Source organism: Peromyscus eremicus, chromosome 22 (assembly GCF_949786415.1).
Source record: "Peromyscus eremicus chromosome 22, PerEre_H2_v1, whole genome shotgun sequence".
NCBI classification, from domain to species: Eukaryota; Metazoa; Chordata; class Mammalia; order Rodentia; family Cricetidae; genus Peromyscus; species Peromyscus eremicus.
The window spans coordinates 30,478,086-30,550,174 of NC_081437.1; the positions used below are offsets into that span (position 1 = coordinate 30,478,086).

General features: G+C 41.3%; 1 protein-coding gene, 1 non-coding gene and 2 pseudogenes across 2 annotated transcripts; 2 read left to right on the forward strand and 2 right to left on the reverse strand.

The window, feature by feature from the left end:
- Nucleotides 1–6,250: 6,250 nt before the first annotated feature.
- On the forward strand, nt 6,251–22,860 carry LOC131897508 (zinc finger protein 431-like). The gene is made up of 4 exons (XM_059248428.1): nt 6,251–6,742; nt 19,372–19,498; nt 19,695–19,755; nt 20,894–22,860. Exons 1-4 carry the CDS (start codon nt 6,740–6,742, stop codon nt 22,104–22,106), a joined length of 1,404 nt encoding a protein of 467 aa, XP_059104411.1. The 5' UTR covers nt 6,251–6,739; the 3' UTR covers nt 22,107–22,860.
- Nucleotides 22,861–26,483: 3,623 nt separating this feature from the next.
- On the forward strand, nt 26,484–28,483 carry LOC131897509 (large ribosomal subunit protein uL18-like; annotated as a pseudogene).
- A 392-nt stretch (nt 28,484–28,875) lies between these two features.
- LOC131897321 (zinc finger protein 431-like) lies at nt 28,876–39,190 on the reverse strand (annotated as a pseudogene).
- Nucleotides 39,191–42,815: 3,625 nt separating this feature from the next.
- Nucleotides 42,816–42,979, reverse strand: LOC131897752 (U1 spliceosomal RNA). The gene has a single exon (XR_009375775.1). It is a non-coding gene; the product is annotated as a U1 spliceosomal RNA (small nuclear RNA).
- Between the last annotated feature and the right edge of the window lie 29,110 nt (nt 42,980–72,089).

Here is a 72,089-nt window from a genome sequence, read left to right on the forward strand (position 1 = left end):
TTGCTGCTGTGTGTGGTCTACTTTATGACTTGGAGGGCCTTATAACACTGAGCTCATGATGGGCAATTCAGGTTGCATGGTAACTTGGTGGCCCACTGTCAAATGTTCAGTTTCCCCCAGTGGCTGGGATTAATGACATGTGTTCACATGCTTAGCCATATTTACTTTTGAAAATGATTCTTTGGGCACCAGCGGCAGACACTTGAACTGTCTTGAAGAAGTGTTATATTGTCCCAATTCTCCATTTCTTTTTTTTTTTCCCTCAAGACAGGGTTTCTCTGTGTACCTTTGTGCCTTTTCCTGGAACTCACTTGGTAGCCCAGGCTGGCCTCGAACTCACAGAGATCCACCTGCCTCTGCCTCCCGAGTGCTGGGATTAAAGGTGTGAGCCACCACCGCCCCGCCAATTCTTTTTTTCTTGTGTATTATTCATTTTGTTCTTTTATAGTGTGTGTGTGTGTGTGTGTGTGTGTGTGTGTGTGTGTGTGTGGAGAGTATGTAGCACAAGCTTTAAAACTCACAGTTGCTGTCATTAAAACAATGCACTACCACCAGGCAATGGTGGCACATGCCTTAAATCCCAGCACTCGGGAGGCAGAGGCAGGCAGATCTCTGTGAGTTCAAGGCCAGCCTGGTCTACAGAGTGAGTTCCAGGACAGGTTCCAAAGCTACACAGAGAAACCATGTCTTGAAAAACAAACAAAAAAAAAAAAAAAAAAAAAAAAAATGCAGTATCAAACATAGCTTGAAAAATAATTTTTATGGTACAAGTCCTCTCTTTTTATGGTGGCCAGGAAGGCCAGGAGATGGTATCAGAACCCAATACTGGAGTTACAGAAAGTAGTGAGCTACTGTATATACTGGTAATGGTAGTGGGATACTCTGTAAGAATAATCAGTGCTCTTAACTGCTGAGGTTTTTTCTACTCTATGTTTTCTGTTTTTGATTATGCTTCCTGTCCAAGGAAGCCTAGTCAGGGTCAGATACCTGATGCTCATTAAAAAGTGGAATTCTCCTCCAGGCAAGAGAATTAGCCTCAGCCAGGGATGACCTCCTTAATTGATTATCCAGTACAATGTGGTCAGCCCATTATCCATATATGTACAACAAAAATGTATACAACACAAATGGACACATAGGTTGTATTCATGTATTCAACATACTGATTGAGCCATACTTAACAAGGAAGAATTTGGAAGATGTTTGGGAAGGGATGGAATGAGGAGACAAAAGGGGACAGTGATGTAATATCTTTTGTTTTGTTTTTTGAGACAGGGTTTCTCTGTGTAGCTTTGTGCCTTTCCTGGATCTTGCTCTGTAGACCAGGCTGGCCTCAAAAAGATCCGCCTGCCTCTGCCTCCCAAGTGCTGGCATTAAAGGCAAGTCCCACCGCCACCCTGTGATGTAATATCTTTTAATGAACCATTTATGGAAATAAAATTTAAATAAAAAACAGAGGCTAGATAGATGGCTCAGCAATTGAGAGCACTGGGTGTTGTTACAGAGGACACAGGTTCCATTCCCAGAACCTGCATGGTAGCTAACCATTTGCTGTAACTCCAGTCCCAGCATCTCCTGCCTTCTTCTGGCCTCTGTCGGCACCGTGCACAGACACATGCAGGCAAAACACCATGTAACTAATTTCAAAAAAAAGAAGTTAGAAAAAGGGAAGAATGGAATTCTCTACCGTGATGTCACAGGCCTGAGACAGACAGCAGCCAGGGCTAGTTAAAATGAAGTCCTTCTGGTCTTTCATGGAAGCAGTTGTGGCCTTCTCCTGAGCCAGCCTGCTCAGAGGCAAAAGCAGCTTTCTTCTGAGGTTAATAGAGCTCATCATAACCATTCATCTAAGAGCAGAGTATACAGTGCTGTTAGGTGAACTTTCCTGGATGTTTCCTCTATTTGTGTTCTGTCTTTTGTACCTGTGAGAACTGTGGCATTGGTACAGTTATCCTTTAGATCCAACATCAAGAGTGACAGGCACCATGGGCTCCAAAGCAGTCGTCTACCCTCACAGCATCATTTGCTTGACTTTCAGCTAAGACCTTGTGGTACAAGATGAACTTGCCAGAGGCATTTTTTTCCATCATTCTTATAATTTACGTATGTTCTTACATGGCTTTGAGGGAAGAATGTCCCTGAATGTCTCTGTTTTTACATTGTGATCATGCTCAGAATTGGATTTGTTGACTGAGCATGCTTAGGAATATGCAGAACTCTATGAGAACAGGTCAAGATTCCCTAAGTAAAACCCACATGCTTCCTTTGTTTAGGAAAGGCATTGTGTTGAAAATAACTCCCATGCTCTCTTTGCCTCCTTCAAGTAAGAAATCTTTCTAATTTTTTGTCTTGGCTGTTGTGATGGCTATTCTTGGTAGTCAAACTGACTACCTTTGGAATTAACTAAAACCCAAAGACTTGGGTATATCTGTGAAGAATTTTTCTTAAAGGTTATGAAATTAAAGACTAATCTGCATCACATGAGGTGATAAGATCCTCGTTTAGCTGCTTGGTGGCAGTGCACATCATTACCCACAGCACTCAGGAGACAGAGGCAGTTGGATTTTCTGAGTTTGAGGCAAGCCTGGTCTACAGAATGAGTTCCAGGGCTATACAGATAAACCGTGTCTCAAAAACACCAAAAAACCAATCAAACAAACAAGAAGATCCACCTTTAATCTGGACCACACCTTTTGGCAGCAGCTGACATATATAAAGGATATTGAAGAAGGAAGCCTTCTGTCTTTGCCCGCTTGCCCTAGCTCTGGCTACCAAGTTCACTCCTTTACTAACATTAGAACTTACTTTTTGGTAATTTTGTTGTATACTGAAGACCAGCTAAGACATCCAGTCAAAGGAACTGAACAACTACTGGTTTCTTCAAATTTCCATTGGTAGACAGCCACTGTTGGAGTAGCTGGGCCACAGCTGGTGAGACAGTCCAGTAATTTGACTTTATACATACATGTAGAGATTCATTCTACTCGTCGTGTTCATGTAGAGAACCTTGAGTAATGCAGCTTTTTTTTTTTTTTTTCTTTTTAACCTGCCCACTGAGGAAGATGTGCTGGCTAACAATAGTGCTCATAAAGACATTCTTCCTGGCTCCATTATTTTCTAAGTATTTACTTTACATGAAGACTACTCTTTTTATTATTACTCATTTGCCAACAGTTTGCTCTGAATTTCAGGAATAAAACTCCTAAATTAATGGAGCCATCATCCAGCCTTCTGATGGGAGAAAGACCTATTATCTTGTTTGTGATCTAATTCCTGCTTTTCTTTTCTGGATCTCGGAAGTCCCATAACAACCAGGTAAAAAGCACCTTCAGTTCACCTGACCCAGGCGTTAAGCCACAGAACAAACATCTCCTTTTGTGTCCTTAAATCCCTCTTTAGTTGTTAATATTCCAGGCACCCTTCCACCTGTGTGATAGGGATTCACTCCACCTACATAGTATAGAGGACTGCACAACCTAGCTAGCCACATTGTGTCCAGGAGGAAGAAGAGGAAGTGCCTGTGGAGAGCAGGAAAATCGCAGGGTCTGCTGTTAGAGCCAGGGGCAAGTGCTATTAAAGTGCATATGTCTGCTGATTTAGAAAGGCGTTTTTTCTGAGGTGGAAGGGAGTGTCAGGAACCATGGTACTGTGTCTTTAAGCACAGGGTAACCCTATGGGAGGTGCTCTTGTCACTCAGAACTCACTAGCCAATCAGGTCCTCCAGGCGACCTGTCAGTCATAAGTTGTGCAGGGCGCTTCCGGGTTCCCGGCTTCAGGCTTTGCTTTGAAGAGGAGCTGGCGGGAGAGGTCTTGTGTGCTGTGCTGTGGGTGCTGCTGCCGCAGGGAGCTGACTGGAGAGCATGGGAAACTGTGACCAGGTGAGTGAGGGACTGCTGTCTCCACTTGGGGAGGAGCAGATGTGGAGGTGCGGAAGCCGGTGGGGCGTTCTGCGTGGAAACCTGCAGCCGGATTTTCTGTCCTGTGAGGTCCCATGTGGTCCTTGCAACTCCCTGGACCCAGGGGCATGCCTCTGACTAACTTTGCTCTGTGGGCTGCATCTTCACAGATCACTGGGAGCAGGGAGCTGTGTGTAGTGTGTAGAAAGATCATTGTGGTCAACTTCAACATGCTTTTGTTACATTCCTGGAAAGCAGCCTGCCAAACTCAGAGAGGCTTAGTTTCTCCAGGAGCTCTTAGACGTTCAAAACTTTGAATTTTTACCTTTATGTGGAAGATCGATTTCTAGTTAGTTGTTTTTGCAGAAGTTATAAAAGGCATCTCATGTGTTGGGTAGCACTGCACTACTAAGCTGTCATGTAGAAGAGTAGAATTGGTGATATAAAGCATTTACCAATGTTTAGGAGGAAGTAATTACTCAAAGTAGAATTTAACTGAGGGAGGACTGCCTCTGAAACACCCCAAAGACAAGTAGCATGCTATCCAGGCCAGTTAGAGACTGAGATGCTAGGATACACATTTGTTCCCCAGGATAGTTTGGCTCCAAACCACAACCACTTGGGTCCATGCCTGTAGCAAAGAACAGGCCTCTAACAAGCTGCGCGAGGAGGCATTACAGGGTCACAGCCAACCTTAAGGCATGGTGTGCCGCAAAGTTCCAGTTTTCTTCCTGAGAAAAGCGTAGTTCTGCCAGATGTGAAAGGACACCAGGTGGCAAGTATTTGGAATGTAAAGTAGTGTTATTTATCTGATCAAGCAAGGCTTTCCTTTAGGCGGTCACGTAGGGAGGAGGAACTTTCTTGGGAAAGCTAATTGTGGCCTGGGTCCTAGGCCTTGGGAATTTACCCCAAGGGCCTGATAGATTGACAATAACACAGAGCTCCTTCTTTAACACCAGGGATGTGTTTGGAAGAGCTGGTAATGGTCTGGGCCCATCCTTTGTGGAGAGCTTGCTTCAGATCCTGAGAGCCCAGCCCTTCCCTCTGTCTGCATGGAGCTATGGTTATCAGCCCCAAGACAGCTGTGGGCTTAGTAACGTTCTTGAGATACCCTGTGTTCCTCTTATGCAGCATTGTCTGATCAGCCTTTTCCCTGGGTTTGTCCCATTGTATTATAGTTTCTGCAGACTTCATGCATGTTTCCCATTGCCTTCCATTTCCCCCTGGATGTAGGATACAGTACGATACTATTCTTCTTAAGATGCTTACTTGGCATAAGACATAGCTTGTGCAGGACCTCCCCACCACAACTTTTATCTTTTCTACCCTCTACTTTTCCTATCTTTCTCTTCCCTGGCACCTCCACCTCAGGACACTGTCACCAAGGAAGGGTCTGCTGTTTCAAGTCACTGGTGTACTCAAGAAATAATTCTGGGAACATCTTTGCTGTGTAACTCTCCCATCTGTCTAAGTAGCTAGACTTTTACAATTTGCTGTCTCTGTTTAGATTGTTCAAAGTTAACCTGAAGCATGAACCTAAAAGACACTTGAGGATGACAGCATGTGTGGAATGCAGTATATGTCTAGGCTGTTTTCTCTTTGAGCATTAGCCAGAGATGGAGGCATACTATCCTAAAAGAGATTTTTCTTTATTATTCTCCTTAGTGTGTGGAGTGATTTGCTCTTGGGAAGGGATATTAATTCTACAACAGCTGCATTTGCATCCTGTTAGAAGTGTTTCTGAGACAAGCTCTCTTATGTTGACTCAGGTGGCCTTGATTCCAGTCTGTTGATTTCCAGGGAAGTAATCTTCTGTCTTCTATACTACACCTTGAAAATTCTTAGTTTAAATGACTGTACCTGCCCAGAGTTCTAAAATTATCCATTTGAGTCATGTAGTCGACCATCCAATGCAGTCACAGAAGGATCCACATGTGGAACATTGCTTCTGTCTTCAGACCAAATAGGAGGAATAGGTTCTTGGGTACACGGAAGGGGAAACAGGGTAGGCAATCAGCTACTGCAGTCACCATTATGGCCATTTCTTGGGGTCCACAGACCAGGGCAATCTAGAACCTGCATGAAGGACTGACCTTATTATTAAACCAAATTGCTATGGTTACAGTAGTTCAACCAAAATAGAAGATCTGTGTAAAATGTTGTGGCCCTACCTAACAGGACTGTTAATTTTCTAGTTTAAGATGTTTATCCTGAGAGAAGAGGTGTGAGAAATCTTTGATGTGCTCTAAAATAAATCCCTAGTCTCTGGAGCACATGCATAAAACCTATTTCAACTTTTCAAAATAATTTTTTGAGATTATCACTACATCATATCCACATTCTGTTTCCTGCCACCAAGCCCTACCGTGACCCCTCATTGTTTTCTAATTCATGGCCCGTTTTTCCTTAACAGCAGTACACAGTAAAACATGTACTGAGTGAATGTGACCTGTGTTTGGCTGCAGATTTGCCCAGCAATGAGGCAATGGGTTGGCTACACTAGACATTGAGTGTGTAATGAAATATGCCTACAAAGGACCCTGTGCTTTGGATGAGGAACAGGAGGTGCTCTGGAGGGTGGAAGAACGTCTACTAAAATACAAACTTTCTAGACTAGGGCCCTGGCTGCTGGGCTGGAAGGGCAGAGACTATGCTGTCTGAGTCATTTGATCTAAGACACCCAGTAGGGAAGCTGTTAATATTCTGAGGCCCAGCTGGGTGGCCCTAGCCAATGGAAAGGCCTATCAATCAGGAGTACCAGCAGCAGGTAGCTTTCAGGTGCTTTTTGACATTCTCCTCTGCTTCTTCTGTAGGGAGTTGTAAGGAAGACCACAAGCCATGCCATGGTGAGTATAGGGTATTTGGAGCAGGTCTGCTGTGCTGTCATTTCTGCTGGGATTTGGATGGACTACGAGCAAGACTGTGGCTCTGTTGGTCCATGTGGTGACCTGGGCAGTGGCCTTTGTCCTCTGAGCCTTCCCGTGTCTGAACTTCCTGGGGAGGGGGAGACTGCAGCCCTGGCATGGAAGGATATAATGCTGGTACTATCACTGCCTAGTGTGCACACAAGGGCACTGCTTTCGGTGTTCAGTGGGAAGACAGATTGGAAACTGATGGTCTGGCTTTTAGAAGTTCTGAATATGGCATTCCTCTTCAGGTTTGTGTTATAAATGTTACATGTAGTTTAGAAAATGGTAGAGAGATGGTGATGTGGATCATCTTTCAGCAATACATGATTAGAATGCTTCTCACTTTCTGCTACCATCAGCCACAATGTTGTGATTCAGTAAAGTTTAGTTCCAAGGGACTAAAGGAGTTTCTGATCAGCAGAGATTTCTGAGGTGTGCATGGTGTTGGGCAGGTAGATAGGGCAGAATCCACATCTTATGCCATAATGGATGTGGCAGGAAGCAGATTATAAATTAGTCTTCTGTGTTGTTTTGGGATTTGGCATCAGTGAGGCTGGGTTTACCTGAAACCACAAGGGGGCATAAGGGGCTGCAGAGCCATAGCAGGAGATCACCTCCATTTGCAGAGAGAGCTCTAGAGCATGGGGCTTCTGTCTTTGGATGAATCATCAGTAGCTGGAGGGTCAGAAACAACGGTTTAAGGGTCACTTTGAGTTAATTTTGTTAAAGTTGTGAAGTCTGTGTTTATTTAATTTTTAAATTTTTTTAAATTAAAAGTTGACTATATTTTCCTGCCTTTATTGTTGGCTTTTTCTCTCCATTCCCTTCTTTCTTTCACAAATATTGTACACATTCTTGATTGTTGTATCTTTGTAGTAAGTATAGAAGTCATATTATGTCAATATGTTTACTATTTTTTTAAAAAATAATCCCATTGAACATTCTGAGTGTTTACTTTGCATGTGGTTTTGGAATCAGCTTTTCTGTTTTAAATTGTTGGGCATTGTCATTGGATTCTATTTATTATGCAGATTTACCATACACAAGATCTTAATTTTGATGCATCATGTTCCCAAGGATCATTTCTTTACTTCTTTATTTAGTTCGGCTTTGTTGTTGTTAATTTGTGACAGATCTTTGCTTGATTGGATAAAAGGTAATATGGATCTTGGCTGGTGGCTCAGCACATATTCTTTTGTGGGATGACCTGAGTTCAGATACCAACACTCAAGTTGGGAGGCTCATAACTATCTACTGTTTTAGATGCAAGGGATCTAACAGCCTCTTTTTGTGTGTGTCACCTGTATACATGTGGAAGACATTCTCTGTCATGCACAAACATGCAAAAAATAGCAAAAAATCTATTATCAAAAGTGCTGGGACTTAAAAAGCAATTAGAGCAAAACAAGTTGTCTTAGCTATATAATACAAATCATATACTGATTCTATAAAAATCTGTTATCTTGCATTTTGCTTTTAAAAGTTTTCATTTCCTCACTCTGATGCAGACTTACAGGCAATCATCAGTCATAGAAAACAAAATGGTGTCTAAGTGATCCTAACAGACTTCCTTCTTTTTACTATAAGAGAATGAAATCCTTTTATTAGTCAAACCATTTTCTATAAAGTTAAAACATCAGAAGGCTTCAAGTGAATCTCTCCAATTTTTATGGAACACCCTCCTTATCCAACTCATTTTCTGTTATTGGTAAAGAAGAGAACCAGAGTGTGTACAGCATGAGTGATGGCCAGTGATTTTTTTTTGGATTTTGATTTTGATTAGAATCTTGTTGTTGTTGAAGGGACCATAGTGTATATTTGTTGGTCTGTCTTTGTGTCTTCTTTTGTCAGATATACCCCATTCATGTTGTTGATTTTATTAATTGTAAACTAATTATATTCATTATTCATTTTCTGGGAAATGATGGACCTTCACCAAGCTTGTATTGAGAAAATTACTTATGTTATCAGTTCCTTGAGTTTTTGTTGGTTTGGGAACTTTCTTTGGAGAGACAGTTTTACTTTGCTCTTCTTGATCTTAGAGACTTGCTTCTCCTCATTTCTTGACATATTTATGTTTTCCACTTGTTACCATCTTCATGTTTGTGTTTTTGATGCTTAAGTGATTGATGTGGTTAATATAATGGTTTTGTATTTTTAAAATCTTCTCATGTATTATTATTGTCTCTTTGTCTTAATTGGCTTCAGCTGTCAACATGATGTAGCCTGCACTCACTGAGGGAATATCAATAGAGGCTATGCCCAGATCAGAATCACTAGTTACTGTTTGTGATTGTATACAATACAATAAAATTGAATTGTTTGGTGATTGGTGTGTAAGGCTCTTCCATTGAGGTTGTAATACCCAAAGCAGTGGGCCTGAGATGGATAAGACCAGGCAAGAAAGAAAACAATGTTTCCCTGTGGTTTTTGCCTTTAGTTCCTAGCTTCAGTTTCTATCCTAAGCTCCCACAATTGTGGGTTATGATCTGCAAATATCCGCCAAATAAACCTGTTCATTACCTGAGATGCTTTTGGTTAGAGAATTTAATCACAGCAAGAAAAAAGAGAGTTAGAACAACATATGGTACACCAAAAGTGATTCTGTTGCCATGTAGAATGTAGAAATGTTGTCTTTTGGAGGAATGTGGAAGATATTATGACTTTAGATGGCAAAAGCCATAGAAAGCTGCACACAGAGCTTAATCAGCTATTCTTGTAGGACTAGGAATATAAAAGAGTTGAGAGCAATGCAGACAGTGGAGCTTAGGGTCATAGGATTTCAGTGGGAAATAGACTCCATGAAAATGTAGCTAGAGGGCATTTGTATAGTGTCTTGTCCCCAGATAATTTCCATTTTCGCCATTCCTTGAAAAATTGAGTAAGGCAGAATTAAAACATAATTGGCTGATTTTTGATTCTGCTGGGTGTTTATTACTGATGACTCATTCAGGTCTACCATGGAAAAGAAACAAGTGGTTCAGAAAGAAATGAAAAATCAGTTTCTTAGAGAAAAACAGCACTAGGCAGTTTCACATGGCAGCCCTGTGGTGAAGCGGAGGCAGGAAATTTCAAGATGTTTAGCACCGTTGAAGACAAGGTCCCTCTCGGCATTAGAAACCTAGAAAGGTACCGTAAGGGTAAGACTCCATCCGTCTCAGCCTTCAGTTAATTCAAGGAATAGGCAACTTGATTTTTAATCTCAAGAAGCAACTTCATACTGAACCTGCTGTACTGGTGCAAGGTTGGTAACATCTCGCACAAGCTAGAAGCCAAATTTGGGGGTGGGGGGTGGAATAGCCTGTGTCATACTGGTCTGCAAACGAGAAAGTTGCAAAATTTATAGATCATAGTTTCTTCCTCTGTGATTTTATTTCAGCACTATTGCACGCATCTATGTTTGGCAGAGTCAGAAACGCAGTGAGGAGACTCAGAGCTCATTCCATGAAGCTGTGAAGATGCAGGCAGTGTTGTATTTTGAGGTGATAGGATGTTGAAATACCCAAACCATGGGACATCTGCCATGGTGAGCTGCATACTTGGAGTGGAAATAGCAAAGGAGAGACATGTATGAACATTTTCAGGGACAGAGCTATGGAAGACCTTGGAGAATGAAGCCCCACTTGTCTGAGATGGAGCTACAGGATTTGTTGTTTGCCCTGCTGAGTTTTAGTCTTGCCTTGGTCCAATCTTCCCTCAATGTGTCCACATTTCCTTTTTTTTTCTTTTTTAAAAATTTATTCTTCTCACACACAATACATCCTTCCTTCTCTTTTCCCAGTCCTCTCCTCTGCTCCCCTCTCCACCAGATATGCTCCTCCTCCATTTCCCTTCAGAATAGAGCAGATATCCCAGGGATAACAACACAACCCTACATAGAAAGTTACAGTAAAAATAGGCACAGAAAAAAAAAAAAAAAAAAAAAGCCGGGCGGTGGTGGCGCACTCGGGAGGCAGAGCCAGGTGGATCTCTGTGAGTTCGAGGCCAGCCTGGGCTACCAAGTGAGTTCCAGGAGAGGCGCAAAGCTACACAGAGAAACCCTCTCTCGAAAAACCAAAAAAAAAAAAAAAAAAAAAAAAAACCAAATAGGCACAGACCCTCATATCAAGGCTGGATGAGGCAATCCAATAGGAGGAAAAGGATTCCAAGAGCAGGCAAAATAGTGAGAGACACCTTCCACTCCCACTCTTAGGAGTCCCACAAAAATACCAAGCTACACAACTATAACATATATGCAGAGGACTTGGTGCAGACCCCTGCAGGTTCTATGATTGCTGTCTCAGTTTCTGTGAGCCCCTATGAAACCTGCTTAGGTGATTCTGTGGGCTGTATTTTTCTATGCCCTTTAAGTCAGGAAAACTTTCAACTGTGAATTTGCTTGAAAATATTTTCTGAGCTGAGATTCTTCTCCTTCTATTCCTATTATTCTTAGTTTTGGTCTTTTCATAGTTTTCCAGATTTCCTGGATGTGATAGTTCAGGGAAATATTAGATTTAACATTTTTTTGATCAGGTTATCAATTTCTTCTGTCATGTCTTCAAAGCATGAAATTCTCTGTTCCATGAACTATATTCTTTTGTCAAGCTTGCCTCTTCAGGTCCTATTCAGTTACCTAGATTTTCAAATCCAGAATTCTTTCAGTTAGCATTTTAAAAAATTGCTTCTATTCCCATTTTCAGTAGATTCATTACCTTCAACTGTTGGTTGGTTGGCTTCCTTTAAGGGGTTTATTCACTTCCTCTTTAAGGAATTCTATTATCTTCATAAAGTTGGTCTTAAGCCTCTTGTGCTTCAACTGTGTTGGAATACTCAGGGCTTGCTGTGGTAGGATAGCGGGAATCTGGTGGTGACCATTGCTCAGGCTGTTGTTGATTGTGTTCTTATGCTGGTGTCCAGGTATATGGGTTTGCTCTGATTTTCTTGGTCTAGGTGCTGATTTCTCTGTTTACCCTTGTTGGATGTGTGTTTTGTTCCTTAGTTTTTATTTGCTCTGGTCTTCTGGTCTGTGTGTCCTATTTGAACATAGGTTCTCACTCCAAGTTGGGGGGTGAAAATCTGGCATTAGGTGTGGCCTTTGTTCCAGCATGGAGTATCTGCCCAAGTTCTGGGATGAAACAAGAAAAAGGAGAGGGAGTTTGGGGATAGTGTTGAGGGGACACTGAGAGAGTAGGGGAGGTCTGTGGGCAGGTGGCCTACATGGATTTATGGCAGATGGTGTGTCCTTTGTTTGAGCAAGGGGTCTCCACCTAAGTTGGAGGCTATATCACAGAGAAGAGGAAGTGGGATTGGGGATAGTGTTGGGGTTATTGAAAGAATGGAAGAGGTCCATAGGTGAGGTCCTATGTGGAATTCTGGTTACTGGCATGGTCTTTGGTCCATCAGGGAGACTTCACCTCATTTTGCCACATGGTCTTCCAGCTGGTGTGGTCTGCACTTGAAGAGCAGATAGCCATCCAGTTTGAGAGTGGGAACATGGCTTTGGGCCCAGCAGCTGTAGGGTTGGTGGGGGAGTGTGTCTATAGGAATGTAGAAAGTCATGGCTTTGGGGACAGCAGCTAAGGGTTGCTTGGGGAGTGTGTCTGTGGGAATGTAGAAAGTCATGGCTTTGGTGGTGGCAGCTGTAGGGTTGGTGGGGGATTGTGTCTATGGAAATGTTAGAAAGTGTGGAAGTTTCATGGGCTAGTGCCCTGCCTACCTGTTCTTCTGACTGGTGTGACATGCACATGAGCAGGGGACATCTGCCTGAGATGGGGGCTAGAATTTGGGCGTGTTCTTTCTAAATGAGAACATATCCTGTGGCATTGTATGTTGGAAATCCGTAATTTCTTTCTTGATTTTTACAAGATGTGACAGTCAAGAGATTGTCCTGAAGTTCAGAAGAGACTGTGGATATTTGCACTGTTTGTGCTGTTACAGATTATGAGGATCATGGAAGTTAAACTAAATGTATTCTTTTTTTAAATTTTTTCTTTGTATTGATTCTTATCTCATACAATACATCCTGACAGCAGCCTCACCTTCCTCCACTCCTTCCAGCCAATCCCCCTACCCCCAAATCCCCATTCTCCTGGATGCACTGCTACTGTTTCTGTTCAGAAAAGGACAGGCCTCCCAGGAATAGCAAACAAACACACCATAACAAAGTGCCTTAAGACTAGTCACAAGCCCTCATATCAATGCTGGACAAGGTAACCCAATAGAAGGAAAAGGGTCACAACAACAGGCAAAAAGTCAAGAGAAACCATAACTCCAACAGTTAGGAGTCCCACAAACACCCCAAGCTAAACAACCATAGCGTGTATGCAGAGGACCTGGCACAGAGCCTTGTAGGCTCCATGATTGCCACTTCAGTTTCTGAGCCCCTATGAGCCCTGCTTAGTTGATTCTGTGGGCCATGTTCTGGTTTCCTCAACCCCTCTAGCTCCTACAATCCTCACCCTTTCCTTCCACAGGATTCCAAGCTCAAACTAATATTAGGGTAGGGAATCTGCATGTGTTCCCATCAGCTGACAGAAGAAGCCTCTCTGATGGCAATTGGGCTAGGCATCAATACATGATTATAGCAGAAAATATGTACAAATCATTTTACTTTTTCTTCCTTGGTGAGTTGTATTTGGTTTTCCCCTAGTTCTCTGAGCCATTTTAGTTCCCCTTCCTGGCCTTCCAGGTAGTGTTAGCATGGGCTTCCTTTCACAGCCTGGGCTTCGGGTTAGACCAGTCATTGGTTGGCCACTACAGAAGCAAAGAGCCACCATTGCCCCAGCATATCTTCCAGGCAGGACAAGTGTGGGTCAAAGGTTTGTGGTTTGCTTGGTGTCACAGTCCCACCATTGGGATCTTTATGTGGTTACTCAAGGTGGCTGGTTCAGCCTCCATATTCTTGATTGCTGGGAGTCCTCATTAGGGTCACCCTTCTAGGTTCCAGGAACTTTGCTCTGCACTGCTTCCATAGCCCCTAATAAGCTTTGCTGTTCCAGTCATCTCTGCCTGACTTCTCTCTCTCTGTCCCTTCCTTGCACACCCCATCCTTCCTCTTTCCATCCCCAGCTGCCTCTGGTGCACCTACAACATCTACTCTATTTCCTCTTTCCAGGGAGAGCCATGCATCACCCCTATTGCCGTTCTTGTTACTAGGCCTCTCAGCATCTCTGGATAATTAACTGTGATTACTGTGATTGTACTTCACTTAACTACTAATATCCACTTATAAGTGAGTATGTACCGTGTTTGTCTATGTGCTTCTGGGTTGCCTCACTCAGGATAATAAAGAACTCAAGAAACTAGACAACAACAAACCAAACAGTCCAATTAAAATGGGGTACACTTCTAAATAGAATTCTCAGTAGAGGAATCTAAAGTGGCTGAGAAATACTTGAAGAAATGTTCAACATCCTTTGCCATCAGGAAAATGCATATCAAACCTACTTTGGGATTTCACTGTATACCTGTGAGAATGGTTAAGTCCAACAACACAAGTGACAGCTAATGCTGGCAAGGACATGGAGCAAGGGGATTTATTGCTGTTGCAGGTGTGGAAATCAATATTGCAATCCTCAGAAAATTGGGAGTCAATCTCTCTCAAGACCTAGCTATACCACTCTTGGGTATGTACCTAAAAGATGCTTCTCCATCCTATCACAAGGACACTTGCTCAACTATTTCCATAGTGGATTATTCATAATAGCCAGAAAGTGCTGTGTCTGTGAGAGTCTGTGTTGATTAATGATTGATGTGGGAAGGCTCCTCCACTGAGGGTGCAATTATCCCTAAGAAAGTGGACCTAGGCTGAAAAGGGAGCTATCTGATCATGAGACAGTAACTGGGCAAGACAAAAAGCCAGGAAACAATCTTTGCCCATGGATTTTGCCTTCAATTGTTAGCTTGAGTTTCTATCCTAAGCTCCCAAAATGGTGGCGTGTGATCTGACAGAATCAGCCAAATAAACCCATTTATTGCCTGAGATGCTTTTTGTTAGAAGATATAATCCCAGCAGCATACAAGCATGTTAGAATAAAAAAATGGAACAAGAAACATGATGTTGTTGCTAAGTAGAACCTGGAATGTTGTCCTTTGGAGAAATATGGAAGATATCAGGACTTTAGGTAGCAAAAGCCATAGAAAGTTGTACACAGAACTTAATTGACTGTTCTTGTAGGTCCAGGAAGGTGGGAATGTTGAGAGTAATGGCAGAAAGTGAAGGCTGAGATCACAGGATTTCAGTCAGAAATAGGCTCAATGAAAAATTAAGGTAGACGTCATTGGTGTGGTATTTTGGCTCCAATATCTTTCTTATTCTGCCAGTGCCCTAGAAATTAAGTATGACAGAATTAAAAAATAATGCGATAATTTCTTTTTTTTAAAGATTCATTTATTTATTTATTTATCATATATACCATGTTCTGTCTGCATGTATGCCTGCAGGACAGAAGAGGGCACCAGATCTCATTACCAGTGGGTATGAGCCACCATGTGGTTGCGGGGAGTTGAACTCAGTATCTCTGGAAGAGCAGCCAGTACTCAACCTCTGAGCTATCTCTCCAGCCCACGATAATTTCTTAAATGGAACATTGAATCTTGGTTGCTTAGTTATTACTAGTGACTCATTGAGGCCTACAGTTAAAAAAATAAAAAGCCAACAAGTTGGGCAGAAAGAAAGGAAAATGAAAAGGTAGTTTCAAATGGCAGTCAAGTGCTGAAACAGGCAGGAATTTTCAAGGAGTTTATCACCTTTATAGAGAAGGCCCTTGCCGGGTGGTGGAGGCACACACCTTTAATCCCTGCACTCGGGAGGCAGAGGCAGGTGGATCTCTGTGAGTTCAAGGCCAGCCTGGTCTCCAAAGCGAGTTCCAGGAAAGGTGCAAAGCTACACAGAGAAACCCTGTCTTGAAAAACAAAAAAACAAAACAAAACAGACAAAAATGTCTTTAGGAGCTAGAGAGATGGCTCAGCAGTTAAGAGCACTGACTGCTCTCCCAGAGGTTCTGAGTTCAATTCCCAGCAACCACATGGTGGCTCAAAACCATGTGTAATGCGATCGGGTGCCCTCTTCTGGCCTGCAGGGATACATGCAGACAGAACACTGTATACATAATAAATAAACAAATCTTTAAAAAAAAAAAAAAAAAAAAGAAGGCCCTTGCTCTGGAATGGAATCCTAGTAAGGTACCCGAAGGGTAAGACCATATCCAGCTAAACCTCTTTTTTGGTTTTTCGAGACAGGGTTTCTCTGTGTAGCTTTGCGCCTTTCCTGGAACTCACTTGGTAGCCCAGGCTGGCCTCGAACTCACAGAGATCCGCCTGGCTCTGCCTCCCAAGTGCTGGGATTAAAGGCGTGTGCCACCACCGCCCGGCCCAGCTAAACCTTTAGTTATGGAAGGAGTAAGCAAAGTGATTTCTAGTCCCAGGAAGCAACTTCATATAAAACCTGCTGCACCTGTGGTGCAAGTGTGTTAGTGTCCATCCCAATAAAGAAGTCAAATTTTGCAGACTCACTTATCATGTGCTGGTCCTAGAAATAAAAATAAAAAATTAAGGTCATGGATTCTTAGTCTTACTGTTACAGGTTACAGTTCAGCATTGTTGCAGGCATCAATGTTTAGCAGAGTTAGAAACCTAGTTAAGAGACTGTGAGAGGTCATTTCGTGAAGCTGTGAGGATGAACCTGGTGTTGGTTTTTTTGTTTTTGTTTTGTTTTTTTTACTCTTTTGTGGGTCTGCCAACTAGCTCTCAAATAAATTACTCAGATGGAGGCTTATTCTTTTTTATAAATGCCCGGTCTTAGCATGGCTTGTTTCTAGCCAGTTTTGCTTAACTTAAATTATCCCATCTACCTTTTGCCTCTGGGCTTCTCTAGTCTGTATGCCTTTCTTTACCTCTTACTGCCTGGCTTGCTGAGTAGCTAGGTGGCTGGCCCCTGGGGTCCTCTTCTTTTCCTGCTCCAACTTCCTTTTTCCTCCCATATTTCTCTTCCCATTTATTCTCTCTGCTTGCCAGCCCAGCCTATTCTTTCCTGCCAAGCTACTGGCCATTCAGCTCTTTATTAGACCAGTCAAATATTTTAGACAGGCAAAGTATCACAGCTTCACAGAGTTAAACAAACCCAACATAAAAGAATGCAACACATCTTTGCATCATTAAAACAAATGTTCCACAGTATAAACAAATACAACACATCTTAGCACAATATTCCACAACAGCCTGGGTTTCATTTTGAGACCACAAGATGTTGAGATACCTAACCTATGAGACATCTTCCATGGAGACCTATCTACATATAGTGAATGGAAGTAACCAAAGAGAGAGATGTATGAGAAGTTGCAGGGATAGGGCCATCCAAGCCCTTTGAAACTGAAGTTCCATGCATCTGAGACAGAACTATAGGATTTGATGTTTGTCCTGCTGTGCTTCATTCTTAACCTGGTCCAATCTTCACTCAGAAGGTCTCCATTTATCTTTTGGAATGTGAATGGTATTCTGTGTAATTGTTGGAAAGATATGACTTGCTTTCTGATTTTATGTGTCACTGTCAAGAGTTTGTCTTGTGTGTCAGAAGAGACTTTGGACATTTGAACAGCTCAGGGTCTGTTGCAGACTATGAGGATCATTGAAGTGACTAAATGCCTTTTCTTCATGGATGACTATGAGTCTATAGTGACATTAGACCCAGTCTAATGTGACTGGGTCACATTGTAGTTGATTGAATGAAAACTTCCCAGATAGGATGATATATTTGAACATGTGTATCTCCTTGGTGATTTTCTTTTAATTGCTTGTGACACCTTTAGTAGGAAGAGCCTTTCTGGATGAAATTCTCATTGGGGATGGGATAGCCTCAACTCATTGACTGTTCTTTGTATCTACTGTTATGAGTGAATCTAATCAGCCAGCTTCCCTCTTGTGCTGTCATGCCTTTACCACCACAATAGCCTCTACCCCTAAATTACATAAGATACAGTAGAAGCCATTGCTATTCAGTGCTGAGTCAGTTTGGTAGACTGCTGTTTTAATATGTTTTCTTTTCTTTTTTTTCTTTTTTCTTTTTCTGTTCTTTTGTTTGTTTTTGAAGACAAGGTTTGTCTGTCTAGCCCTGGTTGTCCTGAAAGTAGTTCTGATCAACAGGCTGGCCTTGAACTCAGAGATCCCCCTGACTGTGGCTCCCTAGTGCTAGGATTAAAGGTGGATCAACATTACTGGGTTTTTTTGTTTTTTTATTATTGGGTGATGGGCCTGGAATATTCATTTTTGTACATGTCAAACATATGCTGTTGTACCGAAGTTCACCCATATGTTTAATTTAAAATTTGGCAGAGGGTATCATTCTGTTTCCCTGGATGGCAAATATTCATGACATTAATACTGCATGAGCCTTCTGAGTTATTAGGTATGTCTAGGATGTCATGCAGGAACAGGACCTTCTTCCTGCCTGTTGTGTTTATTTTGATATTTTTTAAAATGAATATGAGTGTTTTACCTGTATGTATGGTTATGCACCACATGGTTACCTGGTCCTCATAGTGATCAAAAGCTGGTCTGAGAAACCCTGAACTTGGAGTAATAGATAGTTTTGATTCCCCCATGTAAGTACTGGCAATTAAGCCCACCTATATGCAAGACCAGCAAGAGCTCCTTACTACTGAGCCATCGCCTGACGTGTATTGATTATTTATGATCAACATTTATATTGCTAATGTTTTTATCTGTCCAATTGTAACGGTTTAAACATGCAGAGTCTTTCAGTAAAATTTTATTGATGTTAGCGTTTAAATTGGGTCACTTCAAGTTTTTGGAAGATGAGTACAGAACTGGAGTGAATGCATAACTCTTTATAGGAAATGAGTAAAAAACTCTGAGTTCTTTCTTTCTTTCTTTCTTTCTTTCTTTCTTTCTTTCTTTCTTTCTTTCTTTCTTTCTTTCTTTCTTTCTTTCTTTTTTCTTTTTGGTTTGTTTCAACTCAGGGTTTCCCTGTGAGACAGTCCTGGCTATTCTTGAACTCACTCTGTAGACCAGGCTGGCCTCAAACTCAGAGATATCCACCTGCCTCTGCCTCACAAGTGCTGGGATTAAAGGCATGTGTCACCACCACCTGGCAATTCTTTCTATCTTTTTTGTTTATTTGGCTGATTTTAGCATGGGAGTGAGTATCTTAATATGTATTTTTGCCTGTCCTGGAACAGATTGCAAAAACTAGGCTGGCATTTAAGTCAGAGGCAAATATACCTGTCTCTGCCCTTTGAGTGCTGGGGTTAAAGGCATGAGCCAATACACTCAGCTTGTCCATCTTATTTTTCTTTTATGTAGTTAGTAATTGTTCATACAATTTCTCTCATGTGTACTCTCTACTGTTGATCTGTTTACTTGTCTCTCTATATTTGTTAATAGACATTTTTCTTGCAAGGTGATATGCAAGTGACTTATCTAAAGTGACTTAGTAATTACGTTATAATGTCTATGTCATGAAATAAGTGTGGAAAGTACCAGAATTATATGACTATACTGTCAAAGATGTATACATTTACAATGTTGTCCATATCATGCTTTCTGTTGTACACATGTATGGGATATTTTAGAATACAGTGACCTATGATGATGTGCATGTTGACTTCACTTGGGAAGAGTGGACTTTGTTGGATCCATCTCAGAAGACTCTCTACAAAGATGTGATGGTGGAGACCTACAGTAACCTCACTGCTATAGGTAAGACTGAATTTTCCTTCATGTTTAAAATAGGGGAAAACTGTTCCTTGGTTAGTGATGCTTTTCTGTTGTTTTATTGAGAAAGAAGAATGAGGTGAATAATTCAGGCATGGTTCTAAGGTTCACTGAAGATATTAAGTTAAATTTTGTCCAATTTTCAATAATATACCATACATTTTCTGGTACTATATTTTAGGATACAGTTGGGAAGACCATAATATTGAAAAACACCATCAAAATTCTAGAAGACATGAAAGGTAATTTTCATGTGCAAGCTGATACAAATATGCCTCTGAAGAAACTGTAATGTGTCCTTAAAGTTTTAAATGAAAGTAAAAGTGTACATAAGCACAGCTTAAAGTACATTGGTCGTTATTAGATTCACTTAAAACCATGTACCTCAATTTTAGGTAGGTGAATTTCACTTGGAAGGCAGTCTTTTAAGAAAGAAGACAAGAAAACAATGCCTTAACAGATGTCACCATTTGAATCCTAGCACCATGAGAGACTGCCAATCCATTTATTTCATACTACTTGTATTATAAAACATATACACATTGAAGAGGTCATAAGTATATCGTCAACCCCCTAATAAGCATAATCCATACTAAAGCTAGCATTGCTCATAAACTCTTTGTGACTGCTAAATTTAGTGAGGGGGCAGTTAAAGTCAAGTGTCAAGGGGCAGTTGTGGTGGGGAAACCTTAACCACTGTATACATGTCTGTGAGTAACAGAAAGTCAAACTGTGTGAATTCAATGTGGAAACTTTTTTATTTGTTATTCTATTTTACTAGGTTTATCTTATGTCACTCTGGATACAAGACATATGAGCATAGGGATAAGGAAAGACGTAACATACTTCTCTCTCAGAACAATTAGAAGATATATAGGAGTGTCCATGTTGAGCATACTTGTTCAATTTGATTCAAGTATACAAGTAATTGGTTTTCCAGCTTCTTTGTTAATACATCAAGAAACTCACACTGGAGAAAAGCCCTATGAGTACTAGAACTGTGTAAATACTTCTCTTTGTCCTATTTCACTTAGCAAATGTAGTATGACTCATAGTTATAGAAAAAATTCTGAACAGTCATTGTAAAGCTCTGAGGTTTTCCAGTTTTCTTGAAATAAGTACAAAAAAGTCTTATACAGAAAAAAGATTCTGTAAATGTGAACCTTGTAAAAAATAATCTAACCATCACAAGTATCTTCAAAAATGCAAAATAACCACTCATGAAGAGGAACAACATGAGTGCAAACACTGTGATAAAATCTTAACATGGGATTCCTCTTTACAAATGTACCAAACTGCAAAATCAGTTCATACAGACATAATGATTCAATAGTGTACTGAATGTGCTAAAGCTTTTACATGTGCTGATTCTACTTGCAGGCATGAAAGAAGCCATACTGAAGAGGAACCTTCTATATATACTCAATGTGTTAAAGTCTTTGCATACGACAGTCATCTTCATAGGCATGGAAGAACACATACTGGAGAGAAACCATATGAATGTAATCAGTGTGGAAAAGCCTTTGTATGTTCCAGTAGTCTTCAAAGACATAAAACAACACATACTGGACAGAAACCCTATGAATGTAATGAATGTTGTAAAGCCTTTGGACAAAAACGTCATCTTCAAAGACATAAAAAAACACATACTGGAGAGAAACCCTATGAATGTAATCAATGTGGTAAAGCCTTTGGACAAAAAGAGTATCTTCAAATGCATAAAAGAACACATACTGGAGAGAAACCCTATAACTGTAATCACTGTGGTAAAGCGTTAGCTACAAAGAAAAATCTCCAATTACATATAAGAACCCATACTGGAGAGAGACCTTATGAATGTAATGTATGTGGTAAAGCCTTTACACAACAGGGTTATCTTCAAATGCATAAAAGAACACATACTGGAGAGAAACCTTATGAATGTAATCTTTGTGGTAAAGCCTTTGCATTTCCCAATAACTTCCAAATGCATATAAAAACACACACTGGAGAAAAACCTTATCAATGTAATCAATGTGGTAAAGCCTTTGTACAACAGGGTGGTCTTCAAATTCATAAAAGAACCCATACTGGAGAGAAACCCTATGAATGTAATCTATGTGGTAGAGCATTCTCTACACAGAAAATTCTCAAATTACATACAAGAACCCATACTGGAGAGAAGCCTTATGAATGTAATCTGTGTGGTAAAACCGTCTCTACACAGAGTAGTCTCCAAGCACATAGAAGAACCCATACTGGAGAGAAACCCTATGAATGTAATCAATGTGGCAAAGCCTTTGCATTACGTAGTAGTCTCCAAGGACATAGAAAAACACATACTGGAGAGAAACCGTATGAATGTAATCAGTGCGGTAAAGCCTTTGCATTTCACAATAAACTCCGAATACATGAAAGAACACACACTGGAGAGAAACCTTATGGATGTAATCAATGTAGTAAAACCTTTTCTTCACAGAGAAGTCTGCAAGCACATAGAAGATCACATACTGGAGAGAAACCATATGAATGTAATCAGTGTGGTAAAGACTTTGTCTATGCTAGTAGTCTTCGAAAACATTTGAAAAAACCATACTGCAAAGAAACCCGATAAATATAGTCAGTGTTGTAAAGTTTGCATTTTACACAGAAATAAACCTTTTGTGTGCAATCAATGCATTAAAGCCTTTGCATAGTACAACAGTATTTGGGGACCTGAAAAAAAAAATACTGGGGAATTCTTAATATGAAGTATTTGTTTAGATGTTTAGTCAACACACTTACATTCAGTTATACAACAGTATTCTGTAGAAAAAAATCGACAGTGTCAACAATCTGTTCAAGTTTTATGATAATCCATTTTAATATTGTCTGCACCTGCAAACTCATGGAAAAAATAAATTTGTGAATTTATGAAGCCCTATGTGTAGGGTAAAAGGGCCAGCCAAAGAAACAGATCCTAACGCTGAAACCAGAGCCAAAGAAAAACATGAGTAGCATGAAACCAACCAATCCTTGAGCAGGAAAGTCAACCAATCCCTAACATGAAATCCAGCCAATCTCTAAGATTGTCCGAGCTCAGAGTTTGTAATGAGACCAATTCCCACCCTGAAAATTTTTTCAGTGGAAAAACTCCACCCCTAAGAATCCCTATAGTCATGTGCATGTTCAGTTGGTAGCTGCTCTTTCCCACCACTCTCCTGGATTCTCCCCTCCCCAATAAATATCTTGAATGAGTTTTGTGTGAAAAGCTCTTTTCTCCATCATGGAGCATAGTCTCTACCGGGAAACTTCCTAGTGGAGCCCAGCAGAGAAGCAATAGAATACCCTTAGTTGTGTGAAGCACAGAGGTAAAAATTTAGGCCAGCACTGAGAAGAAACCATCATCTCTGCTGGGAAACTCCCTAATGGAACCGAGCAGAGAAGCAATGCACACCTCTGCTGGGAAAGTATTAGAAGAATATTGCAAAGTAGTAACAGACAGTGTGGAGGGGAGCAGAGCTGTAGTGGCTCTCTCTCAGAGACAGGGGGATTGCCACAACCTGCGGGGAGACCATCCTGCATGGGAACACAGCTTCAGGTATATCCTGACTTCCTCCAACTCAGGATTTCTTTCTCCTCAAGCTGTAGGTATCCAGGAGACCTTCCTTTCACAACTATAGAAATGGCCTGATTTCTGACAGTCAGGGTAACTTTCCCTCCATAACAGTCTCACTTACAGTATGAATTTAAACAATAATGTAACCGTTTTAGATTTCATGGTTCTCTTCAATTACAGGAAACAACTAATACAGGTGTAAAGCTTTATAGATTGGCATTACGTTCTATTCTGTTGTATTTATATAATGTATTGATATAATTTGGCTCAGGTTCCAGAGGACTACAGGTCCACCATGAAAGTGGCATGGGAACAAGTGTCAGACATGGCAGCTAAAGCAGGAGGCTAAGAACTCACATCCTTAACCTGCAGCATGAAGCAAAGAGTAGGAACTGGAGATGATGTGTGGCTGTAAATTCTCAAAACATACCCCCTGTGACATATCTCCTCCAGAATGGCACCATTTCCTAACTTCCCAAATGATAGCACCAACTGAAAAGAGTTGATTTCTCTGACTTCGGGCCTCCATGCTTGCTTTCTCTTATATGAACCAATTCATGATAAAGAAAAGCTCTTTAAGTTAGATGTTAGATGGCACAACTCCTGTGTTACAGGAATGAATGCTTTCAAGAAAAACTTTTAAATTCGCTTTTCTTTAAATCCATCACTATTCTATCTCTTATTTGTTCCTATTCCCCATTGTTTCCAGGCCATTAAGAGTTTCTCGCTGGGCAGTGGTGGCGCATGCCTTTAATCCCAGCACTCGGGAGGCAGAGCCAGACAGATCTCTGTGAGTTCGAGGCCAGCCTGGTCTCCAAAGCGAATTCCAGGAAATGTGCAAAGGTACACAGAGAAACCCTGTTTTGAAAAAAAAAAAAAAAAGTTTCTGTCCATTTTTCTCAAGTTCTATTGCTTATCTTTTTCTGTTTAGAGCAATGTCTCCTGTAGCTTAGGGTTGCCTCACAGCGTGTAGTTGAGCCTTGCTCTGAATACCTAATCCTACTTCTGCTGCCCAATGCTGGAACGATAGTCCTACAACTACTTCAAGGCTGGGCCTTAACTGGTGAGTGAAAAGGAAAAATAGACCAGTTATTGAGTGTCCTCCAAATGCTCTGGATTTTACTGAAAACTTGTAAATGAAGAGAGACCTGTGTAAGAATTGGGTTCACTGAACAACTGTAAAGCAGGTTAGTCACAGAAAAGAAAGGGATGGGCAAGAAGGAGCATGAAAGCTCTCCTCTTTGACTGTAGCTCACATTAGAAATAAGTAGTGAGGTAATCAATTTTAGATGATTAATAAATGTCCTGACTGGCCATTTCTTGGGTCCACAGACCAGGGAATCAAGAATCTGGATAAACCACTGAGCTTACCTTGAAATCAAATTACAGTAGTTACACTAATTCACGCAAAATAGACCTGGATAAAATGGTGTGGCTCCTCCTAAAAGACCTGTTATTTTACAGGTTTAAGATGGACAGCCTGAGAGAAAATGTGTGACTAACACTCGGTGTGCTGTAACACAAATCCCTAGTCTTTGGAGCACACATGGCCATAAAGTCTATTTCAACTTTTTGAAGTAAATTTTGAGGATTATAATCACATCATTTCCATTATCTCTTTCTTGCCTCTAAGCCTTCCATAGACACTTCATTGTTCTATAATTCATGGCCTCTTTTTGCTTTAAGAACAGTTACCATTTGAATATGACCTATGTTTGGCTGCTTCTGAGCTATGAAGCAAAGGGTGGCTGTACTAGTCATTGACCATGGAATGGAATATGCACACAAGGGACACCACATCTTGGGAGAAGAACAGGAAGTGCTCGGAGAGATTGGAAGAATTTCTCCTACAGTACTGATATCCCGGACTAGAGGCCTGACTGCCGCTAGGGTAGAAGGGCAGAGCTGGGAAGGCCTGTGCTGCCTTAGTCATTTGGTCTCTGCTCATCTAGTGGGAGTCCCCACTGTTCTGAGGCCCAGGTGTGTATACTGTCTGTTTAGGGACTCTGGGCAAGACTAGCAATCAGGAGCTCCAGTGGGAGGTGGATTGTGGGGTTTTTCTAGCATTTTCCTCTAATGTAACTATAGGAAGCAGCGAGGGAGACCGTAAGCAATGCCAGGGTGAGTGGGGGCACATTGCCTTGCACTCGAGGAGCTTCTTCGCTGAGCTGTCTGTCATCTGGGAGCTGGATAGACCATGAGACAGTCTGGTTCCGTTGGTCCATGTGTTGACCCAGGTAGTGGCCCTTCTCCTCTAAGCCTCCCTTTGTGTGCATTCCCTAGGAATGGGGAGGCTCTGCAGGCCTGGCTAGGGAGATGTGGTGTGTATATTATCACTGTCCTGTGTCAACACACTGGCATTGCTTTTGGTGTGCAGTGGGAAGACAGATTGGAAAAATGAAGACATGGTTTGCAGAAATTCTTAACATTGCATTTCACAGTTTGTGTGGTAAGTTCTACAAATAGTTTAGAAAGTGGCAGAAAGGAGGTAATGGGGTTATCTTTCAGATATTCTTGATTAGAATGGTTTTAACTTTCCTCTATCACCAGCCACAATAGCATGATTCAGAGATATTCAATCCAGGGAACAAAAGGAATATCTGAGCTGCAGAGGTTCCTTGGGTGTCCATGGTGTTGGGCAGGTGGATAAGGCAGACTCCACATCTTGTGCCATAATCCATGTAGCAGGAAGCAGACATTATTCTTCAACATTGTTTTGTGTGTGGGCGTCAGTCAGACCAGGTTTGCCTGAAACCACAAGAGGGACTGAGAGGATGGATAGCCATAGCCAATGTTTCTGATCACCATTATTTCTAGAGGGCTCTAGAGCATGTGGGCTCTCTGTTTGGAAGAGAGATCAGTAATAGTTGGAGGGTCAGAAATATATCATTTTAGGGGTCATTTTGAGTTATTTTATGTGAGTTGTGCAGTCTGTTCTTATGTAGTTTCTGTAGATGTACAGTCATAGCTAACTTTGTTCAAGTTCACATTTTTCCTGGTTGGGTTCCCTTTAGGCTTTTGATGAAACCTTGACTATATTTTTGTGCTTTTGTTCTTGGCTTCTTCTATTTCCTTATTCTTTCACAAATATTGTACACATTCTTTCTGTGGGATGTTCTGTATGGCAAATGTGTTGCTAATTAGTCAATAAATAAAACACTGATTGGCCATTGGCTAGGCAGGAAGTGTAGGCGGGACAAGGAGGAGAATAAAGCTGCGAAGTAGAAGGCTGAGTCAGAGAGACACTGCCAGCCGCCACCATGACAGGCCGCATATGAAGATGCCTGTAAGCCACGAGCCATGTGGCAAGGTATAGATTAATGGAAATGGATTAATTTAAGCTGTAAGAATAGTTAGCAAGAAGCCTGCCACGGCCATACAGTTTGTAACCAATATAAGTCTCTGTGTTTACTGGCTGATGATAGAGACTTGTCCTGACTGTGGGCCAGGCAGAAAAAATCTAGCAACACATTCTTCATTGTTCTGGATTTGTGTTAAGTACAAAAGTCACATTATGTCAATGTGTGTACCAGTTTGTCTTAATGCTATTAAGAATTTTGAGCTTTTTCCCCCTTGCGCCGCCAGGCCTGCAGGTCTGTGGAGCCGTGGTCGCAGGTTGCTGTTCCGCAGGATGGGGTTTGTGAAAGTTGTCGAGAATAAGGCCTACTTTAAGAGATACCAAGTGAGATTTAGAAAACAGCGAGAGCGTAAAACTGACTACTATGCTCAGAAACGATTGGTGATCCAAGACAAAAATAAGTACAACACACCCAACTACAGGATGATAGTTCGTGTAACCAACAGAGATATCATCTGCCAGATTGCCTGTGCCTGTATAGAAGGGGACATGATTGTGTGTGCAGTATATGCACACGAGCTGCCCAAGTATGATGTGAAAGTCGGCCTGACAGATTATGCTACCGTCTATTGCACTGGCCTGCTGCTGGCCCGCAGGCTTCTCAGTAGGTTTGGCATGGACAAGATCTATGAAGGCCACGTGGAGGTGACTGGAGATGAATACAGTGTGGAAAGCATTGATGGTCAGCCTGGTGCCTTCACTTGCTATTTGGATGCAGGTCTTGGCCGAACTACTACTGGCAATAAAGATTTTGAGGCCCTGAAGGGAGCTGTGGATGGAGGCTTGTCTATTCCTCATAGTACCAAATGATTCCCTGGTTATGATTCTGAAAGCAAGGAGTTCAACGCAGAAGTACACCGTAAGCACATCATGGGTCAGAATGTCGCAGACTACATGCGCTCCCTGATGGAGGAAGATGAAGATGCTTATAAGAAACAGTTCTCTCAGTACCTCAAGAACAACGTAACTCCAGACGTGGAGGAGATGTATAAGAAAGCTCATGCTGCTATCTGAGAGAATCCAGTCTATGAGAAGAAGCCCAAGAGAGAGGTGAAGAAGAGGTGGAACCGACCCAAAATGTCTCTTGCCCAGAAGAAAGATCGGGTTGCTCAAAAGAAGGCAAGCTTCCTCAGAGCTCAGGAAAGGGCTGCTGAGAGCTAAAGCAATTTTCTATGAAGGTTTTTTCATAAAGATAATAAACCCATGGACTAAGCAACCTTTTCTGTGTTGGTTAAGCTGTTATTATGAAACCGTAGGGGATAGCATGAAGGTGTGAAAGCCAAGAAGTGGAGCTCAGATCCACTTGCCTTTGCTGGGATTAAGGGCAAGTAACACCACCTGGCTGAGAAGTGTTTTCCTCCCACAAAACAAGCTTAGTTCCCCCCCTCCCCCAGAAAAAGCCATCTTACTTGACTCCAGCAGAGCTCTTGGGTTTCTAGTCTTCCTGGAAGGAGTCACTATCCTTTAGCTTGTCAAATCTGGTAAGCAACAGACCCATGACAATGCAGTTGAATGACAATGAAGTTCACAGATTTAACAATTTGAGCCAAAAGGGTTGTGGCTTTTCTAGTTTTCATTTTACGCAGCTGTTGAAAGGTATGTGCCAGACCTGAATATACATAGGAAAATAAATTGGAAGAGTCAAATACTAAACCTTGAATTTACAAGGGAAAGAACTAGGTGATACAATTTGTGTCTTTTAAGAAATAGCCCTTCATCCCACAAGAAGTAAAAATTGTCTTCCGTGATTTATACCAGTCTGGATTTATCTGTATGTCAGCTGAGGTGGTTCAGGGTTTGATCACCACTGGTCTTAAAATGTGAGGCTCTGCTTTGTGGAACTTGGCACTTCATGAAAACAGTCACTACATCCCCAGTCTAAGATGTCTGTTGGTTGGTTGATTTCTAAGATGATACCATCAGATCTAATTTCAGTCACAGTGGTAACTGCATGTTAACATGTGGAATACATGGTGAAGCTAAGTCACTCCAACCGTTTCCTCCATCTGAAGATAAAATGTATAAGTATAATACAATAAACCATGCTGTAAATCCAACCTTTTAATAAAAGGAGTCATTTAAAAAAAAAGAATTTTGAGTTTTTCCACATGGCACATAGCTTTGGATTCAGCTATCCTGTCATAATTTTTTTGTGAATTTCCTGTGGATTATATTGAATTTGTGTTGTAAATCGAACATGCTTAACATCATCTTCTTGTTGAAAATACATAATTTTAATAGTGTTATTTGGAAAAGTATAAAAGGATAAATTATACTATTGTGTATAATCACTTTTAGCAAATATAGGAAATTGTGAAACTGATTTGAAATAATGTACAAAGACATAGAAAGAAGATAGCAGTATAGTTTAGTGACAGAATACATTGTTGTGTTCACATGAAAGATATCGCATTAAGTGTAGTATATTTATGGAAGCAAAAAATAGTAAAACATGCTCCAGAATTTCACAATGAACGGAATATGACATGGGATTGTGTAATGGTGTGCAAAATAATCTCTGATAGCAGTAGGTTGGGATTTTCCATACATATCAACTAAAATTAGTTCAAAGCATGTTGCATTGGAATAGTTGATATAAAATTGCACATATTTAGTGTGAGTATAATGATGCATTTGGACATAGTACCTACACCCAAGCAACCCCATTACACCAAATAAGAATAAACCATGTTCCTCAGATGTTCTCTTTAGTGACATTAGTAGACTATCTGAAGGTAAATGATATAAAATCAGTGGTTAATTTTAGTGTACTGAAAATAACACAAGTCTTCAGCTGTATGACTAATAATACTTAAAAACAGAGCAAAGTTCTTGTACTAAAAAGTACAATATTTTGTCAGGCAATGGTGATACATACGTGAAATCCCAGCACTTAGGAGGCAGGGACACGTGGATCTCTGAGTTTGAGGACAGCCTTGTCTACAGAGCTAGTTCCAGGGCTCCAGAATGAAAACCCTGTCTTGGAATACTGAAAAACAAATGTATAAATTGCTGTTAATTATACTAGGTGCATAAGACTCTTCACTTAGTAAATTACAACCGATGAATATAAGCAAGTATATATTAAGGTTTTCTACAGACGTATTTCCTGAGATAATTTATCAAAATTCTTGTAAGTAATAATAATGAAAAAAAGCCATGGAAAATAATACTCTGACTTAATATAATTTATTAAGTGTTATAAATATATGTAACTTAAACTTCATGGAAATTGCATAAAGGTAAGATTTCATGTACACAAGTGAGTAAAGAGCTTGTGGGTAAACTTAAGCAGAACAAAATGAAATTTCAAAGGAAGGTGTTCACCCCAGCTATTATCCTATTGCTTAAATTCTATACAAATTTAAGTAGAAAATGGACAAGAAGGTAACAGGACGTGGATATGACCAAAGCACATTTTATACTTACATAAAAGCATCATAATGAAATCCATGTTGTGCATAATTAATGTATCCCAACAGACACATTTTTAAAAAAACTTTCAGTGGCTCATGAGGTTGACCTCATGCCTCAGCACACATGGAGGGGCACTCACACAATTTCTTACATGCAGAGACAAACAAATAGAAATTAAACCTGTATGGCAGATACATAAAATGGCATGTGCATTTAAAAAAATTCAGACCAGAAGAATACACTCTTAAAACCTATCCTCAGGGTTCCTACTGTCATACACGGTCTAGTTTATGTTTTGGTGCTGGAAGTGAGGCAAGATCTCAGGGATATTTATCATGACCTTGTTCTACCTCTTTCTCACACTTCTGGTTTCTAAATGCCCTTCACTATAGTATAGGCTGATCAGGAAAGGGTCAGGAAAAGCTGATGCGCTATTGTATGGTGAGGAATCGAACACCCACAGCAGCTTCTGCCTACACTCCCGTGTGTGTGTGTGTGTGTGTGTGTGTGTGTGTGTGTGTATTTCCCTTGTTGATCTGTGCTGTGATAACAGGAGTGATGCAAGAAGTAGAAACAATGATCACACAGGAAAGGACCAAGACTGTGTGCAGTGCGCTGCTTTATTAGATCAGTGCTATTCGCTGCCATAACTACTTTACTTCCTGAGTGAGTCCCCCAACACAGGACTTCCAGAGCTCTCAGTGAGGCTAACTGGTTTGAGGAGACCCCAGATGCCCATTCCAGCAGTGAGAAGATTTTAAGGAAAAAATTTTCTGACAGAGGAAGCCCTTCTTCATCCTCACCGGACCTGAAAAACATGTGCTGACATCCTTCTCCACAGGGAACCCTCTCCTGTGCATTTGACCTCCCTCTGCCCCTTGCCATCACTACCCCTGCCCTCTACCACCTCTATCATCTTCTGTCTTCACAGTGGACAACATCCTCTCCACACAGGATTTGGGGATATTCTAACTAACCAGGAGGATGCAGGTAGGTTTCCAAACCCCTGGATGTTCACAGTTGCAGGTCTATAACAAGGAATAGCTTTTTTTTTTTTTTTTTTTTATTTAATGTCATTTCTTTTTTTTTTTTTTTTTTTTTTTTTTTTTGGTTTTTCGAGACAGGGTTTCTCTGTGTAGCTTTGCGCCTCTCCTGGAACTCACTTGGTAGCCCAGGCTGGCCTCGAACTCACAGAGATCCGCCTGGCTCTGCCTCCCAAGTGCTGGGATTAAAGGCGTGCGCCACCACCACCCGGCTTTAATGTCATTTCTTTCACAAGACTTAAAGAATAGGTAAAAATGATTGTTACCCCTAAAGCAATTTGTTGTATCTCTAGTTCTTCTAATCACAGGTCTCTTGAAAACCTGACTAAATCACTAGGTGCTTACAGAACATGGCCACCAACCAAGCAGGAGAAAGATGATTCAGGGCTATTTGGGCATGGAGTAATGACACCAAGGGGTGAAATGTCTGTGAAGCAGTTACTGCTCAACATTACTAGCCCCTTTAGTATTTACACTTTCATGTTATTGTAGCCCCTCCCCCCAAAAGCAAAACATACATTTCCTTTTTCCTATATTCAGTTTGACTTTAACAACTTTCTAAAAATGTAAACACTGATCAACACAGGAAATCTGCCCCCTGAACACTACATATTGCCCAGGTAACATATCATAGGCATTCATGAATACAAGGACCACTGGTCCTCTAGAAACAAGTCAGAGAGAAGCTACCTGATGGCCTTAGAAGTGTGGATGATGTCTTTGATCAGAGGCACATCCACCGTGATGTTCATGGAGACTACTCCTGCAAAGTAGAAAGTCTTCAGGGCCATCTCAGTGCTTGGCTCACCAAGGCTCTGCACAGAGGGCACCCACTGCAGAGCCTGGCTCCATCTGTGTCCTAGAAGAAAGGGCATAGAAAAGAGTATGATGCACCAAGGAAAAGTCCATCAAAAATGCTGGGAACAGACTTCAGGTTATTGCCTCTTCAAAGGAAATATATAGATCTTGTTGGGTTTAGGATGGATATAGCAATGGGCCAGGCATCATTTGTGTTAGAGGAAGAAGCTGGCACATCCCAGAACAAGAAGAGTGAGATGGTCAGTGTGACTAAATTCTGTGTGGTCAATGTGTGTATACTGGGTGGATGTCCACTGTGTGGAGTAGTTCACAGTGGTCTGTTCTTGCTGTGTACTGAAGGTGACCAGAGACCTGGAATCTGCCTTACATAACAAGAGTTTCCTTATGTGCAGAAGACATTCAGGACATTGCTTTGCAGGTCTTTCCATGTAGAAGACCATCCAGTCTACAGTCCAATTGGAGACTCCAGAGTCAAGGCACAAATCTGCTCTAAGCCTGGAAACGATGCTGGGGCAGTGTGCTTGTTAGATTTTATTATCAGACTGAGCCAGACTAGTCAGCTGGGAAGAGGGACTCAAGATGAGGAACCATTTTGATCAGGTTGACTCTGGGCATGGCTGTGGGTTTTATAGATTGTTAATTGAGATGGACAGATTCATTTCATTGGCAGGGACCTGAACTCTTTAACAATGGAAAAATCTGGTACATAAGAAGAGTCATTTGGGCAGCATGGGAGCATTCACATCTCTCTACTCTTTACAATGGATTTGATGTGACTAGCTTACTGAGTTTCTGCCTTGATTTCCCCAAGATGGACTATAACCTGGAAATGTGCATTAAAATCAATTCTTACTCTCATAAGATGCTGGCCCTGGGGCCTGGATGTAATGAAGATGCTAAGACACCCCTCTGTGACACTGGGGTTGCCACAAGTCAGGGAGATGTGAGAGTTATGAATAACATGCTCAGCAGCAGCACATCAGTCCCAGAGCGGGAGCTCCTTCTTTCTTCTGAGCCCAACCCCGTGTTTCCCCATCACTATGTTACAGAGACACACAGACACCCATTGACCCACACAGCATGTCATCCTGTCCACAAGTCCCTCTGCGTACTGTCTTGCCATAGGAAATGCTGCCCTAATTTCTTCTAATATATTTAAAAAAAAAAAAACCAAGCTTCACTTCACTGGAAATTATTTCTCTATGGATTTACTGACTCTAAGAATTTTGAAATATGGGGAAATGGATTTGAAATCACAGCCCTAAAAATGAATCTCCACCTTATGATGTATTCTTCCTTGGAGGTCAGGAGATGCTCCTTAAAGGTCAAACCACGCAAGCACTTTACCTGCCAGATATGGCGGGTAGACATAATAAGTGGCAATGTGTCCACTAGTCTCTTTAGTTCTAGGCTGCCCTCTAAGTTCTGTGTTTCCTCTGAAAGAATTCTGGAAACTGATCATCAACAAATTTCTTCCTTAAAAAATATAGAGAGAGAAGCACTTCGGATGGAAAAAGTCATGTGATGAGGTCCTTATCATTGTAGCTGCTGGTGACGGTCCTTTATGAACAATATCAAAGGACTAATCAAGGAGACTACCTGCTTTACCTAGGACTTCTAGTAACCACATTTACAGGGTTAGGGTGTACTTCTAAGGAACAGAGTTCCAAAGCCACAAGTCCGAGAGGGAGATGGCAGTGGCACCCCTGAGATTCTCTACTACATGGCTGGTGGCAGTTTAGCCTTTCTGTATGTCAGTTTCCTGCAGCTAGAGGAAGTAGGGTAGAGACAGTCCCTGAAGATGACAGCCTCTACCAAGGACACTATAAAATCTTCCCACAAATTTGTTTTTGGCTTTTATTAGCCACAGTAAACGGTCTCTTCCATCTGAGGTCTACAGGTTGCTAAGGACGTTTTGTTTGTTTTCCCCCAGCTTTCTTCACCCTCTTTCCTTTTACACATTTTTATTCATTTTGTTATGTCTATTAATTCACTTAGAACAAAGGCAGGACCTACCCAAGACACTTGTGTTGTTTCCAGGCTCTGGATGTGTTAAATAAAGCAACTGGCAATAAATCAAGACTCTTGACATTCCGTCTTGCCTAAGCATTTTAACCCCTGCAAGGCAGTTTTCTCTCTGGAAAAGCAGTCATAATAGAGAGTTCCCCTTCCCAATGACTGGGGCTCCAGTATTTCTGTGTCTCTCAGCACCTGCCTCCTGGACGTAGCAAAGCTGGGGTGTGGTGGACAGACCGGTGGTGGCAGAGGTGGGACAGCAGCCTCAGCTGATCTACAGGCCCTCCCACTCTGCCCCTGAGCACCGCTTCTGCCCACACTTCGCTCACTGTTGAGGGAAAGTCGCTGGGCTCCCATTGGCTGTGGGACCTCCGCACATTCCATCAGCCTTCCCAACTGAGGCCTCTACCTGCTGCCTCTCTGCTCACTGCCCAGCCAGCCTTCTGGCTGGAGTCTAAGGCTATTGGCCTAAAGCATAGAGCTCAGCGGTATGGACCTGGTCTTACACCTGACCCTGATCTGTCCCTGACCCACCCCCACCCCTGCCCCAACCACAGCCCCTGGTTCCGGGAAGCTCTTGTGTCCTTTGCTGAAGGAGCAGGTGGTGAGAGAGGAGTTCGGCCAGGCCCCAAGCTATTTGAAGGCACAACCCCTACACCTGTTCACCTCCTGCCCCTAATCTAGGGTCTCCTGGGAACTCCAAAGTCAACTGTTGACACATGGAAATTCCCTACACCCAACTTTAGACATCTCCAATTCAAAATCTCTATGGAATCAATCCCCATTCCGAGAATTTCTCGCAAAGAAAATCTTCCAGTTAAATCCCCTATTCTGCCTAACGTTGACTAGTATCCTGCTCAGCTGTATTCTGAGCTCCAGAGTCAAAGGCAGTCTTTAAGTTCTATGTAAACACAGCTGAGAATGTCTGGCATGTAAACTACCCTGCTGTGAGCACACTGGCCTGGACAGAAAGTAGTATCAGCTATAAACGACCCGAGCCTTGTCATGAGGCCAGGCATTTTAGTAAATTCCCAGTGTGAGAATTATACCACAGAAAGATGTGAGAGGACAAAACCCACTTCCTCTTAATGACCTGGAAACAATGGGGGAATAGGAACAACTAAGAGATAGAACAGTGGTGCATTTAAAGAAAAGCCAATTTGAAAGTTTCGTTGAAAAGCATTCATTCCTGTAACAGAGCTCTGCTGCCCTCCACTCTGTCTATTCCCACTTCGCAATATACTTCTAATACTTTCCCAGCAGAGGTGTGCATTGCTTCTCTGCTCAGTTCCGTTAGGGAGTTTCCCAGCAGAGATGATGGTTTCTTCTCACCTCTGGCGCAAATTGTTGCTTCTGTGCTTCACACAACGAAGGGGAAACCCTTTGCAGAAATGTACCAGTCTACTGCAGCTTTAGCAAGAAGTTGTTACTTTTGCTCTGCTCCCCTTTGGGAGTTTCCCAGCAGAGGGTTCTACTGCTTCTCTGCCAGGCTCCACTAGGGAAGTTTCCCCGTAGAGACTATGCTCCGTGATGGCAAAAGGTCTTCACACAAAACTCATTCAAGTTATTTATGGGGGTGGGGAACGTGGCGGGTAGTGGGGGCGTAGGGTATCTAGGAGAGTGGCTGAAAAAAAAAAGGCAGCTACCAACTGAACATGCACATGGCTATGGGGCTTTTTAGGGGTGGAGTTTTTCCACTGAAAAGATTTTCAGGGTGGGAATTGGTCTCATTACAAACTCTGAGCTTGGACAATCTTAGAGATTGGCTGGATTTCATGTTAGGGATTGGTTGACTTTCCTGCTCAAGGATTGGTTGGTTTCATGCTCCTCATGTGTTTTTCTGTGGCTCTGGTTTCAGCGTTAGGATCTGTTTCTTTGGCTGGCCCTTTTACCCTACACATAGGGCTTCATAAATTCACAAATTTATTTTTTCCATGAGTTTGCAGGTACAGACAATATTAAAATGGATTATCATAAAACTTGAACAGACTGTTGAGACTGTCAAGTTTTTCTACAGAATACTGTTGTATAACTGAATGTAAGTGTGTTGACTAAACATCTAAACAAATACTTTATATTAAGGAGCCTTCAGAATTTTTCTCAGGTCCCCTAATACTATTGTAATAATCAAAGGCTTTAATGGATTGATTGCATACAAAAAGTTTATTTCTGTATAAAGAGCTTTGCAACACTGTCTACATTTATAAGGTTTCTTTGCAGTATGATGTTTTCAAGTGTCTTTGAAGACTACTAGCATAGACAAAGGCTTTACCACATTGATTACATTCATAGGGTTTCTCTCCAGTATGTGTTTTTTTTTTTTGTTTTTTGTTTTGTTTTGTTTTGTTTTTGTTTTTCGAGACAGGGTTTCTCTGTGTAGCTTTGCACCTTTCCTGGAACTCACTTGGTAGCCCAGGCTGGCCTCGAACTCAGAGATCCACCTGGCTCTGCCTCCCAAGTACTGGGATTAAAGGTATGCACCACCAACACCCGGCCAGTATGTGTTCTTTTATGCATTTGAGGATGACCCTGTTGTCCACAGGCTTTCCCACACTGATTATATTCATAGGGTTTCTATCTAGTATGGGTTCTTCTATGTAATTGGAGACTGCTCTGTGTAGAGAATGTTCTACCACATTGATTACAGTTATAGGGTTTCTCTCCAGTATGGGTTCTTTTATGCACTTCAAGATAACACTGTCGTGTAAACGCTTTACCACACAGATTACATTCATAGGGTTTCTCTCCAGTATGTATCATTTTATGCATTTGAAGAGAACACTGATATCCAAATGCTTTACCACATTGATTACATTCATAGGGTTTCTCTCCAGTATGTGTTCTTTTATGTCTTTGGAAACTATTGTGAAACACAAAGGCTTTACCACACTGATTACATGCATAGGGTTTCTCTCCACTATGTATTCTTCTTTGATGCCTTCGAAGAAGAATCTGTTGGAGAAAGGCTTTACCACACTGATTACATTCATAAGATTTCTCTCCAGTATGTGTTCTTTCATGACTTTTAAGATAATCCCTTCGTGCAAAGGCTTTACCACATTGATTACATTCATAGGGTTTCTCTCCAGTATGTGTTCTTTTATGTTTTTGAAGAGAATCATTTAGTGCAAAGGCTTTACCACACATATTACATTTATAGGGTTTCTCTCCAGTGTGTGTTCTTCTATGTGACTTGAGACTACTCGGTGTAGAGAAGGCTTTACCACACTGATTACATTCATAGGGTTTCTCTCCAGTATGTGTTCTTTTATGTATTTGAAGATGACACTGTTGTCCACAGGCTTTCCCACATTGATTACAGTTATAGGGTTTCTCTCCAGTATGGGTTCTTTTATGCACTTGAAGATTACCCTTTCGTGTAAAGGCTTTTCCACACTGATTACATTCATACGGTTTCTCTCCAGTATGTGTTCTTTTATGCATTTGAAGAGAACCATGATATCTAAATGCTTTACCACATTGATTACATTCATAGGGTTTCTCTCCAGTATGTGTTCTTTTATGTTTTTGAAGAGAACCATTTAGTGAAAAGGCTTTACCACACATATTACATTTATAGGGTTTCTCTCCAGTGTGTGTTCTTCTATGTGACTTGAGACTACTTGGTATAGAGAAGGCTTTACCACACTGATTACATTCATAGTGTTTCTCTCCAGTATGTGTTCTTTTATGCATTTGAAGAGGACCATGATATCCAAATGCTTTACCACATTGATTACATTCATAGGGTTTCTCTCCAGTATGTGTTCTTTTATGTTTTTGAAGACTACTAGAACATACAAAGGCTTTAGCACGCTGATTACATTCATAGGGTTTCTCTCCAGTATGTGTTCTTCTGTGCTTTTGAAGATCACTGTTGTATGCAAAGACTTCTTCATGACTTCTTTCATGCCTGCAAAGAAAATTAGCACATGTAAAAGCTTTAGCACATTCAGTACACTATTGAATCTTTACATCTGTATGAACTGATTTTGCAGTTTGGTCCAATAGTAAAGAGGAATCACATCTTAAGGGTTTAATCACAGAGTTTACACTCATGTTTTTTCCCTTCATGAAGGGTTGTTTTGCATCTTTGAAGATACCTGTGATGTTAAGATCCTTTCTTACAAGGTTCACATACACAGAATCTTTTTTCTATATGATTTTTCATATATATCAAGAGAACTGGAAAACCGCAGAGCTTTACCATGTTTCCTGCAACCATAAATTTTTCTATAACTGTGAATCATACTACATGTGCTAAGTAAAATAGGACAGAGAAGTATTTACACATATACCCCTAGTACTCATAGGGCTTTTCTGCAGTTGTTACTTTTTTGATGTATTAAGAATAAACCTGGAAAACCAATTACTTGTATACTTGAATCAAATCCAACAAGTGTACTCCACATAGGCACTCCTACATATCTTCTAATTGTTCTGAGAGAGAAGTATATTACGTCTTTCCTTAACCCTATGCTCATATGTCTTGTATCTAGAGTGACATATGACATTCCTAGTAAAGGAAGAATAACAACTAAAAGGGTTTCCACATTGAATTCACAGAGTGTGACTTTCTGTTCTCCATAGACATGTGATATAGGGATTAATGTTTCTCTCCGACAATTGCCCCTTGACTCTTGACTCTAAGTGCACCTCCCACTAAACTTCGTAGTAACAAATTCATGAGTAGCACTAGCTTTACTATGCACTATTTGCTTATTAGAGGGTTTTGGAAATATACTAATGACCTCTTCAATGTGTATACCTTTTATAAGATGAGTAGTATGAAATAAATGGATTGGCAGTTTCTACAGCATAGCTCTCATGGTACAATGAATCAAATGGTGATATCAATTAAGGCATTGTTTTTTGTGCTCTTTCTTAAAAGATTGTCTTGCAAATGCAATTCACCTGCCTGAAATTGAGGTATATGGTTTTGGGAGAATTTAATAGTCATTAATGCACTTTAAGCTGTGCTTATTTCCACTGTTGCTTTTGTTTAAAACTTCCACAACACATTGCAGGTTTCTTCACAGGAATATTTGTATCAGCTTGCAGATGCAAATTACCTTTCATGCTTTTTAGAACTTTGATGGTGTTCTTCAACATTATGGTCTTCCCAACTGTATCCTAAAATATAGTACCAGAAAATGTATGGTATATTATTAAAAATTGGACAAAATTTAACTTAATATCTTCAGTGAACCCTAGAACCATGCCTGAATTATTCATCTCATTCTTCTTCTTTCTCAATCAAACAACAGAAGAGCATCACTAACCAAGGAACAGTTTTCCCCTATTTTAAACATGAAGGAAAATTCAGTCTTACCTATAGCAGTGAGGTTCCTGTAAGTTTCCAGCATCACATCTTTGTAGAGAGTCTTCTGGGAAGGATCCAGCAAAGTCCACTCTTCCCAAGTGAAGTCAACATGCACATCATCATAGGTCACTGTATTCTAAAATATCCCATTCAAGTGTACAACAGAAAGTATGATACTGATGACATTGCAAATGTATACTTCTTTAACAACACAGTCATATAATTCTGGTGCTCCCCATACTCATTCCATGACAGACATACATACAACAAGTCACTTAAAAAAGGAAACTGAATAGGAGGTTCACCTCTGCAATTTCCATATCCTATGAATGGAATATCACCTTACAAGAGAAATGCCTGTTAACAAACATAGAGAGACAAGTAACCAAATCAACAGTGGGAAACAATGAGAGAAATTGTATGAACGGTTACTAACTACAAACAAGAAACCTTGTGATTGATTTATTGTGCACCCTAATAAACTTATCTGAGGGTCAAAGAACAGAACAGCCACTAGATTGGACAAAGAGGCCAGAAAATAGTGGCACACAGGTCTTTATTCCTATCACTTGGAAGGCGAAAATCCATCTGGATCGCTGGGAGTTCAAGGTCACACTGGAAACAGCAATAGTGACACACACACCTTAATCTCAGCACTTGAGATCCTATGTCTTTGCTTGGGAAAGACATATGCCTCTAATCCCAGGAAGTGATGGCAGGAAGCAGAAAGGTATATAAGGCATGAGGACCAGGAACTAGAGGCTCTTAAGCTTTTAGCAGCAGTTGATCCATTTGGATGAAGACTCAGAGGCTTCCAGTTTGAGGAAACAGGATTGGCTAAGAAGTTGGCGAGGTGAGGTTAAGCAGCGGCTGGTTCTGCTTCTCTCTGATCTTTTAGCGTTCACCTCAATACCTGACTCTGGGTTTGTTTTTAATTAATAAGACCATTGAAGATGTGTGTTACATGACTAAGATGGGCAAGCTGGGTACATTGGCTCATACCTTTAACTTCAGCACTCAAAAGGCAGAAGCAGGCATATATGCCTCTTGTAAAATGCCAGCCTACTCTATGCAATTGCTTCCAGGACAGACAGAAGTAGACATTATGATATTGTCTCCTATGCAAAAATTAGTCAAACAAAGAAAAAAGGTAGATAGAACTCAGAGCAAGAAAAGGAGGGAGCCGGGCGGTGGTGGCGCACACCTTTAATCCTAGCACTCAGGAGGCAGGCGGATCTCTGTGAGTTCGAGGCCAGCCTGGTCTACAGAGTGAGATCCAGGAAAAGCACAAAGCTACACAGAGAAACCCTGTCTCGGGGGAAAAAAAAAAGAAAAGGAGGGGACAACAGTCTAGCCACCCCACTGCACAGCAAGCCATGGACTAAGTAGTAAAGGATGGTATACAGAATAGAGAAAGATACAAGCCCAGAGGCAAAAGGTAGATTGGATAGTTTAAGTTAAACAAAACTGGCTAGAAACAAGCCAAGCTAAGGCTGGACATTCATAATAATAAAAAAAAAAACGCTGTGTAGTTTTGGGTAGCTGGGTGATGGGTCCCCCAAAATAATAAACAGCAAAAGAGTTAAGAGCGAGAATGATAACAACCAACAACATTTTGGCCTACCAAAGTGAGGCTCAAATTTCAAGGCTCCTTTAGGAGTTTCTGCCTTACAGAAAGCCCTTGGGCAGTTGGTACATTAAAAAAAACAAAAACAAAGAAAGACTTTAGGCTTGGCTTTCATGACTTGTGAGATGGGCAGAGCCAGCCACAGAAGCTAGAGGCAGAGCTAGTCTGCTCACATGGTTAAAAAAGGCTAAATGACATGAAGTAAAAAATATAAAACAAACAAACAAACAAAAACCCACAACCTGTAAACAGGTTCCACTATGTTTTTTACAATGTGTGTAAGCTTAAGAAAGAAAATGGATAGAGACAGTCATAGAGAGAAGTAAATGGATTAAAAATAATAAAGTAAAAGAGACAGTTTAAAGGAACACTAAAAGCAATATAAAGAAAATGCACATACACAGGGAGTCTGGATCTTATATATGATTGTGTTGATTTTGAATTTTTTGAATGCTGATGAGCAAACAACTGGTGCCTGACACGGAATTGTGAACAGGATTGCAAAATTGAACCGGCCGGGCGGTGGTGGCGCACGCCTTTAATCCCAGCACTCGGGAGGCAGAGCCAGGCGGATCTCTGTGAGTTCGAGGCCAGCCTGGGCTACCAAGTGAGTCCCAGGAAAGGCGCAAAGCTACACAGAGAAACCTTGTCTCAAAAAAAAAAAAAACAAAAAACAAAAACAAAAAAAAACAAAAGCAAAATTGAACCAACCTAGATACTTTAGGGCTATCTTAACTTTAAAATGGAACTCAAAAAACATAACTGTCAACTGAAAAATCAAAAATGCTCTGAAGAACAGTTTTTTGCTTTGTTTATTATCACAGGAAACAAGATGCTGTGGATTCTTTCCAGGTTGATATGCATCAGATTTGATCAGGAGAGACCTCCAGAATCTTAACTGGTGATCTCTACCAACAAAGATTACAGCTGGTCTTCCCAGGATTTGGCCATTATCTCAAATTTTCTCTGGGACACTAAAGACAAGAGGCAGCAGTTTGAAGAACATGATGCCTACATTCTCAAAAGAGGTGTGGGAGTTATGGACATGTGTTACCATTTAGGGGAATATGGGAAGATAAGATTTAAAAAAACAACTATTGACCTCAGAAATCTTGCATTGGTGTATTCATACAAATTTAAACTTAATTTTGTTATACTGTATATATGTTTCTAGTTTGGAGTACTGTGCTTATGCAGCTCATTTAAAAATGCAATGTATAATTAAGAAATGAGAACGCCGGGCGGTGGTGGAGCACGCCTTTAATCCCAGCACTCGGGAGGCAGAGCCAGGAGGATCTCTGTGAGTTCGAGGCCAACCTGGGCTACCAAGTGAGTTCCAGGAAAGGCGCAAAGCTACACAGAGAAAACCTGTCTCGGGGGAAAAAAAAAAAAAAAAAGAAATGAGATTAGTAGTTAATCTATAATAATCAAATTTGTAATCATATTAGTTATTTTTCAAGGTTAAATAGGTATATTTCAGATAGATGAATGGTTTTCAAACACTTCAAAGACCTAAAGAATATGGTACTTAAAATGTTTTGTTAACATAAAGTTTTTTATGACAATGAGACACATCTGCTCCTGGCAGGACCACTTCACTTCATAGAAGGATGATGGGCATTGAAAAAACTCCATAGAGGTTTTCTTTCATTGTGGCAAGGTTAGCCATTTGGGCAAGAAACTGCTTAAGCCTTAACTGCTTGACAGTGTGCTGTGCAGACTGGACATGCAGCACCCATAGGAAAGTGACTGCTGAAATTTCCCAATACAAGGCAGGACAGTCCTTTAAATTTCCAGCTTCATGAAATGTCTGCCAGATACTCTGGACTTGTAGGCTGAAGATGAATGCCCAAATGTGGCAGAGAAACTTTGGGTGACTTTCCAGGCAGATGCCTCTGTTGTTAGGTAATATTAATCACATCTGCAATCTTTGATGGAGTTAAAGACAAAATAATTAGAATTTCAGATTTACATTATGATAGAAAGTAAATTAAGTATTAAACTTTAGAGTCACTAAGATGTGATTGGTGATGGAGTGTTTTCTATGAATTTGCTAAATAAAAATGAACTGAATTTTGTAATTGTAATTCTTATTTGATAGTATTTTTTTAAATTTATTTTCCAGGGGAGAGCGCGAACGCAGTCCCCCACTACCACAAATTATGCAGTCAAGTTTCCCGTATTTGGGGAAATCACAGGGGTCAGCACATCCGGAGTGCAATGGATAAGCCTCGCCCTGGGAAAACCACCTTCGTGATCATGGTATCTCCCCTGCCAGGTAAGTATTGATAGTATTTTTTATATATAGTTTTACTATGTCAAAGTTAAAACCTTTCATTTTTGTTTAGACAAAAATGGGGAAATATTGTGAAATATTTTAAGATTACTTGTTTATGCTGTAGAACATTTGTTTTAATGATGCAAAGATGTATTAGTTTTTTATGTTACATTTGTTTAACTCTGTGAAGCTGTCACACTTTGCCTGTCTAAAATGCCGAGTTAGTTTAATAAAGAGCTGAACATCCAATAGCTTGGCAGGAAAGGATGGGTGGGGCTAGCAGACAGAAATATGTGGGAGGATAAATCTGGGAGGGAAAAAAGGAAGGAGGAGCAAAAGAGGGAGAGAACACCAAGGGCTAGCCAATCAGCTACTCAGCAAGGCATGGAGTAAAAAGTAAAGAAAGTACACAGAATAGGGAAAGATAAAAGCTCAGAAGCAAAAAGTAGATGTGATAATTTAAGAAAAGATGGCTAGAAACAAGCCAAGCTAAGACTGTGCATTTATAAGAAAGAATAAATGTTCATGTATGTAATTTATTTGGGGAGCTTGGTGGCAGGCCCACAAAACAGTAAAAAAAAAAAAATAACAACCCATAACACCAGGTTAATCCCCAGAGCTTTATGGAATGAACACTCTCACAGTCTCCTCACTGGTTTTCTGAGTCTGCCAAACAGAGATGCCTGTAACAATGCTGAACTGTAACCTGTTACTGTACGGCTAAGAATCCATGCCCTTAAATTTTGATTCTTTCTTGTTTTCAGGACCAGCACATGATAGGTGATTCTGCAAAATTTGGCTTCTTAATTGGGATGGACACTAACACACTTGGACCACAGGTGCAGCAGGTTTTATATCAAGTTGCTTCCTGGAGGGACTAGAAGTCACGTTGCTTACTCCTTCCATAAATTAAAGATTTAGTTGGATGGGGTCTTACCCTTAGGGTACCTTGCTAGGCTTCCATTCCAGAGCAAGAGCCTTCTCTATAAAGGTGATAAACTCCTTGAAAATTCCTGACTGTTTCAGCACTTGACTGCCATTTGAAACTACCTTTTCATTTTCCCTTATTTCTGCCTGACTTTATTTTTTTCTACTGTAGGCCTGAATGAGTCACCAGTAATAACCAACCACCAGATTCAATGTTCCATTTAAGAAATTAGCCCATAATGTTTTAATTCTGCCTTACTAAATTTCCAGGGTATAGGTAGAATAAGAACAAAATTGGAGCCAAAACACCACACAAATGACCTCCAGCTTAATTTTTTATGGAGTCTCTATTTCTGACTGAAATCCTGTGATCTCAACCTCCACTTTCTGCCATTACTCTAAACATTCCCATCTTCCTGGACCTACAGGAACAGTCAATTAAGTTCTGTGCACAACTTTCTATGGCTTTTGCTACCTAAAGTCCTGATATCTTCCACATTCCTCCAAAAGACAACATCCCAGGTTCTACCTAGCAACACCATCATGTTTCCTGTTCCGTTTCTTTGTTCTAATGTGATTTTATGCTGCTGTGATTAAAACCTCTAACCAAAAGCATCTCAGGCAATGCACAGGTTTATTTGGCTCATTCTGTCAGATCACATGCCACCATTTTGGGAGCTTAGGATAGAAACTCAAGCTAATAATTAAAGGCAAAACCCATGGGCAAAGATTGTTTCCTGGCTTTATCTCTTGCCCAGTTACTGTCTCATGATCAGATAGCTCTCTTTTCAGTCTAGGCCCACTTTCTTGGGGATAATTCCAACCTCAGTGGAGGAGTCTTCCCACATCAGCCTTCCCACATCAATCAGCACAGACTCTCACAGACATAGCAGCTTCTGACTGTTATGAATAATGCGACTATGAACATAGTTGAGCAAGTGTCCTTGTGGTAGAATTGAAAAACATCTTTTGGGTATATGCCCAAGAGTGGTATAGCTAGGTCTTGAGGGAGATTGACTCCCAATTTTCCGAGGATTACATATTGATTTCCACAGTTGTACAGGTTTGCACTTGCAACAACAATGAATCCCTTTGCTCCATGTCCTTGCCAGCAGTAGATGTCACCTGTGTTATTGATCTTAACCATTCTGACAGGTAAAAGATGAAATCCCAAAGTAGTTTTCATAGGCATTTCCTTGATGGCTAAGGACGGTGAACATTTCTTCAAGTGTTTCTCAGCCACTTTGGATTCCTCTACTGAGAATTCTATTTAGAGGTGTACCCCATTTTAATTGGATTATTTTGTTTGTTGTTGTCTAGTTTCTAGAGTTCTTTATTATCCTGTTTGAGGCAACCCAGAAGCACATAGACAAACATGGTAAGTACTCACTTATAAGTAGATATTAGTAGTTAAGTAAAGCACAGTCACAGTCATCACAATTAATCACAGTACAATCCATACATGCAAAGAGGCTAAGTAACAAGAATGTCTCTAGGGGAGGTGCATGGCTCTCCCTGGGAAGAGGAAATAGAATATATTTTGTGGGTATACTGGAGGCAGGTTGGGGGAACAGGAAGGATCAGGTGAGAAAGGAAGGGACAGAGGAAGAGAAGAATGGGATAGATGGCTGGAATAGGGGAGCTTTCAGTGCGGGGGTTTTGGTAACAGTGAGTGCAAAGTTCCTGGAACCAAGAAGGATGACCCTCTTGAGGACTCCTAGCAATCAAGAATATGAAGGCAGCCGGGCGGTGGTGGCGCCCGCCTTTAATCCCAGCACTCGGGAGGCAGAGCCAGGCGGATCTCTGTCAGTTCGAGGCCAGCCTGGGCTACCAAGTGAGTTCCAGGAAAGGCGCAAAGCTACACAGAGAAACCCTGTCTCGAAAAACAAAACAAAAAAAAAAAAAAAAATATGAAGGCTGAACCAGCCAACATCTGTAACCACATAAGACTCCCAATGGTGGGACTAGGACACCAAGCGAACTATAAACCTTTGACCCACATTTGTCCTGCCTGCAAGACATGCTGGGGCAATGGTGGCTCAAGCTTCTGTAATGGCCAACCAATGGCTGGTCTAACTTTAAGCCCAAGCTGTGAGGAAAAAAAACCCATGCCTGATACTGTGTTCCTGACCAGGAACCAGAACTTCAATGGCTCAGAGAACTAGGAGAGAACCAAATACAATTCACCAAGGGAGAAAAAGTGAGATGATTTGTAAATATTTTCTGCTATAATCATATATATATTGGTGCCTAGCCCAGTTGTCATCAGAGAGGTTTCTTCTGTCACCTGATGGGAACACATGCACAGATTCCCTACTCAAATATTAGCTTGAGCTCTAGGAATCCTGTGGAAGGAAGGGGTGAGGATTTTAGGAGCCAGAGGTGTTGAGGAAACCAGAACATGGCCCAAAGAATCAACTAAGCAGGGCTCATAGGGGCTCACAGAAACTGAAGTGGCAATCATGGAGCCTATAAGGCTCTGTGCCAGATCCTCTGCATACATGCTATGGTTGTTTAGCTTGGGGTGTTTGTGGGACTCGTAACTGTTGGAGTCATGGTATCTCTTGACTCTTTTGCCTGTTCTTGTGACCCTTTTCTCCTTATTGGGTTACCTTGTCCAGCCTTGATATAAGGGTTTGTGGTTAGTCTTATTGTACCTTGTTATGATGTGTTTGGTTGATATCCTTGGGAGGCCTGCTTTTCTCTGAAGGGAAACAGCACCTGGGGGAATGGTGATTGGAGGGGGCAGCTAGAAGGTGTGGTGGAAGAGGAGGCTGCTGTCAGGATGTATTGTATGAGAGAAGAATCAATATAAATAAAAAAGAAAAAAACGAAAATGCATTTAGTCTAACTTCAATGATGCTCATAATCTGTAATAGCCCAAACAGTGCAAATGTGCCAAGTCTCTTCTGACACTCAAGACAATCTCTTAACTGTCACATCTTGTAAAATCAAGAAACAAATTAAGGATTTCCAACATACAATGGCACAGGATATGCTCTCATTCTGAAAAAGAAGAATATGGCCATGTTCCAGCCTCCACCTCAGGCAGATATTCTCTGCTGATGTGCACGTCACACCAGTCAGAAGAACAGGTAAACAGGGCACCAGCCCAAAAACTTCCACACACCTTACATCCTCACAGACACAATCCCCCACCAACTCTACAGCTGTTACCCCCAAATCCATGTTCCCACTCCCAAATGGGATGGATATCGTCTGCTCAAGTACAGGCCACACAAGCCACAAGGCCAAGTAGGCAAAGTGAGGTGAAGACTCCCTGCTGGACCAAAGGCCATGACATTAATCAGAATTCCACATAGGCAGCTCACCTACAGTCCTCCTCCATTCTTTCAATAACCCCAATACTATCCTCCATTCCACTTCCTTCCTCATCTGTGTCGAAAATTACAACTTAGGTGGAGACCCCTTGCTCAAACAAAGGACACACCATCTGCTAGAATTCCACCTGCCTACAAATCTCCCCCACTCTCTCAGTGTCCCCTCAACACAATCCCCAAGCTCCCTCCCCTCTTCTCTTGTTTCAGCCCAGAACTTGGGCAGATACTCCATGCTGGAACAAAGGCCACACCTAATGCCAGACTTATATCCCCCAAATTGGGGTTAAAACCCATGTTCAACCATAGGACACACAGACCAGAAGACCAGAGCAAATAGACACCAAGGAACAAACTCTCATCCAAAATGGTTAAACTCAGAAATTGGCACCTAGACCAAAAAAAAAAAAAAAATCACTGCATACCCAGATATCTGGACACCAGCATAAGAACACAATCAGCAACAGCCAGAGCAATGGTCACCACCAGAGTCCAGCTATCCTACCACAGCAAACCCTGAATATTCCAACACAGTTAAAGCCCAGGAGATTGAAGTCCAACTTTATAAAGGTGATAGAAGTCCGTAAAGTGAAAGTGAATAAATCCCTTAAGGAAAGCAAGGAAAGGAAAAATGAAATATTAGAGAAAATTAACAAATACCTTAAAGTAAAGAAACAAACAAACAATTGAAGGAAATGAATGAATCTATTCAAGCCATGAAAATGGAAATAAAATTTTTCAATTTTAAAAAATACAAACTGAAGGAATTCTGGATATGAAAATCTAGGTAATTGAACAGGACCTACAGAGGCAAGCTTCACCAAAAGAATACAATTCATGGAACAGAGAACTTCAAGCTTTGAAGATATGATAGAAAAAAAATTGATAAATTGATCAAAGAAAATGTTAAATCTAAAATTTCCCTGAACTATCACATCCAGGAAATCTGGAACACTATGAAAAGACCCAAACTAAGAATAATAGGAATAGAAGGAGAAGAATATCAGCTCAGAAAATATTTTCAAACAAATTCACAGTTGAAAATTTTCCTCTCTTAAAGAAGGACACAGGAAAATACAACCCACAGAATCACCTAAGCAGGTTTCATAGAGGCTCACTGAAACTGAGACAGCAATCATGGAATCTACAGGGGTCTGCACCAAGTCCTCTGCATATATGTTATGATTGTGTAGTTTGGTGTTTTTGTGGGATTCATAACAGTGGGAGTTGGGGGTGTCTCTGACTCTTTTGCCTGCTCTTGGAACCCTTTTCCTCCTATTGGATTGCCTCATCCAGCCTTGATATGAGGGTCTGTGCCTAGTTTCATTGTATCTTGCTATGCAGGGTTGTGTTGCTATCCCTGGGATATCTGCTCTATTCTGAAGAGAAATGGAGGAGGACCAGTTCTGGTGGAGAGTGGAGCAGTGGAGGACTGGGAAAAGAGGAAGGAGGGGAACTGAACTGAAGTCAGGATGTATTGTGTGAGAGAAGAAGGATTTTTTTTTTTTCGAGACAGGGTGTCTCTGTGTAGTTTTGGAGAATGTCCTGGATCTCTTTCTATAGACCAGGCTGGCCTCAAACTCAGAGATCCACCTGCCTCTGCCTCCTGAGTGCTGGGATTAAGGCATGAGCCACCACCGCCCAGAGAAGAAGAAATTTAAAAAAAAAAAAAAAAGTAATGTGCACACAGTGAGGCAAGATTGGACCAAGTCAAGACTAAAACTCAGCAGGGCAAAAAACAAACCCTGTAGCTCCATCTCAGATACGTGGAGCTTCATTCTCCAAGGTCTTTTATAGCTCTGTCCCTGAAAATGTTCATACATGTCTCTCCTTTGCTATTTCCACTCCCTGTTTGCAGCTCGCCATGGCAGATGTCCCATGATTTGGGTATTTCAACATCCTATCATCTCAAAATACAACACTGCCTTCATCATCACAGCTTCATGGAATGAGCTCTCAGTCTCCTCACTGGGGTTCTGACTCTGCCAAACATAGAAGCGTGCAACAGTGCTGAAGTAAAATCACAGGGGAAGAATCTATGATCTATACATTTTGCATCTTTGTAGTTTCTAGAATCAGATCAACATAGGTTATTCCAGCCCCCCAAAATTTGGCTTCTAAGTAGTGCTTTATGGTACCACCTTGGACCAGATTTGCTGCATGTTCTGTAGGATGTTGCACCTTAGGATTAGGAATCAAGTTGCCTATTCCTTGAATAAACTGAAAGCTGAGATGGATAGTCTTATCTTTTGGTACCTTCTTAGGCTTCAAATGCAGAGAGGGGCCTTCTCTTTAATGGTGCTTAACATCTTTTCTGCCTCTGTTTCACCATAGGACTGCCATGTGAAACTACCTAGTGCACTGTTTTTTTTCTAAGAAGCTGACTTTAATTTCTTTCTGAACTACTTGTTTCTTTTCCGCTATAGACCTAGAAATCAGCCAATAACTTTTTAATTCAGCCTTACTCAATTTCTCAGGTAATGAACAAAATAGGAATGATTTGGGCACAAAATATCATACAAGTGACCTTTATTTGAATTTTTCATGGAGTCTGTTTCCCACTGAAATCCTATGACCCTAAGCTCCACTGTTTGTCTTACTTTCAACACTCTCAGATTCCTAGTCTTACAAGAATAGCTGATTAAGTTCTGTGTGCAGTTTTCTATGGCTTTTGCCATCTAAAGTCCTAATATCTTACATTCCTCCAAAAGACAACATTCTCACATTTACATGGCCGCACAATCATTTTTGGTGTACCATATGTTGTTCTAACTTTCCTGTTTCTTGCTGTAATTAAATTCTCTAACCAAGGGCTGGAGAGATGGCTCAGAGGTTAAGAGCACAGGCTGCTCTTCCAGAGGTCCAGAGTTCAATTCCCAGCAACCACATGATGGCTCACAACCATCTATAATGAGATCTGGTGCCCTCTTCTGGCATGCAGGCATACATGCAAGCTGAACACTGTATATATAATAAATAACTCTTTAAAAAAAAAAATTCTCTAACCAAAAGCATCTCAGGTAATGAACAGGTTTATTTGGCTGACATTTGCACATCAGAACCCACAATTGTGGGAGCTTAGAATAGAAACTCAAGCTAAGAACTGAAGACAAAAACCACAGGGAAACATTGCCATTGTTTCCTGGCTTTCTTTCTTGCCTGGTCACTGTCTTGTGTTCAGCTAGCTCTCTTATCCATCTCAGGCCCACTTGCTTAGGGTATTGCAACCTCAGTGGAAGAGCCTTCCCACACCAATCATCAATCAGCACAATTTCACACAAACACAGTTACTAGTGATTCTGATCTGGGCATAGCCTCTATTGATATTCCCTCAGTGAGTGCAGGCTACATCATGTTGACAGCTGAAGCCAATTAAGACAAAGAGACAATAATAGTATGAGAAGATTTCAAAAACACAAAATCTATATATTAACCATATTAATCGCTTAAGCATCAAAAACACAAACATGAAGATGGTAACAGTTGGAAAACATAAATATGTCAAGAAATGAGGAGAAGCAAGCCTCTAAGATCAAGAAGAGGAATCTAAAACCATCTCTCCACAGGAAGTTCCCAAACCAACAAAAACCAGGGAGGTCAGAAGAAATTTTCTGAACACAAAATTGGTGAAGGTCCATCATTTCTCAGAAAATGAATTTAATGAGATTACAATTAATAAAATCAACAACATGGATGGTACCACTTACAACAAGGCAGAAAGACAGTATATAATACTACAATATATACTAGGGTCCTGTAAACAAGAACGACAAGATTCTAATCAAAATCAAACTTCAAGAACTCACTGGCTATCATTCATCCTGTTTCTCTCCTTTGCCAAAAATAGAAAATGAGTTGGGTGAGGAGGGCTTTTCTGCCAAAATAAGAGAGATTCACTTGGAACCTTCTAAGTCTTAACTTTGTACAAAATGGTTTTGACTACTAAAAGGATCTCATTCTCTTATGGTCAAGAGAAGGAAGTCTGTTAGGATCACTTAGACAGCATTTTGTTTCCTGTGATGGATGATTGCCTGCAAGTCTGCATCAGAGTGAGGAAATGAAAACTTTTTAAAACAAAATGCAAGATAACAGATTTTTAAAGAATCAGTGTATGTCTTTAGCAACTTGTTTTGCTCTAATTACTTTGTAAGTCACAGTACTTTTTTGGGGGGGGGGTTTTCGAGACAGGGTTTCTCTGTGTAGCTTTGTGCCTTTCCTGGAACTCACTTGGTAGCCCAGGCCGGCCTCGAACTCAGAGATCCGCCTGGCTCTGCCTCCCGAGTGCTGGGATTAAAGGCGTGCGCCACCACCGCCCGGCACAAGTCACAGTACTTTTTAAAACAAGTTTATTGCGCTTTTTTTGCATATGTTTGTGCATGAGAGAGAACATCTTACACGTATACAGGTGACATACAAAAAGAAGCTGTTAGATCCCTTGGATCTGAAACAGTAGATACTTATGAGCCTCCCAATCTGAGTGTTGGTATCTGAATTCAAGTCATCCCCCAAAAGAATATATGCTGAGCCACCTGCCAAGACCCACAATGCCTTTTATCTAATAAACGTAGAGGTTTTCATAGATTAACAACAATAAGAACAACAAAACCTAAATAATTAAAGAAGTAAAGAAATGAACCTTGGGAACATGCTGCATCAAAACTAAGATGTTGTGTATGGTAAATTTGTACCATAAAATGAATACCATCCAATAATCCCAACAATTTATAACAGGAAGGTTGATTACAAAGCTACAATCACAGTGGAAACACCCAGAAGGCTCAATGGGATTATGAAAAAACAGTACACAGACTGACATAATATGACTTCTATACGTACCACATGGATACAACAATCAAGAATGGGTACAATGTTTGTGAGCGATAAAAGGGGATGGAGAGAAAAAGCCAAGAATAAAGGCAGGAAAATATACACAACTTTTAATCAAAAGACAAAAGAAAATCCAGTCAGGAAAAGTGTGATCTTGACCAATGTTACCCAGCTACCTATGACTCAATGTGCATAGAAATTAAATAAACACAGACTTCACAGCTTTCACAAAATTAACTCAAAGTGACCCTTAAACTGTTGTTTCAGACCCTTTAGCTACTGACACTTCTTTCAAAGACAGAAGCCCCATGCTCTAGAGCTTTCTCTGCAAATGGAGGTGATCTCCTGCTATGGCTCTGCAGCCCCTTATGCCCCCTTGTGGTTTCAGGTAAACCCAGCCCCACTGATGCCAAATCCCAAAACAACATAGAAGAATAATTTAAAACCTGCTTCCTGCCACGTGGATTAGGGCACAAGATGTGAATTCTGCCACATCTACCTGCCGAACACCATGCATACCTCAGAAATCTCTGCTGATCAGAAACTCCTTTTGTTCCCTAGAACTAAACTTCACTGTAGCAAACCATTGAAGCAAAAAGTGAGAAGCATTCTAAACACATATTGCTGAAAGATGATCCACATCACCATCTCTCTACCATTTTCTAAACCATATATAACATTTATAACACAAACCTGAAGAGGAATGCCATATTCAGAACTTCTAAAAGCCACACCATCAGTTTCCAATCTGTCTTCCCACTGAACACCGAAAGCAGTGCCCTTGTGTGCACACTAGGCAGTGATATTACCAGCATTATGTCCTTCCATGCCAGGGCTGCAGTCTCACCCTCCCCAGGAAGTTCAGACATGGGAAGGCTCAGAGGACAAAGGCCACTGCCCAGGTCATCACATGGACCAACAGAACCACAGTCTTGCTCATGGTCCATCCAAATTCCAGCAGAAATGACAGCACAGCAGACTTGCTGTGAATACCCCACACTCACCATGACATGGCTTGTGGTCTTCCTTACAATTCCCTACAGTGGAAGCAGAGGAGAATCTCAAAAAGCACCTGAAAGCTACCTCCTGCTGGTACTCCTGATTGATAAGCCTCTCCAGAGTCCCTCATTGGCTAGGGCAATCCAGCTGGGCTACAAAATAATATTAATTGCTTCCCTACTGGGTGATCTTAAATAAAATGACTCAGACAGCACAGTCTCTGCCCTTCCAGCCCAGCAGCCAGGGCCCTTGTCTAGAAAGTCTGTATTTTAGTAGACATTCTTCCAACCTCCAGAGCACCTCCTGTTCCTCATCCAAAGCACAGGGTCTTTTGTGTGCACATTCCATTACACACTCAATGTCCAGTGCAGCCAACCCATTACCTCGTAGCTGGGAAATCCCGCAGCTAAACACAGGTCACATTCACACAGTACATGTTTTACTGTGTAACTGTTGTTAAGGAAAAACAGGCCATGAATTAGAAAACAATGAGGGGTCACGGTAGGGCTTGGTGGCAGGAAACTGAATATGGATTTGATGTAGTGATAATCTCAAAAAATTATATTTTGAAAAATTGAAACAGGGTTTATGGCCACGTGCTCCAGAAACTAGGGATTTGTTTTAGAGCACATCAAAGATTTCTCACACCTCTTCTCTCAGGATGAACATCTTAAACTAGAAAATTAACAGTCCTGTTAGGTAGGGCCACAACATTTTACACGGATCTTCCATTTTGGTTGAACTAATATAACTCTAGCAATTTGGTTTCATGATAAGGTCAGTCCTTTATCCAGATTCTAGATTGCCCTGGTCTGTGGACCCCAAGAAATGGCCAATCAGGACATTATGGAGTATCTAGACTTGATTACTTAATTCCACATTGCTAATCTCAACTACTGTTGAAATAGGAAAGCCCTCAGCCTCTGTCCTGTCTCTCCCTTTCTGCACTGTGACTTTACCAACTTCAAGGTTGCTTTATGAACTTAATTCTTTCACAGGTCCCTCTTCATTGATAAGTTGCCTCTAAAAGCAGGGAGATTGGAGGTCACTCATTAACTGGTCTATTTTTCCTTCTCACTGAACAGCCAAGGCTCAGAATGGAAAGAGCTAAAGAACTGTCTTCCCAGCCCTGGGCAGCAGAGGCAGGATTAGGTGTTCAAAGCACTTCTCAATAATACATTATGAAGGACGCCTGGGCTATATAGGAGACATTGCTCTACACAGAAATAAATAATCAACAGCCCTTAAGAAAAAAGGGATGAAATTAAACATCAGGCCTAGAAACAGTGGGGAACAGAAATCAATAGAGATAAGAAAAGTAAAGCACTTGAAGAAAATATTTAAAAAATATTAACATTTAACATTTAAAGCAAGAAGAGAATTAAAAATGATAAAAAAATAATGCATATTAGAGATTAAAAAAACACTTAGCAGCCAGGCGGTGGTGGTGCACACCTTTAATCCCAGCACTTGGGAGGCAGAGGCAGGCGGATCTTTGTGAGTTCGAGGCCAGCCTAGGCTACAGGGTGAGTTCCAGGAAAGGCTCAAAGCTACACAGAGAAACCCTGTCTTGAAAAAAAAAAAAAAAAAAAGTTGGGCTGGAGAGATGGCTCAGTGGTTAAGAGCAGGGACTGCTCTTCCAGAGGTCCTGAGTTCAATTCCCAGCAACCACATGGTGGCTCACAACCACTTGTAATGAGATCTGGTGCCCTCTTCTGGCCTGCAGGGACACATGCAGGTAGAATACTGTATACATAATAAATAAATAAATCTACAAAAAAAAAAAAAAAAAAAAAAAAAAGCCAGGTGGTGGTGGCGCACACCTTAATGCCAGCCCTCGGGAGGCAGAGCCAGGCAGATCTCTGTGAGTTCGAGGCCAGTCTGGGCTACAAAGTGAGTTCCAGGAAAGGCACAAAGCTACACAGAGAAACCCTTTCTCGAAGCCCCCCCCAAAAAAAAACCCTTAGCTATCCTCACTTTGAAGAAGAGTAGGCCTTCTCCTAGTAGAGGGAACGTCATTAATAAGAGATAGATTGATCCTGTCCATGTGCACATGTTGGCTGCTGAGTTCTGTTACCTGACATACAGTTACAGTCAAAGGCCTGTTTCTCAAATCTCTGAGCTGACATAACTGTGTCAAGCAGAACTGACCATATCTGCATAAGAAAGTTGTCTAGTTGCAAATTCAACATTCGTTGGCTCAAGATAACCTTCCCAATCTGTACACCTACAATCTGGTCTGTGTTCATTCACATGAGATAAATTAAAACATGCTGAGAAATTACAAAATCACTCCCACTTCCACAATCAGATCCTTTTTCATAATGGTGACTGCAGCAGCTGATTGCCTACCCTGTTTCCCCTGAGGTGTACACAAGAACCTATTCCTCCTATTTGGTCTGAAGACAGAAGCAATGTTCCACATGTGGATCTTTCTCCTCTGACTGCATTGGATGATCGACTATATGACTTAAATGGGTGGTTTTAGAACTCTGGGCCGGTACAGTCATTTAATTTAATAATTTTGATGGTGCAGTATAGAAGATTACTTCCCTGGAAATCAACAGACTGGAATCAAGGCCACTTGAGTCAACATAAGAGAGCTTGTCTCAGAAACACTTCTAACAGGATGGAAATGCAGCTGTTGTAGAATTAACATCCCTTCCCCAGAGCAAATCACTCCACACACTTAGGAGAATAATAAAGAAAAATCTCTTTAAGGATAGTATGCCTCCATCTCTGGCTAATGCTCAAAGAGGAAACAGCCTAGACATATACTGCATTCCACACATGCTGTCATCCTCAGGTGTCTTTTAGGTTCATGCTTCAGGTTAACTTTGAACAATCTAAACAGAGACAGCAAATTGTAAAAGTCTAGCTACTTAGACAGATGGGAGAGTTACACAGCAAAGATGTTCCCAGAATTATTTCTTGAGTACACCAGTGACTTTAAACAGCAGACCCTTCCTTGGTGACAGTGTCCTGAGGTGGAGGTGCCAGGGAAGAGAAAGATAGAAAAAGTAGAAGGTAGAAAAGATAAAAGTTGTGGTGGGGAGGTCCTGCACAAGGTATGTCTTATGCCAAGTAAGCATCTTAAGAAGAATAGTATCGTACTGTATCCTACATCCAGGGGGAAATGGAAGGCAATGGGAAACATGCATGAAGTCTGCAGAAACTATAATACAATGGGACAAACCCAGGGAAAAGACTAATCAGACAATGCTGCGTAAGGGGAACACAGGGTATCTCAAGAATGTTACTAAGCCCACAGTTGTCTTGGTGCTGATAACCATAGCTCCATGTAGACAGAGGGAAGGGCTGGGCTCTGAGGATCTGAAGCAAGCTCTCCACAAAGAATGGGCCCAGACCATTACCAGCTCGTCCAAACATATCCCTGGTTTCAGAGAAGCAGCTTTGTTTTACTGTGAATATATCAGGATCTTAGGGAAAGCTCTCAAGGCCTAGGCCCCAGGCCCTAACTAGCTCTCTCAAGAATGTCCCCCCTCCCTGCCTGAAGCCCTAAAGGAAAGCCTTGCTTGATCAGATAAACAACACTGCTTTACATTCAAATAGTTGCCACCTGGTGTCATATTGCCCATTTGCTAGAACTATGCTTTTCTCAGGAAGAAAACTGGAATTTTGTGGTACACCATGCCTTAAGGTTGGCTATGGCCTTATAATGCCTCCTTAAACAGCTTGTTAGAGGCCTGTTCTTTGATGTGGGGATGGGCCCAGTGGCTGGTTGTAAAATAGGGGTGGCTCCTCTGTAATGATTTGGAGTCAAATGTCTGGACAATCCTGGTGAACATTGTGTATCCTAGCATCCTAATCTCTAACAGGCCTGGTTATCATATACTTATCTTTGGGGTGTTTCAGAGGCAGTCCTCCCTCAGCTAAATTCTACTTTGAGTAATTACTACTCCCTAAATGTTGGTAAATGCTTTATATCATCAATTGTAGTCTTCTACATGACAGCTTAGTAGTGCAGTGCTACCCAACATTTGAGATGCCTTTTACAACTTCTGCAAAAACAACTAACTAGAAACGGTCTTACACATAAAGGTAAAATGCAAAGTGCTGAATGTCTGGAAGCTACTGGAGAAACTTTACCTCAATGAATTTGGCAGCCTACTTTCCATAAATGCACCAAAAGCACGTTGAAATTCACTACAATGATCTTTCTACATACAGCTCCCTGCTCCCAATGATCTGTGAAGATGCAGTCCACAGAGCAAAGTTAATTCAGAGGCCTGCCCCTGAGTCCAGGGAGTTGCAAGAACCTCATGGGACCATCACAGCACAAGGGAATCTGGCTGCTGATTCCCACCCAGAACTGGGGAGGACCCACCACACTGGCTCCTGCAACCTCCCCGTCTGGAGACAGCAGACCCTTGCTCACCTGGTCCTGGTTTCCCATGCTCTCTGCTCAGTTCCCTGTAGCAGCACTCACAGAACAGCACACAAGACCTCTTTTGCCAGCTATTCTTCAAAGCATCTCCGGAAGCCTGTAGCCCTGAAGTGCCCTACACAACTTATGACTGGCAGGTTGCCCAGATGGCCTGATTGGCTAGTGAGTTCTGAGTGACAAGAGCACCTCCCATAGGGTTACTATGTGCTGAAAGACACAGCATAATGGTTCCTGACCTTGCCTTCCACCTCAGACAAAGACCTTTTCTACATCAGCAGACATATGCATTTCAATAGCATTTGCCCCTGGCTCTAATAGCAGACCCTGCCATCTTCCTGCTCTCCACAGGCACTTCCCCTTCTTCCTCCTGGACACAATGTGGCTAGCTAGATTGTACAGTCCTCTATACTAAGCGGGTGGAGTGAATCCCTATCACTCAGTTAGATGGGTTCCTGAAATATTAACAACTAAAGAGGGATTTAAGGACACAAAAGGAGATGTTTGTTCTGTGGTTTCACACTGGGTTTAGGTGAACTGAAGGTATTTTTTTCCTTGTTAACACAGGGACTTCAGACAACCAGGAAAGAAAAGCAGGAACCAGATCACAAACAAGATAATAGATCTTTCTCCCATCAGAAGGCTGGATGATGGCTCCATTAATTTAGGAGTTTTATTCCTGAAATTCAGAGAAAACTGTTGGCAAATGAGTAATAAAAAGAGTAGTCTTTATGTAAAGTTGAATACTTAGAGAATAATAGAGCTATGAGGAGTGTCTTTATGAGCACTATTGTTAGCCAGCACATCTTTTTCAGTGGGCAGGTTAAAAAGAAAAAAACAGCTGCATTATTCAAGGTTCTCTACATGAACATGACCAGTAGAATGAATCTCTACATGTATGTATAAAGTCAAATTATTGGACTGTCTCACAAGCTGTGGCCCAACTACTCCAACAGTGGCTGTCTACCAATGGAAATTTGAAGAAGCCAGTAGTTGTTCAGTCCCTTGGACTGGATGTCTCAGCTGGTCCTCAGTATACAACAAAATTACCAAAACTTATGTTCTAATGCTAGTAAAAGAGTGAACTTGGTAGCCAGAGCTAGGGCAAGCGGGCAAAGACAGAAGGCTTCCTTCTTCAATATCCTTTATATATGTCAGCTGCTGCCAAAAGGTGTGGTCCAGATTAAAGGAGGATCTCATTGTTTGATTGGTTTTTTGGTGTTTTTGAGACACGGTTTCTCTGTGTACCCCTGGAACTGATTCTGTAGACCAGGCTGGCCTCAAACTCAGAAAATCCAACTGCCTCTGTCCCCTCAGTGCTGTGGCTAATGATGTGCATTGCCACCAAGCAGCTAAACGAGGATCTTATCACCTCATATGATGCAGTTTAGTCTTTCAAAAACCTTTAAGAAACATTCTTCACAGATGTACCCAAGTCTTTGGGTTTTAGTTAATTCCAGGTGTAGTCAGTTTGACTACCAAGAATAGCCATCACAACAGCCAAGAAAGAAAAAATTAGAAAGATTTCTTACTTGAAGGAGGCAAAGAGAGCATGGGAGTTATTTTCAACACAATGCCTTTCCTAAACAAAGGAAGCATGTGGATTTTACTTAGGTAGTAGGAACATGTTCATGTAGAATTCTGATTATTTATAAGCATGCTCAGTCAACAAATCCACTTCTGAACATGATCACAATGTAAAAGCAGAGACATTCAGGGACATTCTTACCTCAAAGTCATGTAAGAACATACATAAATTATAAGAATGATGGAAAGAAATGCCTCTGGCAAGTTCATCTTGTACCACAAGGTCTTAGCTGAAAGTCAAGCAAATGACGCTGTGAGGGTAGACGACTGCTTTGGAGCCCATGGTGCCTGTCACTCTTGATGTTGGATCTAAAGGATAACTGTACCAGTGCCACAGTTCTCACAGGTACAAAAGACAGAACACAAATAGAGGAAACATCCAGGAAAGTTCACCTAACAGCACTGTATACTCTGCTCTTAGATGAACGGTTATGATGAGCTCTATTAACCTCAGAACAAAGCGGCTTTTGCCTCTGAGCAGGCTGGCTCAGGAGAAGGCCACAACTGCTTCCATGCAAGACCAGAAGGAGTTCATTTTAACTAACCCTGGCTGCTGTCTGTCTCAGGTCTGTGACATCACTATAGAGAATTGTTTCTTTCCTTTTTTGTTTTTTGGTTTTTTGTTTGTTTGTTTGTTTTTTTGTTTGTTTGTTTGTTTTGAGACAGGTTTTCTCTGTGTAGTTTTGGTGCCTGTCCTGCATCTCACTCTGTAGAAGAGGCTGGCCTTGAGCCCTCCCCCAGGGCTGGGATTAAAGACATGGGCCACCACTGCCCGGCCCATTATTCCCTTTTTCTAACTTAAAAAAAAAAAAACCAAAACCTAGATATATGGTGTTTTGCCTGCCTATGTCTATGCACGGTGCCAACAGGGGCCAGAACAAGGCAGGAGATGCCTGGGACTGGAGTTACAGCAAATGGTTAGCTACCATGTGGTGTAGGGCCCTGGCTCCCCATATTTGAGTAAACTGCCTGCTTGCTGACCTTGACCAGATGTCCTCCCTATGCTAATTCCCTGCACGTATCCACCCTCCTGAAGGCTTAAGGGAAGTTCCTTGTTTGTGTATCCTGCATATTGGGCGTTAACAGCTTAGATGCAAGAATGTAGAACATTCAGTATCGAACTTCTGCCCTCTGGGGTTCTCCCATTGTGCTGTAAGCCTGTATTTAAGGTTTCCTCCCTCTTTCAGTAAATGGCATCCGGCTGTCTTTGTCTCTGTTTTTCGATCCACAGCCCCTCGCTTGGACATGGTGAATGAGTGGTGGTAGCATGGGCGTTATTGCTACAATGCGGGTTCTGGGAATGGAACCTGGGTCCTCTGTAACAACACCCAATGCTCTCAATTGCTGAGCCATCTATCTAGCCTCTGTGTTTTATTTAAAATTTATTTCATTAAATGGTTCATTAAAAGATATTACATCACTGTCCCCTTTTGTCTCTTCATTCCATCCTTTCCCCAATATCTTCCAACTTCTTTCTTGTTAAGTATGGGGGAATCACTATGCTGAATACATGAATACAACCTATGTGTCCATTTGTGTTGTATACATTTCTGTTGTACATATGTAGATAATGGGCTGAGCACATTGTACTGGATAATCAGTTCGGGAGGTCATCCCTGGCAGAGGCTAATTCTCTCAACTAGAGGAGAATTCCACTTTTTAATGAGCATCAGGTGTCTGATCTTGCTTGGACAGGAAGCAGAATCAAAAACAACACTTAGATTGGAAAATACCTTAGCAGTTATGAGCACTGAAGATTCTTTCAGGGCATCTAGCTTCTATTCCCAGCACATATAGGAGCTCACTACTATCTGTAACTCTAGTATTAGGGCTCTGACATCATTGTCTGGCCTCCCTGGCCCCCATAAGAAGAGGAGACTTACACCATATAAATTATTTTTCAAGCTGTGTGTGATAGTGCATTCTTTTAGTACCAGAAATATGGGCACAAAGGTAGGAAGATCACTGTGACTTTTAGAGTCTATGCTAAATAGTCTATACACACACAGACGCAGACACAGACAGACAGACAGACACACACACAGAGGATAAGAACAAAACTAAATAATATACAAAGAAAAGGAGCACTGGAGAATTGGGACAATACTTCTTAAAGACAGTTCAAGTGTCTGCCACTGGTGCCCAAAGAATCGTTTTCTAAAGTAAATATGGCTAAGCATGTGAACACATGTCATTAATCCCAGCCACTGGGAGAAACTGAATATTTGACAATGGGCCACCAAGTTACCATGCAACCTGAATTGCCCATCATGAGCTCAGTGTTATCAGACCCTCCAAGTCATAAAGTAGACCACACACAGCAGCAACTGTTATCAAATGATAGTGGTATATAGGAGATCAGGCCGAAGCAGGTCCTGAAGGCACAAGCAAGCTCCATGAAGAAGTTGCCTGAATGCCCATAACTCATTATAGACAAGACCTAGGATTTATGTGAAATTTACTGTGACTGAGCTATGCTAGTTAAGATACATATGTTATTGTTTGAGTTGTAGATCACAGTCTCAGGAAGAGTTGGCTATAACTAAATACTATGATTGATAAAGCATTATTGAACTTAAAAGTAAATAATTGTAATGGCATTCTGTCTTTTGCTGCTAAGTCAAATGTGTCTTGTACATGATTGATATGTTCTAAGTGGAATTTTAATGTCTTGCTGCAATGGTTAATAAGTACTGCAGAAGTACTGTTTTGAGTACTCGAGATCAGCAGGTGAAATGCCATTGTTTTCCAGAGTATGTATGAATTCAACCTGTGAGGATCTCAGGCTTATCTCTGTAGTTACTTAATTAGAGTAAGTTAAAATATCAGGTAGGCTCTTGCTAATAAGTACAGTATTTGGTAGGATAACTAATATTGTGTCTTTTAATACAATGTAAGCACTCGTGAGTGAAACCTTTTTGCATGACTTATATATCAAGAATTAGTTTGGGTGGTACATATGTATTTAGTTAGCAAGGACGCCTTCATCTGCTGGCTATTTGTATTGTAATCATAATGTGGAATTTACATCAGTTTGAAAAAGTGTTTTTTTTTTTTGTTTTTTTTTTTGGTTTTTTTTTCGAGACAGGGTTTCTCTGTGTAGCTTTGCTCCTTTTCTGGAACTCGCTTTGGAGACCAGGCTGGCCTCGAACTCACAGAGATCCGCCTGCCTCTGCCTCCCGAGTGCTGGGATTAAAGGCGTGTGCCACCACCGCCCGGCTGAAAAAGTATTATTAAGTAGACAAGGGAGAAATTTTTGAATGCCATAGCACAGCTAAGGTGAGAGCAGATGTTGCAGGTGTGAGAAAAAAAAAAAAGACTGCCTCCTCATGGAGAATCCAAGGAGAAAATGAGAAATTACCTCTGGGGCAAATTGTGGGGGCTAGCAGCATCCTCACAAGGAAAAAACAAGTATTGCTCAAGCTGAAATACGTAATTCCCCCACCCCCCCACCCCCCCACCCCCCCACCCCCCCCACCCCCCCACCCCCCCACCCCCACCCCCCCACCCCCCCCACCCCCCACCCCCCCACCCCCCACCCCCCCACCCCCCCACCCCCCCACCCCCCCACCCCCGCCCGAGACAGAGTTTCTCTGTGTAGTTTTGCTCCTTTCCTGGAACTCACATTGTAGACCAGGCTGCCCTCGACCTCACAGAGATCCGCCTGCCTCTGCCTCTTGAGTGCTCCGATTAAAGGCGTGCGCCACCACCGCCCCGCTGAAATGCATAATTCTTACAACACAATGTTCTGCCTTGTTGATGATAAAAAACCCAACAGGGGCTGAGAGATAAGTGAGAGCCAAAGTCTAAGTAATTTGGGAACATTCATGATATATCTATCCTGTTTTGGATTTCCAAGGTATGAACTAGAGTTCAAAGTATTAGGATGTACTAAGAATGTTTTCTTTTTATTGGTTTGATGTAATGTAAAACTAAAATAAAATAATTTTAGTCAATGAGGCAAACACATCTTATTAAATATTCCCAGAATAGTTTTCATTGTTGGTCATTTGTTTTGCTTCTCTGGTGTACCATATACTGCAAACTGTGATGCTGTGCCTTTTAAAATTATGGATCTGAGATGGATGGATGGATGGATAGATGGATAGATAGAAAGACAGACAGACAGATAGATAGATAGATAGATAGATAGACAGACAGACAGACAATAGGTTCTCCTCTCTAGTTTCCTATCAAATCTCTTTCATTCCAATTATCTGGAACTATCAAGAAATTTTTGACACCTTAAGAAGATGAAAGATTGCTGCATGCTGCAGAATTATGCAGCAGGAATTCAGCTGTCATTTTGAGGCCAACCCATCAGAAACATGGATTCTGTTGGAGGAAATCATCACACAGGGCATTTTTGGATTATCTGCCTTTTGAATGGATAGCTGTTCTGGCTGCAAGATTTCCTGTGAGCTACAGTGCTTCCCATCTGTTACAGCCTTGGGGTTTATTCCCACAGTTTAGCAGTCTTGATCATTTATTGAGCACAGTTTCCCCCACATATAGGTGTATTTTGGATGATCCACCTCAGCTCTGTGTGAAAGCAACCACACAGTGAAAACCTTTGTTTGCCACAATCAGGTCTTTGTTCCATTTTCCATTATAAACTTGGAAGTCTGCCCTCTGCAGTTATCTTCATGGCAGAACGTTTGGTCAGAAAAAGTCTCTCTACTAATAGATCACAATTGGGGCCCTCACAAGACAGGCCCAAGGACAAAATTACAACTTGTCTAAGTTTGTTAGCCCCTAGAGATAGGAAGAGCAGAGGGCCCGGGATTCACTCTGCCAGCAGATAAGGGAATTATTGCCCCAGGCTAACCTCGCCATACTAACCTAAAAAAAAAATTCTTAACTCTTTGTACCTTTCACCTTAGTTTATTGATCTAGCCACACTTAGGAATGTAGTATTACACACGAATTCCCCTTTTTCCCTTCTTAGACTTCTATATTAGATTTAAAGTCTCTCTCCCTCTCATTTGATCCCATTCCCTTTAGGAGTTCACTGAGGTTTTTACAAGTCACCCCCACCTTGAGTCATAAAGAAAGCCTGACAGTCTGGGCTACCAAGTGAGTTCCAGGAAAGGCGCAAAGCTACACAGAGAAACCCTGTCTCGAAACCCCCCCCCCTTAAAAAAAAAGAAAAAAAAAAAAGAAAGAGCCGGGCGGTGGTGGCACACGCCTTTAATCCCAGCACTCGGGAGGCAGAGCCAGGCGGATCTCTGTGAGTTCGAGGCCAGCCTGGGCTACCAAGTGAGTTCCAGGAAAGGCACAAAGCTACACAGAGAAACCCTGTCTCGGAAAAACAAAAAACAAAAAACAAAAAAAAAAAAAAAAAAAAAAAGAAAGCCTGACAGTCACTGCCTGGTGCAGTTCTTATCTGCTTTTATGACCCTGAAAGAATTCAAGCCTTATGACCCTTGCTCTGGTCAGAGAATTGCTAGTTGTGTATAGTACATAAAAACCGAAAACTGTAGAGACTTGGGGAAGAACAAAGAGAAAAGAGCAAAAAGAGCAGAAGAATAAGGAGATATGCAACAATGTATGATGTAAGCAGATTCATTCTTTTGCCCTCAGATAGTACTTACTTGCCCCTTGCTTCTTCTAGTGCCTTTTTAGAACTCTAAATAGAAGGCTTTTAAGGCTGGCACTTAAAAGTCTTCATTAACACATGACCTGTGGTTGAAGGTTGAAGAGATCACCAATGGCCAATGATTTAATAAATTACATCTAAACAACAAATCCTTCATGAAATCCGAAATGACTAGGCTTGGAGAGCTTCTACTAAGTAGCTTGACTTGTGGAAATGCTTAAGGGTGTCAGCATAGTGTATTGAAGCTCCACCCCCAGACCCTACCTTACTCCATCCAACTCTTCAGCTGGCTTGTTATCTCAATCCCTTTGATAGGTTCTATAAGAAACTAGAAAATGGCTGGGCAGTGGTGGCGCACCCTTTAATCCCAGCACTCGGGAGGCAGAGGCAGGCAGATCTCTGTTAGTTCGAGGCTAGCCTGGGCTATAGAGCGAGTTCCAGGACAGGCACCAAAGCTACACAGAGAAACCCTGTCTCAAAAAAAAAAAAAAAAAAAAAAGGGAAAAGAAACTAGAAAATGTACTTCTTTGAGTCTTTCAGTGGTTAAACTAATTAAGTCCAATTTACTGACCTATTGGTAAGAATTCTAGTGACAACATTGGGAGGCGACCTTGGCAGGTTGGAGCCAGGGGGCCCTAGAAAGTCGTGCCACACAAAAGAACTCACATGGAGAATGTATTGGGGGAGGGTAGAAAGACATGCAGAGTGCTCCTCTGGAGATGCAGTGCTGAGGGGAGAGGAGGAAGAAGAGACTGGAAAAGGGGGGAAAGAGAAGGTGCAGACTCTGCCTCAAGCGAAGAGAGACGGGTATGGGTTTGCCTTTAATAAAGGGATTTAGCGCATGCGCACAGAGACTACTCAGTCACACAGAGCATGAGTACAGATTATTTAATGACTTATGACAGTAGGACCCTGGGCTGACTAAGCATTTATCTGAATACTGACAGCGCATGTGCTGCATTAGGACCCTGGGGCTGGCTAGGTGATGCCTGAAATGGTAACAAACATCCTACTTGTGCTCAACATCAGGATGAGGGTTAGTGTTTGCAGAGAGTGGGAAGTTTTATGAAGATGTGTTTTCTGATGTTATTTCAAGTGCCCAGTGATAATATTTAAATAAATTATTCAATACTCAGTTTGTATCTGCTAGAGTTATTTTTTTTTTTTTTGCCCCACATTCAGAGACAAAGTGTTCTTTATCAAGAGTTAACTGTTAAAATGAATAGGAAAATACTTTGATTTTTTTTCACACAGCTCCTTACAAACATGAGGTTATAAGCATTCTTGGAGACTGACGGCCAAGATACACATCTGTTAACAACTCAGTAGGCGCATGCGCTCCTCCAAGGAGTCAGCACAGTCGGTGTGCATAATTACCCTTTCCTACAAGTCCATTCAGAAATGACAGATCTCTGCTACTAAAAAGAAGAAAATGAAGTCTGATAAAGAAATGCATCTTTCTCTGCATCACAGAGGTGTTGCTCTAAAAAAATTATGATAGTTAAAGATCGCTGGTTATTTCAGAAGTTCAAAGTCATTATCTTTGTTTGAAGTTTGTAATAGTGACCCAAAGGAGGTTAGTCTGCCTCTTATTTAGCAGAAATGCAGAGAATGCAAGACACTAAGAATTTATGAGCACACAAAATTATACACTCATGAATAGATCCCATGAGACAACAGGGGTAAAATTTGATAACTCTGATTTATAGCTATATTTTGTCTATGAGCTTATGGAAACAGATGGTGAGAGGAAAAAGAAAACCAGTGTGCACATTCAGGTTTTGAAGAAGAAGCAACATTAAATCCAGAAAGCTATGATGAGTAATCCACTTGAAATGTGCTCATCCATGTTTCTATGGTTTCTATCGGAGTGTGTTAAATATGATGTTTTTTTTGTTTTGTTTTGTTTTTTTGTCTAAGAGAAAGAATGGGTGTGGGTTAAATAATCTTCAGTGAGATCTTTTACACGTAGCTGACAGCAATACGAATCCCAGACATCAACCTGCAACACCTCCATGCATTTATTTAGTCTATTCCTATCTGCCTCGTTTCCCAGAAGACCCTTAAGACGTGTATAAATATTCATATAGATAGTTTTTCTATAACCTAAGAGGCTTCGCGGTTCTTACTTAGAATGAGCGGCTGCTTCCTAGCCAGCAAATCTCCCCTCCTTAAGGAGAGCCTGTTCATCAGGAAATGCTCTGTTATCTGTAGCATTGCACGGCAAACTGCACAGCCCTGAAAAGCCCGTGCACAGTCTCTGCAGAACTAGAAATTAATCACTTACTTTCTTTTTTTGCTAATAAGCTAATATTTATTCTTAAAAATCTACCACTTTCAAGTGATACAAATAACCAATTAGAGAAATGAAGATACGTGTACAAACACAACTCAGGAAAACAGAAGTCAAGAGACTGAGCACAAGGACACCCTAACTTCATTGGAGGTGTGTATACCAATGGGTCCATCCCAGCTGGGCCAAGGACATACACAGGGAATGATAGTAAAAGTAACATTTTCCACAAATCGGGTAAGTGTAGTGGGTAGCTATTCCAACCTTGATCTGGAAGTTCCAACCCCCATTGAGGCTTCGGTAACTGTCACGCCTACAAGGCGGGGCCAAGAGAGGACCCTGAAGACCCGAGATCCAGATGTGCCATCTCTCTTAGTTCCTGGACCCTGGACGCTGGAGGTAGACCAAGCAGAGTTCTCCAGAGAACACCACCGGACTGTGCTGCGTCTTTCCCAGACCCTGCAACCTACCTATTGCTTCATTTGTAAGTTACGCCACTAAATAAACGTTCCTTTTTTTTTTTTTTTTTTTTTTTTTTTTGGTTTTTCAAGACAGGGTTTCTCTGTGTAGCTTTGCGCCTTTCCTGGAACTCACTTGGTAGACCAGGCTGGCCTCGAACTCACAGAGATCCGCCTGGCTCTGCCTCCCGAGTGCTGGGATTAAAGGCGTGCGCCACCACCGCCCGGCTAATAAATGTTCCTTTTAACAACGTAGAATGGTCTTAATAATTTCACCAATAGGTAAGAGCTTTTACTTTATCCTTATCTGTTACCTCTACAGCTCTCACTTTGCCTCTGCCAAAGTCATTTCCAGTCTTTGAAGGTTGAACATTTGAAAGAAGAGAGAAAAATGACCCTGAACTTCCACAAGCTTCCCATAAGCTAGCAGGCTATGTGAGGGACTGTAGTCAAATGCAGATGCCCAGCCTGAGCAGTACTCGGAGAGCAAACCACAATGGCCTATCACTAGAGAGCTGGTAACGGAGCGTCCTGCGCTCTTTGAGGTTGGATAGCAATGGGAGCGCTGCAGGATGCTGAAGTCTAGAACCTAGCCCATGCGTCTTCTCATCTGGGAAGTTAAGGTGGGAAAAGATAATGATATACCACAAGAAGTTAAGAAGCAAGACAGTCACTAAAAAAAAAAATTTCTTATTGTGCCAACAAATATCTTCTTTAATATCTCTTTAATGTGCTTGGACAAATATCCCCTGTTTCTTACCATATAACTCATCACTTCTTACTTATGAGAGATGTAACCCAGCAACTATAACAGAAGTCCCAAAAACTTAGGCATGAACAGTCCATATAAGATAACACAGCCCTTTCCCTTCTTGTCCCAGGGTATGGCGGTCCCAGTAGCATGCTGGAACACCAACCATTGAGGAACTGCCAAAAATAGACCTCTCATCATTCTGTTCCATGAGGGAGCCTGGTTTATTGGAGGGGCTAACAGTCAGAAGTTCTGCCTGCATTGGTTCCCCAGTTGTAAACACTCCCCTGTGAGATCCCTATCTCTGGCTCCCAAACGAAATCAACCAAAGCACATACAGAACTCAACGCTTCAGTTGGGTAAAAATAGAAATAAATTTCACCATGATCATTGTAATTAGCTTTCCTGAGTTTGCAATTTTCTTGTTGTGCTAAAAAAAGGTTGTTCCAAGAATCAATGAAATTCAGTTTCTGGAACACTCTGATTGTTGGCTTCCCAAACCTATGGGCCATTTTGTTTTATTTGCAATCTTAACAGAAAAAATAAAAGCCACATGACACATGCACACACCCCAGGAGAGGATTCTCTGACCTTTATACACTAGATGCTACACAGTCATACTAGAAATAAAATGTCTTATGACTAAACCAAGAAATCCCAGTCTCCTTGACTAAGGAATTTCATTCTGTATACTTAGTGCAAAAGAGAAGGGAAGTCAATTTCTTTTTAGCATCCACTCCGATATTTTCTTAAACCTAGCACATAGGTTTCTGTTCTACATTTTCCTGTTCCTCAAATAAGAAAAGCATCACCAGAGCCAGTTTCTCTACATGAAATCTTATGGCTGCCTCCTCCTCCAGCTCCTGGACCAATCAATTGGTGGATTTTTAATGGCCTGCAATGCTTTGGAATACAGAAGATGAGCATTACAACAGAAAGGATCACATATGCTATTTCATGTCAGTTTCTGAAACAGGTCTGTGTGCTCTCATTGTACTGAAGCAGAAACCAAGATATAATTTGTTTCCTTCACTTATTCAAAATGACTTGCCTAAGGTGAATATGCTACATGGGGACACACACCATTAGAACCTACTTATGTCTTCTTCCTGTCAAGTTAAACTACATTATAATGGAGGCAGGAAATAGACTCCATCCAGCAAAACTGCAGCTGAGAATCCTGTCTTCCACGAGACTCTATTCTCTATTCTTATTCATTGCTTTCTTGCTCTATTATCAAAACTAACTAGATGGTTTATGAGATGTTTTGAAGTGATATTAGTCTTTTCCTTAAGCTAAGTTACAATTTTAATGGCTCATCATTTTATCATCATTTCTTAACCAAAGAGTGAGAGGCATAAAAGACGATTAGCTAACAGTCTTCAAGACTGAATGCTGCCCTGATGCTGAGAAATGATATGGAAGTCTTGACATAATTTGGGGGGACTGTAATTTTGAGCTCTCTGGAGGGATGTGAGTGTTGACATCACACAGTGTTCCAGGCACACTGAGAAGATGGAACCATGTCTAATTGGTCTATGTTTTTTTTCAAATTCAGTGAAAACTTCCCTATAAGCAGTTACTCTTTTCAGTAAACTCTTAAGGCTAATTTAATTCCTACTGGTATTACTTCAAAGCAAGATACATATTAATAGGCTCGATTTAATAAGTAATCTTAGAAAGAAATGTCAATTATCCACAGTCAGGTTCTGTGGAATAAAATCACTTAACACCATGGATCTCAGTTTTTCTTTCCCCACTGTGGACCAGTTTTGTAAACTATTTCCAGAGAACAGATTCGAGTTTGGGAAAAAATACCTTCTCCTTGCTAGTATTAGAATTTAATCTAACAATTTTAAATGAAAAGCAAACAGTGAATGGATTTGGTACCAATTATTCAATAACTAGTTATCTAATTGATAAAAATGTATCCACTGTGTGCATGCACTGACGAAATGCCACCTGAGTGTTTTAGAAGACTTGTTCAACTTGAGGAGAAAAATGTTTATATAAACCCTCTCATTAAAGTTTGTGAGCCCTGGGCACAGACTGTCAGAGGCATGGGGATGATGGTGAGTAAGGATAGCAACTCAAGAGCATCACATACAACACCCCTGCAAGAAACAGACCTGTTCATTCCCAATGATATCCCGGGCTCAGGTCTGAAGAGGTGGGGAAAGAGGTTATGATTGTGACACACTCTCGGAGAAAACCTCCCTCTGAATTTGTGATATAGATGAGGATAGACCACGGAACACTTGGAATAAGGTAGCCCAGGGAAGAAAGGGAGAGGGCGGGGGAAAGAGCAGTCAACAAGAACCGCAGAAACAGTGTATGTGCAGCACAACTATCTGTACTACCTGCTGTCATTTCAGGAAGCAGCAAGGGCCACGCCCCTTCACCTGCCCCGCCTCTCCTGGAAACAGCCTATGTTGCAGCTCACTGCAGGGCAGAACTCAGGTCTGGGGGCTGGGTGAACCAAAGTGTAGAGATCAGGTCTCTCAGCATAGCCAGATGTCTGGCCACAGTGGGTACCTCCATTGAGGCCATCCTGGACGTGCATATCCAGGATTCATCAGTCAGTGAACACCCTAAGGCTGAGCTGGCACTGAGTGTGCTGTGTGCAATGCTCTGAAACCAGATGCCCATGCATATGGAGATTAATCAACGTTACTGTCATCGGACCTGTTGGTGACAGTCAATACGGCTTTAGCTTAGTTGAATAAAAATCATGACAGATCCATACTTACACAAGGGATCAGGGACTTTTTTTTTTTATATAAACAGGCTTTAACTCACAGGAAATTAAGACTAAGTAAAAAAATAGGAATAGAATTAAAGGTAATTTTAATCTCCTTATGTAAATACACTTAATTTTAGAACTTAATTGAAATGTATTTCATATATAAATTGTATCCTGCATCTATCTATCTATATAATATAATATATATATACATATAAATTTTTTCCAGTTATAAAAAGGAAAGTGAAATCTTTACCCTACTATATGGTAAAAAAAACACTGAAAATGTATATTAAATGAATTTGTAAAATTAGTCACCCTAGGATCCAGTACAGAATTAGGAAGAGACAGTGGGCTGAAGGAAATAGTAAATAGAGAGGTTAAAAATGCAGCTAACTTCACATAAAGTACAAGATTGGCAATCAAGATAGATATATACCAGTGGTTCTCAACCTGAAACCCTAATGCCCAGGGTACCTATATTTGGGAATAATGGTCATAGGAAGTAATTAAGATTAAATGACATCTTGAGAGTAGGGCCCTGATCCAGTAGGATTAATGTTCTTATAGAGAGAAACACACCAGAGAGCATTCCTCTCACCAGCTCCCCCTTAGCAAGCTAGCAGCAAGAGAGTCATGTGAAGATAGGCAGCAGGCAGAGACAGGAAGAGAACCCTCTGGAAATGTGATCTTGGTAAAATGTAGTTAAAAGGAAATGGGATAATTAAAGTTAGAAAAGCTGGCTAGAAACAAGCCAAGCTAATGCCAGGCATTCATAATTAAGAATAAATCTCTGTGTATTTATTTGGGAGCTGGGTGGTTGATCCCCAAAGACTAAACAAACAAACAAACAAAAAACCTACTGTAGTGGGTAGCCATTCCAGCTTTGTTCTGGAAGTTCCAACCCCCATTGAGACTTCGGCAACTGTCACGCCTACAAGGCGGGGCCAAGGGAGGCGCCTGGGGACCCGAGATCTGGATCCGCGAACACTTGCTTGGTTCCAGGACCCTGGATGGTTGAGGTGGACAAAGCAGAGCTCCAGAGAACACCGCTGGACTGTGATACACCTTCCCCAGACCCCGCGACCTACCTATCCCTTAATTTGTAAGTTACGCCATTAAATAAATCTCCTTTTAACTACGTGGAGTGGCCTAAATAAGTTCACCAATAACCTACAAATTCATGCTCAC

What these genes read in the sequence shown, in the direction of transcription:
- LOC131897508 (XM_059248428.1), top strand. An exon ending in CAGTAACCTCACTGCTATAG is followed by an intron (nt 19,499 to 19,694) that starts GTAAGACTGAAT and finishes ACTATATTTTAG; the next exon opens with GATACAGTTGGGAAGACCAT. An exon ending in AATTCTAGAAGACATGAAAG is followed by an intron (nt 19,756 to 20,893) that starts GTAATTTTCATG and finishes TTCTACTTGCAG; the next exon opens with GCATGAAAGAAGCCATACTG.